The sequence below is a fragment of the Dromiciops gliroides genome, chromosome 4 (genome assembly GCF_019393635.1).
Source record: "Dromiciops gliroides isolate mDroGli1 chromosome 4, mDroGli1.pri, whole genome shotgun sequence".
In the NCBI taxonomy this organism is placed as follows: domain Eukaryota; kingdom Metazoa; phylum Chordata; class Mammalia; order Microbiotheria; family Microbiotheriidae; genus Dromiciops; species Dromiciops gliroides.
The window spans coordinates 239,098,484-239,170,125 of NC_057864.1; the positions used below are offsets into that span (position 1 = coordinate 239,098,484).

General features: G+C 43.0%; 2 protein-coding genes across 13 annotated transcripts; one reads left to right on the forward strand and one right to left on the reverse strand.

Moving 5' to 3' along the window:
• Window positions 1–3,319: 3,319 nt before the first annotated feature.
• Window positions 3,320–38,626, reverse strand: DDR1 (discoidin domain receptor tyrosine kinase 1). Of its 12 annotated transcripts, none has more exons than XM_044000974.1 (18): window positions 38,566–38,626; window positions 16,524–16,653; window positions 16,321–16,423; window positions 15,810–16,038; window positions 14,954–15,101; window positions 14,131–14,230; window positions 13,393–13,579; window positions 12,973–13,219; window positions 12,189–12,284; window positions 11,812–11,963; window positions 11,035–11,200; window positions 10,056–10,166; window positions 8,679–8,923; window positions 7,041–7,168; window positions 6,621–6,839; window positions 5,425–5,659; window positions 4,636–4,785; window positions 3,320–4,442 (listed from the first exon to the last, which is right to left on the reverse strand). In XM_044000974.1, exons 2-18 carry the CDS (start codon window positions 16,606–16,608, stop codon window positions 4,302–4,304), a joined length of 2,742 nt encoding a protein of 913 aa, XP_043856909.1. In that variant the 5' UTR covers window positions 16,609–16,653; window positions 38,566–38,626; the 3' UTR covers window positions 3,320–4,301. The 12 variants fall into 12 exon arrangements, with proteins under 12 accessions (XP_043856909.1, XP_043856898.1, XP_043856897.1 ...); XM_044000963.1 differs by lacking the exon at window positions 38,566–38,626 and adding an exon at window positions 24,657–24,887 and having other exon boundaries at window positions 16,524–16,650; XM_044000962.1 differs by lacking the exon at window positions 38,566–38,626 and adding an exon at window positions 24,657–24,887.
• A 7,275-nt stretch (window positions 38,627–45,901) lies between these two features.
• Window positions 45,902–47,258, forward strand: LOC122753550 (alpha-enolase-like). The gene has a single exon (XM_044000980.1). The coding sequence runs from the start codon at window positions 45,917–45,919 to the stop codon at window positions 47,219–47,221; it is 1,305 nt and encodes a 434-aa protein (XP_043856915.1). The 5' UTR covers window positions 45,902–45,916; the 3' UTR covers window positions 47,222–47,258.
• The last annotated feature ends 24,384 nt before the right edge of the window (window positions 47,259–71,642 follow it).

Below are 71,642 nucleotides of genomic sequence, written 5' to 3' on the forward strand. Positions count from 1 at the left end.
AGGAAGACCTGAGTTCAAATTCTACCTCAAACTCTCTAGCTATGTGACCCTAGGCAAATCATTTCACCTCTCTGACTCAGTTTCCTCATGATAAAGGATTTGATTCATTGGCCTCTATAAGATTCCTCTCAGCTCTAAATCTGTGATCCTATAATGAATTCTGTAGGCAGCTGTAAGGAGCAGGAAATGCTGGTCTGAAGCTCAGAGGTCAACATTGGAGACAGATTTGAAAGTTATCTAGGTAGAAGTGGTAGCTAAAGGCACAGACTAGAATCAAGTTATCAAGAGTGAAAGTAGGGGGCGGCTAGGTGGCGCAGTGGATAAAGCACTGGCCCTGGATTCAGGAGTACCTGAGTTCAAATCCGGCCTCAGACTCTTGACACTTACCAGCTGTGTGACCCTAGGCAAGTCACTTAACCCCCATTGCCACGCAAAAAAAAAAAAAAACAAAGAGTGAAAGTAAAAGAGAATGGAGAACAAACTCTTGAGGAATGCACCCATTAAGTGGTTAAGAAGAGGATACAAGCCAGTGAAAGCAATAAGAAGGTAATTACAGAGGTAGGAAGGTCACTAGGAGAATGTACTTGAGCCAATAGCAAAGGATATCCAATAGCAAAGGGACAATAATAAAGTCAAAAGCTACCCTATGGTCAAAGATGAAGACAGAAATAAGGTCAACAATAGAACTGTGGACTGATCCAACCATTTAGGAGAGCAGTTTGGAATTATACCCAAAGAATTATAAAACTGTGTATACCCTTTAAACCAGCAATATCACTATTAGATCTGTTTTCCAAGGTGATCAGGAAAAAAGGAAAAGAACTTATATATTCTAAAATGTTTACAGCATCTCTCTTTGTGGGGTCAAAGAACTGGAAACTGAGGGGATGCCCATCAATTGGAGAAGGGCTAAACAAGTTATGCTTTATGGTTATGATGGAATATTACTGTGCTGTAAGAAATGATGAGCAGGGGGCAGCTAGGTGGTGCAGTGGATAAAGTACCGGCCCTGGATTCAGGAGAACCTGAGTTCTCCTGTGTGACCCTGGGCAATTTACTTAACCCTCATTGCCCTGCCAAAAGAAAAGAAAAGAAAAGAAATGATGAACAGATTGATTTTAGAAAAACACTGAAAGACTTGCATGAAACAATGAAGAATGAAATGAGCAGAACTAAGAGAACATTGTATACAGTAATAGCAATGATGTTCAAAGAACAACTGTGAATTACTAAGTTATACTGAGTTATTATAAATAGTTAAATCAACTACAAAGAACCTGTGAAGGAAAATGCTCTCCACTTCCAGACTAAGAACTGATAAACAGAAGTATGTATAGTATGGTTTTGGTTTTGGGGTTTTGGGTTTTTTTGGTGAGGCAATTGGGATTAAGTGACTTGCCCAGGGTCACACAGCTAGTAAGTGTTAAGTGTCTGAGGCCGGATTTGAATCCAGGGCCGGTGCTCTATCCACTGCACCACCTAGCTGCCCCTATAGTATGGTTTTGCATGTGTGTGTGTGTGTGTGTGTGTGTGTGTGTGTGTGTGTGTGTGTGCAATTGGGAAACAATAGACTTTAGAGCAATATCAATAGAAAATTGGGGACAAAAAAACCAGATTGCCAAAGGTTGAGGATAGTATGGAATGATAATGAGGAATTAGAGATATTAGGTATAGACTATTTCTCAAGAAGGTTAGCAATAAAATGGAGAAAGTTGAAACACCAGCTAGGTGGCATGGGGACTAGAGAGCTGGGCCTGGAGTCAAGAAGACCAAAGTTGAAATATGACCTCAGACACTTCCTGGCTGTCTTTAACCTGTCTGCTTCAGTTTCCCAGTCTGAAAAAGGAGGATGATAATAGTACTTACCTCTCCCTGTTGTAGTGAGGGTAGTGAGGATCAAATGAGATGTGTAAAGTGCTTTGAAAATCTTTTTTTTTTTAAACATTTTTATTATGCTTTTCTTTTTTTTTTGGTGAGGCAATTGGGGTTAAGTGACTTGCCCAGGGTCACACAGCTAGTAAGTGTTAAGTGTCTGAGGCCAGATTTGAACTCAGGTCCTCCTGACTCCAGGGCCGGTGCTCTATCCACTATGCCACCTAACTGCCCCGTGCTTTGAAAGTCTTAAAGTGTAATGTAAATGCTGGCTATTACTATGAATAGACTAAACAGGAAAACCTCAAATAACAGCCAATTCTTTACAAGATCAAGGAAAGATTTGGTTTTGGTTTTGTTTGTAAGGCCTGGAAAGAGCTAAAAACTCAGTAGAGGAAAGACTCAAAATGAACATTTTGTATCATCACAATGTATAATCTCAGAGGAGAAGGTGAGAGCGAATGGGGACAAGGTAGAGGTATTTGTCTTGTGGCCAAATCATAAAAAGAGCACTATAGTGGGAACTGGGAGATGTAGGATTTTGTATTATTCTGGCCAAATGCTGTCTGTACACAAGGTTTTAAATCCTCTGATCCTCAGTGTCTTCACCTACTAAACAATATAGATGTAAGAAAAATGGTCTCATGGGTGGCTAGGTGGCGCAGTGGATAAAGCACCGGCCCTGGATTCAGGAGGACCTGAGTTCAAATCCAGCCTCAGACACTTAATACTTACTAGCTGTGTGACCCTGGGCAAGTCACTTAACCCTCTTTGCCCTACCAAAAAAAATTTAAAAAAAAAAAAAGAAAAATGGTCTCTACCAGTTCTAAAATTCTTTGATTCTCTTCTACCCAGTTCCTCTCCAGCTCAAACCAAACAGTGTCCAGAGCATTGGACACTACCTAGGCAGCTCCCTGATTTACTTCCTATACCTGGCTCTATATTTCATTTCCTAATTTTCATCTTCTGATAGAAAGTCTGTTTTCTTGTTGTCTCGGTCCCTTTTCCCTTTCACCCTTTGGAAATGGAAAACTTTCCTAGGTAGTGAAGCAGATCTGGGCCTAGAGTCAGGAAGACCTGAGTTCAAATGCAGTCTCTAACACTTCCTAGGTGTGTGACTCTGGACAAGTCACTTAATCTCAGTTAACCTCAGTTTCCTGAACTCTAAAATGGGATAATAATCACACTAACCCCCCTCCCCGCAAGGTGGTCATGAGGATCAGATTTGTAAAGTGCTTAGCATAGTACCTGGCACATAGTAGGAACTTAATAGATGTTTGTTTTCTTCCTCCCTCCTCTTAGAGAAGGAGCTATGGGAAGTGCATGGCATTGTGGGAAATGAAACATAGGAAATTAAGGTGGGAGGAGGATTTCGTAGAGATCCCAAGAATCAGACATGGAACACATTTGGAAAATTCAACTTTTATTACCTGCCTATTGCAGGGGATTAAAATTGACTCCAACTAGGTTCATATATTAGTGTAAAAATCTGTGTCTCTCCCACCCCACCCCCAATGTACAAACCCCAAGTGATTATAGAAAACCCAAAACAATATCAATAATAAAGACATCTAACCCAGGGGCCAAATACATTCCCTCCCCCCCCCACTCCTCCCAAGCCAAAATATTTACTCCAAAGAAACTTACAGACTCGGACAAGCACTATCTACAGCACAGGGGAAAGGGGTGGGGGAGATGAGGACAATTTGAGAAGTAGGGGTGAATCAACCCCCAAGTCCAGTGTATTGGGACATGGAGAAAGGTGAGCGACAGAGTCCGGGGACAATTGCAGGGGAAGTGATAGAGGATATCCATCCCCACTTCCTGTCCTCCTTATCCCCCAAATTCTCAGCCAGTTGTGTCCAGTGTGTGACAGAAAGAGAGAGGGACTGCTGGGGGCTACAGCCATCTCTCCAGGAACCAGTGTCTTCCAGTGGGGCCCAATTGCCCCAGTGGGCCACATCCAGTGTCTGTCCAATATGTGCCCTCCCTCACTTTGAGGCTTGCTAGAGGTCAGAGGAAATCCCAATCCCAGGGCCAGCTGGGTGGGTGGAGAACCAGTGAGACAGACCGGGGAAAAGGGGAAAAGATGCAGAGAGAAAAATGAGGGGGTTATGAAAGAAAGTCCAAAAAGAGGAAAAGACATCATATAATCCCCACCTCCCTGGGCAGACACAGCCTGCCTGAGATCAGTCTTTTACTCTGCCTCCATTTGGGGTAGTTTTGTGCTCAAGATAGAAGAGGCAGGAAAGGAGGTGAGATGGCACAGCGGAGATCATGGGGATGGGGATCAGAAGATGTGGGAATGGATAAAAGAGTTAGGAGGGGGTGATGGGAACAAGACAATTGTATCCCCTTCTCCAGGTACAGTTGCTGTCCCCATCCTTGAGTTACACCAGGGTGGGCGAATGAAGAGTAGGTGCCAAAATTCACACCATATTGAGGGCGTCTTCTGTCAGATATCGATGCAACTGGGGAAAAGGGGGTCGTTCCTCTGGTTCTCGGCTCCAACACTGAAGCATCAGTTCATAGAGTCCCAGAGGGCAGGCGTCAGGGCGGGCCAGGTACACCTAGATTGTGTCAGAGAATGGAGAGAGGAAGGAGTGCTAGAGCAAATTCATTACCCCAGTGAAATGGCAAGGCAGTATCTCAAACCCAGCTCCAAATTTGGTGCTTTCCCCACCTAAACCTCTGCCCCTCCACCAAAAGTCCCACCTCCCCAGAAGTACTTGTGTCCTCTCCTACCCCAGACCAATTTCTGACCTGCCGGCCTTGGTCCCTGAAGAACTCTCCAGCATTCTCTATGACTTGCTCATCAGTAAGCTGCCCAAAAGGCTGAGCTCGACACAGCATCAACACCTCCCACAAGGTCACTCCAAAGGCCCACACATCACTGGCTGTTGTGAACTTTCCCTGAAGGGGTGGAAAGGGGATGGATAGGAATTTAGTGCAGAAGATCCCAAGGCCTTTTCCCTAAACACAACAGTCCCTCACACATAGCTCTTTGTCTTCCTGGGGCCCTTCACCATGAAGAGGACTTTTTCCATGATTCCATCCTCTCCTAAAACCCTGCTCACTTTCAGTGGCCTATATTTTCCAAGGATTCTATCCTATTTTCTCTCATCGTCCTTCCCCTTCCCCTTGCCTTTAACCATTTTCCTGTCCCAAGGCTCTCTTCTCTGATTTCACCCTCTCCCCATCTCTTCGCTGCTTTATGTCTTAACCTCACATTCTGACTTTTCCCTCTTTCCTCCCTCCCTTGTCACCTTTTCTATTGATTTATCTCTACTCTTCCTACCATATATATCCTGTAATCAATCCCAATGACTAGCCCCTTTCTCTAATTCCTTAAAAAATAGGATGTTAAAGCTGGAAGAGACTTTAGAGGTTGAACCTCCTCATTTTAAACACGAGGAAACAGGCCCAGAGAGATGTTACTTGTTCAAGGTTACTCAGTTAATTAGTAACCTTCTAAACTAGAACCCAGGTCCCTAGCCATATCTCTTACTGCCTCCCTTTCTCTTCTCCTTACTTACCAAGAAACTTCCTTACCATAAGGATGCACTCCCAAGCCATCCATCGGATGGGTAGCACAGCCCGGCCCTGCACACGGTAATAATCCCCAGCATAAAGGTTTCGGCTCATTCCAAAGTCAGCGATTTTGATGGTGAAATGCTCACCCACCAAGCAGTTCCTCGTGGCTAGATCCCGGTGCACAAAATTGAGTGTGGCAAGGTATCGCATGCCTGAGGCAATCTGGGCTGCCACGTGAAGCAGCATTGCATAGCTGGAAGGGAGTAGGATTCCAGCATCAGAGAGCCAAGTTCCCAGAAGCCCAGGCTGGAGAGGGAGGGTTGCCCAAGTTATACTGTCCATTTCTCTTTCCAGTGAAGAGATGGTATGACCCACTCACCAGCACTGCTCACATCTCTCCAAGGGGCTAGATGAGATTTTCATACCAAACCATCTTCCTACTCCCACCCACAGAAGATTGCTATTTATAGGGTACCAGACTTATACTACAAGGCTAGGGAAAAGATGACAGGGAAATATATCGGTCAGGCCCCATTACCTTTGCAATTCCAAATGTCCCTTTTGTCTACCTGTTCCCAGAGCCTTTGAGCAGACTGATGGCCTGAAAACTTAGCTCTCTTCCTGCCCTGTCTGGGAACCTCTGCCTACCTGCTCTCTGTAAATCACGGGCTCTTAACCTGGAATCCAGGGACTCCAAAGAGGATCAACAGATAACATTTCAGAAGGGTCTGAACTTAGATTAGAAAAAAATTACATCCTTATTTTCATGAACCTCTACCCAAAATTTAGCATTTCCTTTGATTACTTAAAAATATTATTCTGCGGGGCAGCTAGATGGCGCAGTGGATAGAGCACCGGTCCGACCTCAGACACTTAACACTTACTAGCTGTGTGACTGTGGGCAAGTCACTTAACCCCAACTGAAAAAAAAAATTATTCTGCAAAGGGGTTCACAAACTTCACCAGAAAGCCAAGTTTCCATGACACAGAAAAGACTAAGAGACCTGGTATAAATTCTTACCTCATAAATCCTTACTACCTCAATGATCCCTGCCTTTTCTACCAGAGATCTCTCCGGGGATAGCCTCAGGTTGATATATTGGGGGGGGGCGGAATTGGGGGGGGGGAGGGGGTGGATGGGGAAGGGGGAAGGGTTCAGCAAGGGCGAGGGCTAACTTTCATTAGCCCCTTGCTTCAGCCTTGGGGTAAGTTACCTTATGGTGGGCCCCTGAGTGGCTCCCCCATCTCCTGGGCTGCCATCTACAGCTTTGTCCTCTAATCGGTGGGCGCTGAGGAATTGATTAAGGTCACCATTCTCCATGTAGTCAGTAATCATACAGAGGGGGTCATCCTGCACACACACCCCTAGCAGCCGGATTATATTTGGGTCCTTCAGCCTTGACATGATCTTCACCTCCTTCAGGAAATCATTCCTAGAGAATAGAGGAGAAGATTAGAAAGGGCAGCTTCTAACACGCTCCCCTCCCCCTCCCTGCTCATAAGAGAATTAACCAGATCGATGAATTCCTTCTTCTAGAGTCTATCCCCTCTCTTCAGAATCGATCCCTTCTTCCCCTCATGCTGTAGCCTCCACCTACTCATCCCAAGCCCCACAGTGTATTCAAGAGTCTTGCCTGGCATTCTTTGTGGCATCTGGGCGAAGGATCTTGACAGCCACCAGCAAGGGGCGTCCCTTTCTCACATTGAGGGGGAACTCTAGATTGAGCAGATCCTGGGGACTTTCCACCTCACACAAATGCACCTGTGAAGGGGACGGAAAGAAGAGAGCTAGGTCACTGGGACACAGCACAAGGATCAAAGAAGTCATGAAGTAAAGAAAAGGAGTACTGGGATAATAGACTGACAAGGAGCCAGACTCCTAGCTCTACCTACATACTTGCTGTGTGACTTTGGGCAATTTACTTAACTTCTCTGAATCTCAATCTGTAAATGGTCTTAATGGCACCTGTTTTGCCTGCTTCCCCGGGGTTTTTTATAAAGATGAAGAAATGTAACTGAAAGCTCATTGAAAACTGAATTACATGATACTTTTAACATTTTTTTTTTGGTAAGGCAATTGGGGTTAAGTGACTTGCCTAGGGTCACACAGCCAGTAAGTGTTATGTGTCTGAGGCCAGATTTGAACTCAGGTCCTCCTGAATCCAGGGCCGGTGCTTTATCCACTGCACCACCTAGCTGCCCCTTGAATTGTATGATACTAACATGAGGTGCTATCAACATCTGTCATAGAGTTGTCATTGCCCAGGATGAAGAAAGGGAAAAATAAAGGTGCTTACTATAGTGCTAATATCACTCAAAGGGAGGGAGGTTAGGGTTAGAGGTCAAAGGAAAGATAGGCAGTAATGTTAGAGTCATCTTGACTTTTCCCTCTCCTTTACCCCTGCACCCATTCTCTCTTTCTTTCTTTTGGGGGAGGGTGGGGCAATGAGGGTTAAGTGACTTGCCCAGGGTCACACAGCTAGTAAGTGTCAAGTGTCTGAGGCCACATTTGAACTCAGGTCCTCCTGAATTCAGGGCCAGTGCTTTATTCACTACACCGCCTGGCTGCCCCTCCTGCACCCATTCAATTCTCAAGTGCTGCCCATCCTAAGTATACAGCCTCTCTTGGATCCCTGTCTTTCTCTCCACTCGTACAACCATCATCGCAGTTCAGGTCCTCATCACCTATACCCCAGGCTGTGGCAATGGCCTCCTAATTTGTTCCTTGCTTGCAGTCTCTCCCCTGTCCAATCTGTCCTTTACACAGTTTCCTAAAGAATCTTCCTAAGGCCTGGGGCTGACAATGCCACTCTCCGGCTTCAGAAACTCACCGTGGCCCACAGGATCAAATACAGCCCCCTCGGCCTGTTCTTTCAGGCCCTCCACCATCTGGCTCAGCCCTGGTTTTCCTGCCTTGTTTGGCATTACTTCCCTTTTCACATTCTATGTGCCTACCAAATTGCCTCACTACCTGTTCCCCAAGCCGGACAAATATCTCTTGCCTCCCTGCATTTGCCCAGGCTATGAGCCCAGCTCTCCCCCTCCACAATTCTTCACAGCTCAAGTCAGGAACCAGCTTCTTCATACTCTCTTCCTCCATCAATTACCTTGTATTTACTTATCTGTGTACCTGCTCTATCCCCCCAGTAAAATGGAAGCCTCTTGAGGGCAGGCCTTTTTCTTGTTTTTGTCTTTGTGTCTCCGGTGCCTTGCACCCAGCAGGAACTTAATAAAAAGTTTGCTGAATTGAACTGAATTGAGTTCCTCCTCACCTCCCCGAACTGGCCTTCACCTAGCTTCTCCTTGAAGCGGAGCCGGGATCGGGGGAAGTCCCCTCGGGGAGGGCCATCACCTGTAGCCCCTGGAGGCAGTGCAGGGACAGCATAGGTATTTCCCCCAGTGACACCCTGTAGAGTGACGATGTCAGCTTCAGCGTAGTGGGGAACGCTGCTCTGCGAGGGGGGAGGTAACAGCGGGGCACACGGCTTCTCTGGTTCCATGTAGTCTCCGTGGCAGGCTGGGGGGTGGGGCAGAAAAGAGAGGCATTAAGAGCGGCTGAAGTAGACCCAGAGGTTCCCAGTGGCTCACAGAGTCACAGTTCAGAGGTGCCTGGGGCCCTTCCTCTGCTCTTAACCCCCTTCCCTCCTGCTTTCCTCTGTGTCTTGTATTTCTTCTTTTTCATCTACCCACGAAAGACAGGCTGAAGCCAAAAAATGGGTGGGACAAAGATCTGAGAGCACTGCATGGGGGATGTGACAGCGGAGCAGGGTGAGCTCTGAAGACCAGAGGGATTTCTTTCCTAAAGATCTTTCAGCAGAAGAGGTACCCTCTACCTATCTGGACAGGAGGGGGATTTACCTGTCCACATTTTTCTAAACCTTAAATTCCCCAACCAGATTTTCCTCTCACTCCCCTCCCAGCCCTTCAGCTCTGACTTTGCCACATCAGTGTCCCTCCCAAACCTTTCCCATCCCAACCCAGCAGCCCCAAAGACAGAGTAGAAATAGCAGGGGGTCACAGAGGAGGAACAGAGAATAGAAGAACCCTTTCCTCTACACATCCTATAACAAGGAGTCTAGAAACGGGAGGCAGTGTAGACAGGTTAGAGAATTTTCACTGAAGCTCAGGGGGGCCTGGGAAAGACAACAAAGCAAACACAAAGGAGTGGGAGGGGACAGAGAAGGTGTGGGATTTCAGAGTCTTCACCTCCACAACTCCAGAGAGAAGAAACATAGGGGGAAAGGGGAAGTGCCAGGGGTGCTAGAGCCTCCTCCTCCTATGCAGCTCTGGAGGGGGAAACCAAAGGGTAAGGAATGGGAAGTGATGGAAAGAGTTAAGGTTCTAAAACCACCTTCCTCTTCAATTCTATAAAGTTAAATTTAGCTAAATGTGCCAAAGGAAAAAAGAAAAGGAGAAAGCCAAGAACTCAATCCAACTGAGTCTTCTCCTCCATCACTCTAAAGAGACCTCCAAAAGGGGCAGAAAACAATACAGTAAAGTTAAAGGTGCAAGAGTTTTCTCCTCCAGTGCTCTGGAGAGCAGAAGAGAACATGGTTGGTAACAAAGAAAGCATAAGGAGTCAGAGTCTTTTTCCCCACACCATTGTGGAGTGGGGAGCCCGGGGGAGCCCAGGGGATGATGGGGCTTACCCTGGGTGTTGGTGGGTTTGGCCCAGGCGGGTGTGGGGGGGCCAAAGCCTCGGGGGGGACGGGCGTAAGTAGCCAGGAGGAGGCGGTAGGCTGGATTGGAGAGCAGCATCGCTGTCGGGAGAAGGAGGGGTGGGGGAGACACCAGGATAGGGTGAGACCAGGGGGATGGACAAATTAACAGGAGGACCAGAGCCTTAACCGGTATTTTTGGTGCCTGAGGCAAGGGGCAAGCAACACTTACATGTGCCCTGGGTAAGCAGCATGAATTATATGCCCTGAGATAATCTTTAAAATTAATGATATGAAAATCTTGTTAAGTAATTAATACAAAGTTACCTTGAGCAGGAGGGGTAACTAGTTACTATTGTGGCTTTTCCACTGTTGAATTTTTACACCCTCTAAATTCTGGTGCCCAGGGGCAAAGCCTGAGCTGTCCTTAACTAGTTATGACTCTGGAGGAGACAAGGGATGGGTAGAGACCGAGAAGACAAGACAGACAGATGGAGGAGGCACAGGATAGGATGAGTCTAGAAGAATGAATGGGTGGACAGGTTGACAGAGAAGACATACATTAGGTACAACCAAGGAATATAGTCCAAAGATTTGAGTAGGAGAAAACAAGGATGAAGATAATTGCTAGCAAAAATGATAAATAGACAAGAAGGACACTGGAAAGACTGGTGGGGGTGGGACTGAGTGACACAAACAATACAGAGTGTAAGAGGTAACCAGAAAACACAGATGGACCTGGAGAAACAAGGGGATGAGTTACGACATCCTGAAGGAGGCCACAGAGAAGAAGCAAGGTAGAAGGTAAAGATAGATGAGAGTGTGTGTGTGTGTGTGTGTGTGTGAGAGAGAGAGAGAGAGAGAGAGAGAGAGAGAGAGAGAGAGAGAGAGAGAGAGAGAGAGAGAGAGAGAGAGAGAGCGCATAGGAGTGGGGGCAGATGGTATTAATCCTTCCCTCCCAAGGCCATACCAGAGCCATTAGGGGCACTGGGAACAGGGTGAGGTGGATTCCCACGGGGCCGAGGTTCCTGGTAAGGGGGTGGTTCTCGAGGTCCAGGACGGTTGTTAATGAGTATGGTGTCCCCAGGGACAGAGAGATGAACTGTCAACTCTTCCTCTGATACTCGTCGCTCAGCCTGGCGAAAGTTGGGGGAAAATGAGAGGGCCTGAGAGTCAAAGCACACATTAGCCTCTACCACTTTCTACCCACCTAGGTTATATCCTCACTATGCCAACTAATCTCATCAGTTAGGTGGAGTAGTGAACTTGAAGTCAGAAAGACACGAGTTCAAATCCTTCCTCAATCCTTCAGGCTGTGGGACACCGGGTCAAGTCCCTTAACCTTTCTCTCAACCTCAATTTCCTCATCTATAAAATGGCTACAATAATAGCATCTATCTCACAGGCTATTGTTTTGGTTTTTTTTAATTTAGTGAGGCGATTGGGGTTAAGTGACTTGCCCAGGGTCACACAGCTAGTAAGTGTTGTGTCTGAGGCCGGATTTGAACTCAGGTACTCCTGACTCCAGGGCCAGTGCTCCATCCACCGAGCCACCTAGCTGCCCCTCTCACAGGCTATTGTGAGGATCAAATGAGACAACATATGAAAAGCACTTTATAAATATTCAGTATTATTATTATTTCCATCTTTTGTTCTGTACTCCTCCCCATGCATTCATTCATATTCCGGGATCTTATCTTCCCTCAAAACATGAATTTAACCCTGACCTTTCCAAATCCTTACCCACCTTGCCAAGCAACCTTCGCCAATGCTGCCTCCAGAGCATAAGGGCGATGATAAGCAGCAGCAGCAGGATGATGGCCACCAGGCAACCAATCAAGATGGCAGTAGGGCTGCCCTCTGCTTTGGGCACAGGCTGCTGCCCCCGAGGCTCCAGCTCTGTGCAGAGAGAGGAAGGAAAAACAAGTCAGAGCTCAAGACTAGGAATGAAAATGGGAGCTAGTCTTCAGGTAGTCCAGCATAATGTAAGCTTCTTTAGAGAAGAGGGTGGGTTTGGGGGTTTTGGTCTTTATTCCCAAGGGCACAATCTAATGCTTAGTGGGTATTTTATAAACATTTGTTGGATTAAATTCAAGGAGTAAGGAGGAAGAGCAGGGACATTACCCAAGCTGCTGAAGTTGGTAGAAACCGGGCCTGGGGGCCACCAAGGGGCAGGTGGTTGGGTGCCACCCAGAGCTGGAGAGGATTCATTTACAACATCTGGGAGAGAAAGAGAAGAGGGAGTTGGGTGAAGAGAAAAAGGTAGCCAAGGGGAGGAAAGATGAAAAGCAAAAGATGTGGGGAAGATGGGTTAGATGAGAATAAAAGATTCCCCTGAAACATAAAGATCAGAAATGAATTCCGGAGCAGTTGAGAGGAGGATGTTGGGGAAGTTTGAGGCGGAGAAAGACAGACAGATGGAGGAGACACAGGATAGGATGAGTCTAAAAGAATGAATAGGCAGCTTGACAGAGAAGACACATACTGGGTACAACTGAGGAGTGTGACCCAGAGATTTGGGTAGGGGAGACACAAGAATGAAGATTACTGCTAGCAAAACTGATAAAATGACAAAGACGACACGGGAAAGACTGGTGGGGTGGGGCTGGCTGACAAACAATATAGAGTGTAAGGGACGACCAGGAACCCAGATGGGCTTGGGGAAACAAGAGGAACAAAGGAAACAAGTTATAAGGGAACACAAAAGAACTATACAGATTGAACTAGTGAGAAGGGAAAGAGGTTGGGGTAGGAGACTTGGGACAGTGTGGGATGGCACTGCTCAACATCTGCCAATTTCAATTCCCTTTGCTCTTGAGCATCTGAGACAGTAGGCAGGGGGCATGAACAGCATTATTCAGCCATAAATGGGTCTGGGAGTGAAGGGTATCATTGGGGAGAAACTTACTAGAAAGGAAGGAGATTTCACTAAAGAGCAGCCAGGACCCAGTAAAACGGAAGCGACACTGCAGAAATCGACCTACATGGCCCCCCAAGAGCACAACCACAGGCCGGGCTCTGGGGTCCCCTAGACTTCCTCCTAAGGCTTGATAGACTGGCTCTCCCTCCCAGGCTGTGGCTGGGCTTCGCTTGAAGCGGCACTCCACCCCACCAGGGAGCCGGGCACCCAAGGTGTGCATGTTGTTACAGTGGACCTGGGTAGGGATGAAAGGAAGCAAGATAATCACAGAGGGATCGGGGATCCCTAGAGTTGCTCATAGCTCCCTCCATTATGGTTTCTCTTCATATCTTTTTCACCCCGCCACCACTCACCCCCACAAGGCCACTAGGTCCTCTCTACATGGGCTTCCAGCCTCAGAATCCTCACCTGCATGGCATGGAAGACCCGCAGTCTGTCAAACTCAAATTCCATCTCCACATAGCCATTGGGGAAACTGTTGTTATTCCATCCTACATAATCATAACCTGGCCATACTCGCAGCTCCTGGCTCTGCCTGAAGTCATCCAACCCTACCACTCCATCTGCCAGCTGCCCCAGGCCTCCATATTGCAACCTAGGGTCAGGGAGAAAAGGGGGGGGGCAGTTAGAACAAGATGGAATATCTCCTAACACTCTCACCTTTCTTTAAGCTCCGGGCCCAGACCTCTAGCCCGGTTTCCATATTTCCAGCTCCAGCCTCATCCCTCCAATGTTAGAGCTGGTTTGACCCATCTGGTCAAACAGCCTTTCCATCTCCTGTCCACAGTTTTTTTATTCCACATGCCCTGGACCTACTCCCCCTAACCCTCATTTCTCTATCTTCTCAACTTCTTCCCTGCCTCCTTTCACCTTTACCATCCTCATACATGAGTTTGTCTCCCTCCCTCAAACTGGGCCCCGAATATTTTTAAATTATATATATTTTTAATAGGCAAAAATCCCTTTCTCCCTTCCCACCTCCCCACTGAAAGTGAAAGAAAAACAAAACCCCTGTTACAAACACGTGTAGTCAAGCACACTAAATTTCTGCATTGTAGACCCTAACTCTTATCCCTGCTTTTTCCTTTTCTCCTGCTGTTCTTTGAAGTCCTTAGCTCTACATCTCCAGGGACCTGCCTCTCTCACCCGCCAACTGTGTGTCCATCATAGGTGGAATCATTGAGATGCACAGCCTCAGTCAGGTACATCGTCTGCCCCACAGGGGCTGTGTAGGAGAGCAGTCCATCTGAGACAAGGTAGAAGAAATAGGGGTTAGAGAGGGGAACCTCATATTTTTTTACAGCTTTTTCTTGAGTATGGGAAAAAGATCAAGTCTCCAGCTAATAATCCATTATCAACCTTTCCAGGCTTATTATACTTTTCTCCCCTTCATATACCATATGATCTAGTCAAATGGGCCTTTATGATCTTCCCACACAACTATTCATTTCCCACCTCCCAGACTTTGCACAAACTGTCTATCCCACATACCTGGAATGACCTCCCTCCTGACCTCTGCCTCTTAAAATCCCTTGTTCAAAGCTCAGTTCATGTGCCACCTTCTACATGAGTTCTTCTTGATCCCACCAAGCACAAGCGCTGCCCAGTCCATTACCTTGTATGTATTTGCCTATACTTATATATGTACAGGTTGTCTTCCCTGAAAAAGTGTAAGCTCCTTGAGGGTAGGTGGGATGGTTCATTTTTGGCTTTGTATGCCCAACACATAAAAGAGTGGCACATGGTAGGCATTTTAAACCACTCATTGATTGGTAGATTGAAATGTTTTTTTCATAGCCATTCCATTTAGCCCACTGATATTGCTACTGGTAATTTCAGTCTTTTCCCAGTGATGAATGAAAGGTTTAGCACCCCTCTTCTTTCCTGAGGACATAACACAGTGGTTTTAGGGCTCCCTCTAAAACAAGAAACCCAAGCTTTAGATTCCCCTAGGGAGAGGAATTCTCACCCCTCCAGAGGCAGCCATATAACTCCACTCGAAGACAGACACTCATGACTCGGTCAGCCCTGGGGTAGAATCGGACAAGACGGGCCACCATGGGGGGTCCCAGGTCCTTCAACACCACTCCACCAGTGTCCTCATTCCCTGAGATCACCTGGGGGGGGAGGAGAGGGGGAGTAGGGAAGAAGGGATGAGAAAAGGCATAGGGCTCAAAGATGGAACTGATTAGAAAGCCAGATGGTTGGCTCAAATTCCCATACTATCTGCTCACTGACCCCCATCTTCAACCTAGAATATCATTTCAGAGCAGGGAGGGAAGCATGAAAGAAACACTAGACTGAGAGTCAAGAGACGTGCATCTACCTCCAACTAGCTGTGTGACCTTGGGTAAACCAGTTCATCTCTCTCAGCCTCAGTTTCCTCATCTGCAAAATGAGGGCATGGGTCTAGATCAGTGGTGTCAAACTCAACTAGAAATGAGGGTCACTCAACCATACATCAGGATACCTGCAAGCTGTACGCTGCCTTAGAAAATCACAGATGAACATTCTCTGTGCTCTATTGTAGGACTGCACTAGGGAATGCTGGCCAAAGGCCTGTTGGCCCACATGTCTGACACCTCTGGTCTACATGATCTCTAAAATCTTCCAACTTTACAATTTTTTTCTCTATTCTCTGTTCCCTTCCCCAACTCCACCTTCTCTTTTCCTGACTCAGCTGACTCTTTTACCTCTGCACTACACAGAATCTGTCCTCATGCTCCCTGATGCCATGTATGCTCTCTATGATCCCAATCTTCTCTGTTAACTATCCTTCCTGCCCCCCTCTCCCCATCACATTCTATTTCTCTGCCTCTCTTCACCTCCTGGCCCCATCGGTCCTTCCAATCCATCCAGCGCTGACCATCACGGGAGTATCTCAGTCGGTAACTAGGAGAGAACTCTTTGCCCAACCCCCCAGCATGTCGTCCTTGGGTCCCCACTAGGGCCACCAAGTGTAGCCGTCGAAGGTCCACCTGCAAGTATTCTGTTTCCATTGGAAACACAGGCCCTGCTGGACACCATGCCCCATCTCCATCGCTGCTCTCCAATCTGGAAGGAGGAAGAAGGGGGTTGAGTTAGTGTTTGGAAGCTGAGGGATGGATTTAGTCCTGGATGGGCTCCCCTGGTATAGAGTTTTACTGTTCTTATAATGCCCCTTGATTCCATGACATTACTGTGAGGTCTCCAGCATTAGTGAGCCCACACTGAAATGTCTTTCAGTTTCAACTGTGTCTCCAAAAAAAGAGTGGAGGAGGAAAGTTAGAGACAGACAGGCAGGGTCATAGAAAAACTGTAGGTTCCTGAATGGGAGGGCCCAAGAGATGAGGGCACCTGCTATGTCGAGCAGCAGTAGAGTCTGACCAGGAACTAGAAGCTGAGATGTCACTGTCAGGAATGGTTCGGTCTTGCATACCCAGGGCATAGCGGCATTTGGCTGGATGGATGGAAGAGATGGAAACAGGAATGAGTACCACCAAATTTTCTCCTCCAGAGATCCCCAACCCCTCAGAGACCCAGATATCTTGCCTCCTCACCAGGGTCAAAGTGTCCCTCCATGTCAGCATTTCCAACTGCTATCAGTATCACTGGCAGCAAAGACAACGGGATAAGTAGCCCCATGGCTTCAGATCCCACAGGCCTATGGTGGGGGGAACAGCATCTCTGCTGGAAGAGAGAAGAATGGAGAGATCTCAGCTAAAAGAAATAGCACAAAAAGACCAAAAAAAAAAAAGAGATTTTTAATCCCTACCTTTGGAGCCCACTTTCTCCACTCCCCACTTATGTCCTAGACAGTCATCCCTCTAAGTATCCACTTCCTAACCTTCATTGAGTTCAAGCATTCTGTCCCCAGACTTGAAGCTACTAAGTCCCTGACTCTCCCTTCAGGTGTTTTGTCTCATCTGCAAGCACCTGTTTCTCTTAGGAACACACGCAGTTCTAACCACTATTTCCTTCAGGCCAAAAGTACCAGGGTTCCCTACTTCTATCTGATTAGTCCTTACTTTTTTTCTGGGACCCAGACATCCTGTTCCCTCATCATTTCCCCCCTCCCCATCTTGAGAGACAGCTGTCTCTGAGGGAGAAATCTAGAGATGAAGAAAATTCAATTGTACGGGAGATAGGGGGAAGGATTTAAAGAGTTTCCCCCAGGTTCCCCCCAAGAAGTAGGAGGAGTGGGGAAAGGGGACACTCCCTCGTTCCTTTGTCCTCCTCAGCTGCTCCCACAATGCCCTCGGGCAGGAATGTAAGAGGCAGCTGAGACCCCGCAGCTCTGAGACAGCAGCTGAGGGGATGGGTGAGGGGGTGGGGGTGGTAGGAGGAGATCCAGAGGCAGGGACTAGGAAGCAAGATGCTTGGGCTCCTGAGGTGAGCATAAGCTTAGGGAGAAGGGAGCAAAAGATCGGGGAGAAGGGATCAGGCCATTAGAATCCCAGGAGTTCTGCGGATTGGGTTCCTGGGTCCTGTTTTCCACCCCCGTCCCTTGGGAACAGCAGGGCCCTTGTTTCCTTGAGTAACCTTCATGCCCAGCCCTGGGTGAGTCATCGCTGGCGCCGAGACCAGACAGAGACTGAGACAGAGCCCCCAGCAGAGATACGGAGACACAGAACAGAAGGCAGAGAGAACAGAGAGAAAAACACCAAGAGACACATGGAATGAAAGGCCAAGACAGAGATCGAGAGAGGTTGATTAAAAAAAAAAAACAACATACACAGAAAGACTAATATACAGACACCAAGAATAAGAAATCCTGAGACCTGTAATGACCACCTTCTCTCCCTAGAGAATGGAGACACGGACTCAGACCTAGACCCTCTCAGACAGAGCCGCCCCAGAATAACCCTTCCTGTCAACCCAAAAGCCAATTATATCCAGGATGAGGACACCCTGCCATCTTCCACTCCACCCCCCACCCCACCTCCTAGTCACTGACACATCGTTCCCTATACATATATGTGCTCAGACCCACATCCATACTGTAAACACAGGGACAGACATAACTCTAGGCAAGTAATGTGGATTTGCATATGCATGCAGACATAATGGGTGAAACATCATACCCTGATATAGGTATACTGGTCTGAAGACTCAGTCAGACCCATTGCTACAACTTCATATGACAGGCCTTAGTAACAACAGGAATGACCTGACATTTATATAGTGCTTTTCATACATCATCTCATTTGGACCCCACTGCAAGCCTCTCACACTCACGTATCAAACCTGTACAGATCCAGAGACATGCACCCCGTGCCCTCATACTGACATGAACTCTTAACCACAAATCAAATTCTTAACAAATAGGATTTCATTCCTAAGTTAATAAGAGATAAATGCTGGGGGGAATTATAAAACAACAGATGTACGAATAGCAATAAAATCCTAGGAAATGGAATATATTCTTGCACATAAATGCCCAAGACACATCAGTTCCCAACAATAAGAGAAAAAAAAGGGGGGGGGCAGCTAGGTTACGCAGTGGATAAAGCACTGGCCCTGGATTCAGGAGGACCTGAGTTCAAATACAGCCTCAGACACTTGACACTTACTAGCTGTGTGACCCTGGGCAAGTCACTGAGCCTCCATTGCCCCACAAAAACAAAAACAAAAAAACAAAAACAAACAATAAGAGAGCTTCAGCTGCTTGGTACATGTACAGTAGAGAAAACTGGGAGGAGAAGAAAAAGAGTAATCAAGAAAAATAACAAAAGAAAAAAAAGAAAAGTAACAAAATCTTGTTTTCTCCTTATTTTTATTTCTTCCTCTCAGTTTCTTCCCTCAAATCCAACAACTCCTGCTTTAACAATCTCCAGGTCTTCCAGAAATGCCAGTCTTTGCTCTGATCATTTGAAGCTCAGGAGACGCTTGGGGGACTAACCTATACACATGTACAGTGACCTGCACACAAGAGTATGTGGACACCTTCCTGTTTGTCAAGGGTTTGGGTGAGGGTAGAAACTTCTGAGACTGCAATTTTGTTATACCATCATCCTAAGGCAGATTGTTGGAGTATAACTGGGCCATTGGTAGATACAGTAGGCTTATGAAAATATAAGCCCAGTCTGGCTTTTTAAAAAGTTTTTTGGGGTTTTTTTGGGGGGGCATATGTTATTGAGAGTAGTTTAGGGTGGGCAGCTAGATGACGAAGTGAATAGAACACCGGCCCTAGAGTCAGGAGGACCTGAGTTCAAATCCAACCTCAGACACTTAACACTTACTAGCTGTGTGACCTTGGGCAAGTCACTTAACCCCAACTGCCTCACCCCCCCCCCCAAAAAAAAAAGAGAGAGAGAGAGTAGTTTAGGGAGAGGAGTAATCAGTAAGAATGTGCTCTCCAAGGTTAATTACCCATATCATGCCCACTCTCTAAAGGAGTAGCTATTCTAAATCTCTATTCTAGGCCCTCCTCTTTTCCCACTATACAGTCATTTGGTAACCTCATTGGCTCCCATGCCTTGAAATTCTATCCCTATGAAGATGATTCCCATGGATGCAATGTTGGACTTGGAGTCAGGAACACCTGGGTGCAAATCCTCCCTAGCTACGTGACCCTGAGCAAATCACTTAAGTTCTCTGGGCTCTCGTCTATAAAAAAGGAGTTGTATTTGATGATCTCGAATATTGCCTAAGGTTCTTTCCAGTTCTAAATATGTGATCACGTGATCCTGTGGCAGGGGTGGCCAGAGGGTAAAACAGTTCTTGCTTTGGAGGAATAGAAGGAGGCTGGTATTTTAGGGGGTTTCTCCACCTGAATATTCCCATTAAGGAACTACCCACCAGACAAGTTCCAGGATGTGTCTGTGACAGAGAAAGGCAATACTGTAACACTCTCTTGAAATTCAGGAGGGCTCTCTTAGTAGGACAGGAAACCATTCTGAAGGGGAGCTAGACTGAAATAGTCTAATTGGAGCAAGTAGAAACAACAAGTATGCCATGTCCCCAACCCCAGAGCCTCTCCCTTTGCCACCATCTCCCTCCTAGGACCCAGGTGTCCCACCCTACCAGGTTTCTGTTCTCCCCCATCACTCCCTACTTCTCCTTTCTGCCTCTGATAGCCCAGCTTCTTCAATAGTTGGGCCCTGCCAAGCTGGAGGTGGGGGAGGAGAGAAGGGAGGGAGTCCAGGGAGGGAGGCGCCAGTCAGGCTCGGGTGTCAGGAGGTGGCTCCTGGGAGCAGCTGTTGGGGGGCCTTTTCCGGGGAGAGTGTCCGAGAGTTAGAGCTTCTCAAGGCCCAAGAAGCTAACTCCCTCCTTCATCTCAGCTCCCTCTTTGCCCTCCTTTTTTCTTCCTTCAAAGGCCTTACCTTTACCTTCTCTCTTCTCTCGTTCCCTTCCCCTCTCTTTTCTCTTATACTGCCATCTGCAGTTCTCAAATCTTCCCAACCCCCACCTAGCCTTCTCTGCATTTGCCTTATATCTTTTCCACTTTTTTATACCCCTCTCTCATCACTGCCCCCTTTGCTCTACCCCTTCCCTGGCCCCCTACGACTCATTTCCCACTCCACTGATTCCATTTCTCATCAGTGCTGGCCACTCCCCTCCCCAGCCCCTCCTCTCCCTTCCCCCCACATCCCCATAGGTTTCTACTGCACTGCACCCAGCTCAAACCCTACATTTATTCTCACTCCAACCCCACCTAGACCCCAAGTCTTTGCTGCTCTTCTCCTCCCTAATGTTTCCATTTCCCCCATCTCCCCCAAACAGCAGACTTAGAGCTGTGGTGTCAAAGGCAGAAAGCCAGGGTAGAAGAGGTAATTGCTTCTTTCGGGCTCCTCCTTTTCTGGGCTCAGTTCCAAAAGAGGGGTGTGAGCTAGAGAGGCCCCCAGGGCAGGTGGGAAGGAGCAGGTTCTTGCAGGCCCAGCTTAGAACAGAGCACACCGAAAGCACCCAGTGGGGGAGGGGCACATTGTCCCACCTGCCTGTCCCTTTCCTAGCTACTTGCCCTTCTGTGGACTGAGGTGTGTGTCCCTTCTCCTAGCCATATGATCTCCTCTAACATCATTTCATACACACAGCTTCCGTTATGGACGAAAGTATCAGTCTACTAACCACTGGCTCTTCCCACTCTCCTACCCCACCAACTCTCCCCACCACCACTCCCCAAGCAGAGGTCCCAGCTCCAATCAGGACCTTTTTGTCTGTTCCCTATGCCCGGGTTCTCCTCTGCTTCCCACCAAACCAGGAACAGTTCTCCTGATCCCAGCAAGCCCAACCAGTCACTGCTTCTCGGAAGCAGTGTCTGGTGGTAGCCCCAGGATCTCACCATTTAGACGACACTGACTAAATATAGACCCACCGGCCAGGGGAGTGAGGGAACGAAAAGAGAAGGCCAGATATAGGGATAGAGAAACACACATAGTGAAGAGTAAGTATTGAGGAAGAACAGAATGAAGTAAAGAAAAGGCAGTCTCTCTTAACTGAACTGACCAACCTAGAGAAAGGTAAGAGAGAAGAGCCCAGGGGTAAGTGGGGAAGATCCCTTAACCAGGTTCACCCAGCCTCTGCCCCCCCCCCTCCCCAGACATAAACACATATACAGGATCCTATACACCAACACACCATGACACACATTCCCCTCAATAATGAATGTAATTCGAGATAAGTTCACACCTGTTCAAAGTGGCATACAGAGATAACAAATCCCAAGATATAAATGTAAAGTCCCAGTCAGAAGCAGGTACAGAGAAGCAGACGGGAAGACATAAAAAGGCTGCCACTCTCCCACCTGCATACAAACTCCCTAGCATACATAAACACAGACAGACAGAACACCCCCTTCCCACTCTGTATTCCACCCAAAGCATTCGTACCACTCCAGAGAAGAGACCAACCGCCAGGCAGATGGGGAAACTGGGTTCCCAGAGAGGCCAGACAAGGAGGGGGAGGGAGGAGGGTAGGTGGACCTGAGCAAGAGGGAGGGGCTAGGTCCTAGAATAGGTAACCACACCTCAGCCTCCACCCCCATCCTCCTTTTGCAGGGGGCTGGAGATGACTCCAATCCTGGCTGGCAGATGTAGCAGCGACCACGGGAAAGGAAAACTCTAGTGAGGAGGCTGTAAAGCCAGAGCCAGACTTTTCAGGAATGGATCATGAGCTCCTCACACTCCGTTGAGACATTCCCCACTCCAGACCAATATTGACCCTGGGCTCGTGATAAGGCAGTGCCAGACAGGGGGTCAAGGTGGGAAAGGGAGATCTGGGCACCAGGAAGACTATAAACCTAACCTGGTCCCAGCCCTCCAGCAGTCCCAGGTTGAAGGTGCCTCACTCACCTTCTTAATCATTCCGGAGCACCCCAGCCTTGGGCCCCGGGGGGGCCGGGGGGGGGGGGGTTGGGGGTAGAGAGCCTGTGGCAGGAGGGGGGGGGGAGAGTGGGAAGGGGAAGTATGCTGTGCCAATCGGAGTCAAGTGACAAGGGAAAGGAGGCTGGAGCCAACTGGAATGTAAGACTGGAGCCGAGATTCCCAGGGGCGGGAGAGGGGAGAGCCCAGGAATATAGATGGATCCAGAGTGGAGCCAAAGGACCCCAATTTTCCCATATGGAGAGTCTTGGTGTCCTCATTCCCATTTCCCTAGAGTCCCCATAGCCTCTCCACCCCATTTTAGAGGCTCCTGTGTCATCATCCCAGGCCCCTTTTCTCTCCCTAGAAGGCTTTATATCTTCATATCATCTCAGTTCCCCAGAAGACCCTATGTTTCTCCATTTCCACAGCCTCATCTTATTTGCCAGAAGTCCCCACGTCCTTGGCTGTCCTTATCTTGCCAGGCAGTGAGCTTCAATTAGCAATGCAGAATAACAAAAAGAGCACTGGACTAAGTAGGTCCAAAGTCCTAGCTCTGTCACTAGCAGTGTGACCTTGGGCGGGGTATGGCCCTCAGTTTCCCCACATGTAAAAGGAGAGGATTGGACTAGATGATTTATAAGGTGTCTTCTGGCTCTAGCAATCTATGAATTTATTGCCCATGGGGGGAGAGCACAGCTGTGTCAGGGAGAGCAACTGGAGGAGCTGAAGGCTGGGGAGGGGGCAGTAGGAAAGTGAAGCTCCCAGCTCAGTAGACCACCCAACCACTGTTGGGAAACATTGAGAAGAAGGAAAGTATCCAGGGCCCGGATTGGACACCCATAATGGAGTAGACTTCCTCCTGGAGATGCAGCTGGCTCTGGGAAGAAGCAGGAAAACAGCTGGGGGGGAAGAGAGCAAACGAGCCTTCATATAAAAGGTATTTGGGGGCTGGGGGTGGGGGGAGAGATTGGCAGTGACCAAACTGGGAAAACCTGACGCTTGGATCATTGAGCCATGAGTCCTACTGTGAAAGAAAATGAAATAAGGACCACAGATAAAGGAGAGGAGTTTGAAGGACACTAAAATGGGAAGAAAAAAACCTGAGAGAGAGAAAAGGTAAGGAAAGAGGAAAGAGAAGAGGCTGAGGAACAGAAAAGAGAGAAAGGAAGGAATAAGTCTGAGTACCCCAAAGAAAAGTGAGGAAATTAAAAGAGGAAGGAGCAAGAAACAACTGAGGAAGACAGGTATAGAAAAATAGGATAAGGCTAAGGGAATTATATTAAATTTCAGAGGACTATGTTAGGTGTCGATAAACACAAAAAAACCCCCTGCTTTCATGGAAATTACAGTCTAATAGATATAACATACACAAGTATCTATAAATACAAAATTACTTTAGTGCATAAGAGAAGTGAAAACAAAAATGTGAGTTCCAAAAAAAAGAAACACTCTGTGGTGTAGGGAGCAAGGAATAAGAGGAGGAAACAGAGAAGGCTTCATAGAGAAGGCAACAGTTGAATTACACTTTAAAGGATGAAGAAGAATTCAACAGAATGATAAGTATTCCAGGCACAGGGTACCCTGTGAGTAAACATACAGAGATAGAACATTCTAAGCCCATGTACAGTGGATCCTATTTGATTGCAGCATAAAATATTCCAAAGCAAAGGGGAGAAAAGTAGTTTAAGAAAAGGCCATGAAGAATGGGTGGCACTAAATTCTTGAATTCTTGAACACTAAGGAGATTGGACTTTGTAGATAATAGGGAGTCATAGAAGGGTTTTGAGCAAAGAGTGACACGGTCAGTTCATTGTAAAAGCAAGTTAGTTTAACAACCCTTTGAAGGAATGATTGGGGGAGAGCAGAGTAAAATGGTGAGAGACTGAAAAAAACAAAACAAAACAAAACCCAGCAGTGGGGGGGGGGTGTAAAATAGAGATATATGAAGAGTAACAATAGCTAAAATAAAGGTAGAAGGGGAATTAGAAAGTGTTACTAGAAGCAAGAAAGGAGGTGATAGGACACAGTAGAAAGGGAGACCAAAAAGAGGGGTAAGATGATGAATATTGAGATGGAGGATGAAGTGACACAGATCAGAAAGTCCACAACCTCGTAGCATCCTACCCACCTCAGCTCCCAACCCCATCCCTTTCCTCTGCACACATCCATCCTCACACCCAAGATCTATTCCACACTCCCTTTTTCCTATGTCCCATTTCCCCTCCCACCCACTCCTGCTACCTTCCTTCCCCATCCCTAGTCTTCTCTCCCCACCGCCCTTCTCTTCCCAGGCAGTCACTTGATCTGTCCCTCCCTGTCTGTCTGTCCCTCCTCCCAGAGAGGAACGTCCAAACTGCAGTCTTTCGATCCAGCCCCCAGATCACTCACCCGTTCATTCCCCCTCCTCTGACCTGTGACTGGGCTCAGGGATCTCCTGGTCCTTTCGTTTGGGCCTGGATTTGGAGGGGGGGTGGGGGTTGCCTGCCGTGGGGGCCCCAGGGCCTCCCGGTTCCTTGGCTTTGTCCGCTCAGGGCGGCGCTTAGTCCAGCACAGGATCTGGGAGCAGCTGCCCCGACCAGCTGCGGCCGGCTTTGCGGTGGTCATGGCAACGCCGTCCCTTACCCCTCTTCCAAGTCTTCTCGCCCCCGCAGGGAGAGAGAAATAGTGCTAAGAGCCAGGCAAAGTGGGGGAGGGCCAAGGTTAGGTGAAGGAAAAGCCGGGGAAGAAAGGAGGCAGAATGGAGGGAAAACCCCATCTAGACAAAGGGATAGCTTGGAAAAGGGAGATGTTTTTTAAGAGGCAGAGATGGGAGTATAAGACGCGAAGAACATGTGTGTGGCCCTTTTAATTCTGTCAGCAAGATGGGGAGGCTGGAAGACTGGCACAGGTAAGGTTGCAGTCGAGAATACAGTCCAGAGACTGCAGTTTGGTGGCAATGCACAGTGGGTTTAGTAGCTCACGGAATCACTGAATGTCAGGGGCAGGAAGGACTGCCTGACCTCTCCACCAGAAAGCAATCTTCCACTATCGCATCCTCTCCAAGTGGCTATCCAGACTCTGATGAAAGATCTCAGAGGAGGGGGAGCCTCCTCCCTCCAAGGTAGCTCATTACACTTTGGAGCAATGCTAATTGTTCGGAAGTTTTTCTTGAAATTGAAACTTGAATTTGAATCTTTGCACTATCCCTCCATTGGTCCTGATTCTGCCCTCTGTGGCTAAACTGGAGAAATCTAATCTCTCTTCCACATGATAACCTTTTGAGTACCTGAAGACAGTTATTAAGTCTTGCCTGAGGCTTCTATTCAGGCCTCATCCTACATCCCTGGGTAATCTGTTCCTTTGTCTCTGAATTATAGAAAACTAGGGTTCCATGGTTTATGCCTAAACCCTAATGGATAGATAGAGAGAGGTAGTGCTTAGGCAGTGGCCCCAAAATCACAGTGAAGAAAATGGGGCCACAAGATGATAATGTCTCTCAACTAACTCTAAGGAGGTCAACTCTAGGACTGTTTATTCCCACAGCCAATGTGATCATCAGTATCTTTAACTGTAACTGTATTTTCCAAATCAAAATTCCACTCCCTAGGCACTACTCCCCCATGTAGTCTGTCTACCCTGTTAGAATCTAAGCTCCTCCCCAAAGAGATCAAAGAAAGAGAAAAAGAGACCATCTGGACATCAATCTTTCTAGAAGCTCTTTTAGAACTAGAAACAGAAGGTGCCCGTCAATTAGGGAATGGCTGAATAAAGTATGGTCTATGAATAAATTATGTTGTGTGGTATATGAATGTAGTATTATTTCATAAGAAATAATGAATGGGATCGTTTTTGAGAATCCTGGGAAAACTTGTATGACTTGATTCAAAGTAAAAGTGAGCAGAACTTGGAAAGAACATTTGAAATACTGATTAATGCAATAAACATCCATAAGTCTTAAGGATCAATGATGAAGAATACCACCCAACAGAAAGGTGATGGAATCAAGGTTCAGAATGAAGCATACATTTTTGGACATGGAAAATATGATTTGTTTTGCTTGCCTATGCTTATTTGTTACAAGAAATGTGTTTTTATTTTGCATTTTAGGGGAAAGGGGAAACTAGCAATAGCATTGCTTAAAAAAGAAAGGAAGCTAACAGTAACATTGCTTTAAAAAGAAAGAAAAAAGAAGAGGGTCTTTAAAGCTTTTTTTTTTTTGGAAAATGTACAGAAGAGATGAAAGGGAAATTCAGAAGGAAATATGGAGAAGGGTTATCTCTGTAGTAAAGTTACTCCAAACTATGCCATACAAGACCCAATAGAATATCCTCAGTTTCTTTAGCCAGAAGACATAATTAGGATAAACATTAGGAGGATTGTTGTCTTTGAGTTGTCTTTTGATCTTTTAATTGTCAAATGTAATGATCATTTCTCAGTCCTCCTTGACCCCTAGGCAGCATTTGACACTTTTAATCACCCTCTACTCTTGGACATTCTATCTTCTCTGGGTTGTTGTGCCACTACTTTCTTTCCCTTGGTTCTCCTTTTACCTGTCCTTCTACCACTCCTTCTCATTCTCCTTTATTGGCTCATCATCTATATCATGCCCCCTAACAGTAGGTGTACTCCTAAGGGTCTGTCTTGGGACCTCTTCTATTCCTTCTCTATACTTTACCTCTTGGTGACCTCATCAACACCCATGTGTTTAATTATAATCTCTGATCTGATGATTTCCCAAGATAGATGATGGATAGATTAAAGGTAGATGGATATAGAGATAGAGATGGAGATGGAGATGGAGATGGAGATAGAGATAGAGATAGATAGGTATAGATAGTCTTAATCTCTCCCCTAAACTCCAGTCCCACACCACAAACTGCCTATGAGACATTAAGAAATGGATTCCCATTGGAATCTCAAATTCAATATGTTCAGGACTCATTATCTTTTCCCCAAAACCCACCCTTCTTCTAACCCTATATCTATCTAGGGTGTCACCATCTTTCCAGTCACTCAGGTTAACAACCTCTAAGTCATTCTCCATTTCTTATTCTTCCACATGTCTAATCAGTTGCCAAATCCTGTCATTTCTATCTTGAGATTATCTCTTTTATCTGTGCCCTTTTCACTTACATGGCCATCACCTTTGTTCAGGCTCCTATAACTTCTTGCCTGAACTACTTCAGCAGCATTTTAATTGGTGCACCTGCCTCATCTCTCCCAACTATAATCTATCTTTCAAATACCTGCCAAAGTGATTTTCCATGTCTCTACCTTACTCTATATTCTCCAGAAGCTCTCTATTACCTCTAGTATAAAATATAAACTACTCAGTTTGGCATTTAAAGCTCTTCACAACTTTGCCCCAACCTACCTTTCCAGCCTTATATTAGTCCCCTTCACAGCCAACCTTTTATTGTTTCTTATAAATGACACTTTATCACCCATCACAGTGCCTTTGCATTGACTGTCCCCCATTTCTATTCCCTTTTCACCACCACCTCTTAGAATGCCTAATTTCCTTTAAAGATCAGCTCAAATAACACTTTCTATTGGAAACTTTTCCTATCCTCTCAATTACTACTACTCTCCCCTCCACCCCACAAAAAAATTATCTTGAATCTATTGCCTAGAATATAGTTGTTGTTTTTCCTTCATTTTGAAGACAACCAACAATATCACCAGGTGATGTCTTGACTCGAGTGATTTGGATTTAAGGGAGGCAGAATTAATTGCATAAAATCATCAGTTTCATTATCTCTCTTTTTCATATACATAATATTTTATTTTTCCCCAAATACATGTTAAAACAATTTTTAAAACATTTTTTAAAGTTTTGAGTTCCAAATTCTATAGCTTCATTCTTTCTTCCAGAATCATTGAAGTCTGGTAGCAAGACAAACATCAGGATAACTGCCAATAGTCCAAGATGCATGTAGATGATCTTGGAGTCTTTGCTGCCTGATCAAGCTCTAAGCACTCCACAGTGCCTGCTATCATGGCTGCTATCATGGCCACTGGAACAAATTGCTTTCATCTGTCCATTCCACCAGGGAAGTCTTAAAGTGCTTGGGGTAGACATCCTTCTAACTCACCAATGGGTCTGAGGCCAGCCAGTTGCTGTCAATCTGGTTTGACCCATCTGCCAAGCTGGTTTTACCCAGGTGTGGCCACTGCACATGCTACAGCTTCTTGGACCTACAGGTAAGAGTTGGGTGACAGGTGGGAGCAACCCTACAAAGGGTACTCACATCAGAGGTGCTGAACACCCCATATAGCCCCTGGCATACAGTCCATACTAAATAAGTGCTTTATCTATCTACCTATCTGTGTGTATGAACATGCTGTGTCTTCCAAAGAAGATTATAAGCTCCTTGAGGGCATGAACTGTTTCACTATTATCTTTGTATCCCCAAATCCTAGCATAGTTTTTGGCACACATCTATCACTTAATTAATATTTGTTGATTTAGTATCTGAAGGGCTATAATATTGAAAATATATTAGACTTATTAATTGGTGGACCCAGAGCTATGGGTAAAAGTTACAGGAATGGGGGCAGCTAGGTGGTGCAGTGGATAAAGCACCTGCCCTGGATTCAGGAGTACCTGAGTTCAAATCCGGCCTCAGACACTTGACAGTTACTAGCTGTGTGACCCTGGGCAAGTCACTTAACCCTCATTGCCCAGCAAAAAAATTAAAAAAGAAAAAAAGTTACAGGAATGAAATTTAAGGTTTGATATGAGAAAAAATTCCTAGTAACTCAAGCTGGCTCAAAATGGAATTGGTTACCTCTGAAAATAGTTACCTCAGAATATCATCCTAATTATGGATTTTCAAATGGAGATTGGATAACCATATGTCAAAAAGAATTCTTGATCCCTTAACAGGATGGGTTAAATAACTTCTTAGTTGTCTTATAGTTCTGAGTTTCTATAATTATTTTGTGAGGTACATAGGACAGGGATTATTTATCGCCCTCTTATCTTATGCATTCATAAATAGCTATTTAGCTGGGTAGAAAGGTAACTATTTACTTTGATGCATCCATAAAAGGGAGTAGTATGGTAAAGTGGGAAAAGTATTAAACTTGGAGTCACTAAAGCTGAGTTTGAAACCTAGCACTGCCACTTAGTACCTGGGTAAAACTGTAAAGTCACAAGTTCGCTGGGCTTCCGTTTCTTGATCTGTACAATAAGGGGATTGGACTAGATGACCTTTAAGAATCTTTCCTGTTGAAGACTTTGAGGGACTCACTCTCAACTTGGACCATCCTTATCCATTTTTTCCCACAGATCTTCCATAGAGGATTGACTCAATGAACCTGAAGCTTTTCTCTTGTTGATTTAATATCTCACAGTGTATCCATATACAACATGCCTGGCACAAAGTAAGCATGTAATAAATACTTGTTCCCTTCCTCCCTTCTACAAGTCAGGCTCATTCTAGCTAGCCTACTTCCAAACATGTCTTGATCATGTCTTTTATATGAGTTCTTTCACAAAAGTCATCTTGGGTAACCTGCTACAACCTGCTTACACTCCGTCTCTTCATTGTTATTTTCTTCTCACAGGTTCCACCCAACATTTTCCATGTTCCTTCCAGCTATACATTTTATTATTTTATTTTAATTCTTCTGAGATCATGGTATTCTATCATTCTTAGCCCAGAGCATTATATACTGGAAGTCACATTTCAGACAGGATGAAAAACGAAGTCTCTTTACTTTGAGTTGCCAAATAGTTGACCAGCATTTATTAAGAACCTACTAGGTGGGGGCAGCTAGATGGCGCAGTGGTTAAAGCGCTGGCCCTGGATTCAGGAGTACCTGAGTTCAAATCCAGCCTCAGACACTTAACACTTACTAGCTGTGTGACCCTGGGCAAGTCACTTAACCCCCATTGCCCCCACACACACAAAAAAAGAACCTACTAGGTGCCAAGCACTGTGCTAATAAGTACTTTACAAATATTATTTCATTTGATCCTCACAAACTTTGGAGGTACATTATCATGCCCATTTTTACAGTTGAGAAAACTAAAGCAAACGATGGTTAGGTGACTTGCCCAGACACACAGCTAGTGTCTTCATCCAGATTTGAATTCAGGTCTTCCTCACTCTGGGCTCGGTGCTCTATATAGTGTAGCACTTCGCTATTTAGGTATATTGGGGAAGACAACATGCAAACAACAATGTACAAGATAGGTAAAAAGATAAGAGAGAGAGAGAGAGAGAGATCTGTATATATGTAGATACTTGTACATATAACATACATGTATATCTATTATACATCTATATGTGTATATTTGTAAATAAATATGTACAAGATATATACCAGATCAACTGGGGAATAGTCTCAGAGGGAAGGCACTAAGATTAAGGAGGACTGAGAAAGGTTTCTTGCAGAAAGAAGCCAGGAGGAAGAGAGTTCCAGACATGGAGGACAGACAGTGAAAATGCTAGATGGGAGTGTCCTGTGACACAAACAGCTTTCTTCTAGATTCCTTATCACCCTTCTAATATTGATGGAGTAAGGATAAAAGCTCATAAAGAAGAGAACTAGAGAAGAATACAGAATGAGAGAAAAATCCCCTGATTGACACCAGAACTATGCCTCTAGTTCCCTGGAGTATGCCACCCTCCCACAATCCTTTGTCTTTCACTCCCCACAATAGCTCCGCAGTTCGAGGAGCTGCGGCCAATGACTTTGGAGCAATTTCATTTATCAGCCTCAGGACCCTGACTCTTGAGTTCCCTGCAATGACTCATGTACAGCCGCAAGATGGCGTAGCAGCCCATTCCTAGGCAATGCGGTTGCGGGGAGACACCCACACAGCGAAGAAGGGAGTAGTAGGACGTGACTTTATGCCTGGGTCTGAAAAGCGAAGGAGATGAGGTGGGTTTGATCTCAGATTTCCTAGGAAACCTACTTCTTGCCTAAATTAACTGGTTCTGAGATGGATCGAGCATGGCCTAAGTGAGGGCGTTGAGAGAGCTGTGGCTACCTTGGCCAGAGCACCGAGAAACGCGTGGGTTCTGGAGCAACCTCCCGGGGCTGAGCTCCGAGCCTTGTAGTTTGGGGTGCCAAAGAAAAGATACAGCTCTGTTCTTGTTCTCAAAGAGCTGACTCATCTCACTGGGTGGTTTTGTGCTTGGTGCAGGCGCCCAGAACGCCTTCGGGACAATTACAAAGCAACTTTTCCAGCACTTGCAAAATAATGTAACTGATAGAAAGGAGACGGGGGAGGAGCTAATAATACTTCAGTATCTACACCCATCAATAAAGCAAAAAGCAAACATTTAAGTTAAGCATATCTTCTTTGTGTAGAGAGCTGTTTAAGGGGAGATACTCAGTGTAGGTGGTGGTTCTTAGGTATTCCTCAATAAAGAATAATACAGTCCAATTAGAATTAAAATGGTCTTTTATTTAGCTCTAGAGAAAGTGGCCTAGTGGGAAGTCTATTCACCCCCTGGAGAGGAGGGCTTAGAAACACTCTCCTCCCCCAACAGAGGGAAGGCAAAAGCTTGTATAGAGAATAGATGGGGTGTCCACTTGAAAACTGGGAAGTTCAGGGCAGCTAGGTGGGGCAGTGGATAGAGCACCGGCCCTGAAGTCAGGAGGACCTGAGTTCAAAGCCAGCCTCAGACACTTTGACACTTACTAGCTGTGTGACCCTGGGCAAGTCACTTAACCCCAGTTGCCTCACCAGAAAAAAAAAGAAAAAGAAAACTGGAAAGTTCCCTTTTGGGGTAGGGTGGGGAAAGCTTGGATGCTTGTCATATTCCTGAGAATTCAGAGGAATTTTTTTAAATGATGGTCCTGACCTTTGGGGTTATCTCTGTCTCCTAGCTCTAGTCTGGTAGTAGCCATGCCTAATTGACTTTCCTGCTATAGAATTTTATCTCCCCTTACTCCTCTGTCCTGATATCTAGTTGGTCAATCTAAACTTTCATAGTCCCTTGATTCCTGGATATGTTTGTCCTGTTATCTAGTCATCTTTTGTTTTGCTTTTCACAGCAGAAACTTGATTTATCCTAAACCCTATGTCATCTCTCCCCTTCTTTATATCTAATGGAAAAGGGGGTAAAGGTCCATCTTCTGTAACTGCTTCAAGCTGAATAGGATCACAGAAATCACAGGGGGAGGAGGGGCTGGTCCCTATCGTGAGGAGATAAATAGGCAAGCCTTGAACCTAGATAAAACCAACTTTACAAAGAGGTTAAAGAAACAAGGGGCAGGGGCAGCTAGGTGGCACAGTGGATAGAGCACCAGCCCTGGATTCAAGAGGACCTGAGTTCAAATCTGGCCTCAGACCCTTGACACTTACTAGCTGTGTGACCCTGGGCAAGTCACTTAACCCCAATTGCCTCACCAAAAAAAAAAAGAAAAGAAACAAGGGGCAAAAATCAAAATGACAAGAACCACGATAGTGGTCCACCAAGATAAAAGCCAGGAACCCAGGAACCTGAGTTAAGAGTGAAGAGCTGTTCACAAGTGTCCATCATCATAAATTTTTTAAAATCCCACTGTGCATTGCCCATAGTGTGTGTTTTTTTTTCCATCTTTTTTGAGTGTGGGGGAATGAGGGTTAAGTGACTTGCCCAGGGTCACACAAGCTAGTAAGTGCCAAGTGTCTGAGGTTGGATTTGAACTCAGGTCTTCCTAAATCCAGGGCCTGTGCTTTATCCACTGTGCCACCTAGCTGCCCTCTGCCCTAGTGTTTTCAGTGGATTTACTTCCCTGGTTCCAGATTACTTCATTTAGGAAGTCCAAATCTAAATAACCCTTGATTTAAAGTAATTGCAATTTAATTCAATTAATCAATGCCCTCCTTAGGAGGAGCAGAGACAGATCTCCCTGATATGGGGAAAGCGATAGGAGAAAGCACGTGGGTCCTTAGGATTCCTCTGTAAAGAATTACACTCTCGCACAAGACCTAATCAGGAATAAGAGAACAGGTTTATTGGGGTACAAGAGAAACCGGCTGGGAGGAAGGTTTTGCCAGAACAAAACGCTTTCCCCCCAACTGACTTGTGGGGTGCCATTTTATAGGGTTTAGATGGGGGGTGGGTAAGAGTCTCTTATTGGGTGAGGGGCTGGTGGTCTTCCCGTGTTGCGCTGTGGTAGGAAGAATCCCTCGTGAGAGATCTGGTGGTGGGTGTCAACTTTGTCCTGATGGGTCTAAGCAGTCTGCTGATGGGCGGTTCCAGGTGGTCGTTCTCCTGGATTACCTCATCCAGATGCTTAGGAGGGACTGGAATGTGGGGTGATGGTCCTGGAGCATGCTCAGTTCAATCTGTGCCGCTTATCTCCGTTAGGTGGGTGTGTGTGTCCTTGATTGTGTTCAAGGAGAGGCCTACTTGATTTCAAGGGAAAACCCCTGAGGTTTCAAGGAAAAGGTTCCTTGAACCCCCCAGAGAATTGTTGGGGTGACCGGGGCCCATAATCCTCCCATGACATCCCCATGAGAAGTCCAAGGATTTCTTTCATGGTTTCCTTTCCCTCACCCCTTCCCTTCCCTTGCCCCTAAATAAACTACCATCATATTCTAACTGCTTTTGTGTGCAAGAGGGTGTAATTCTTTAAAGAGGAATTCCTAAGAACCCCTACCCCTAACCCAACCCGTACCCCATTTTCCCCCATTACATAATCCTCACATAAACCTTTGGTTACAGAATACTTTTATGAGAAGATGACCACAAATGAACTTACATAAAAGTTACCAAGTTAACTTCAATTGTAGTAAAGGACTTAAGGCGATATTAAAGTATTTAATTTCAAGAGTGCATGTCAAATAATAAACCATAATAAACCATGTATGTACTATAGGACATGCTCTACAGACAAGTGTTATTTTCACAGAACAAATAATTGACTTGACCTTTCTATAGGTGTAACAAGACATTCTATAAGTTATCTCCCTTTAAGAAAGCTGGCTTCATTACAATTCTTTTCTTCAAAACAGACTTAAGGTGTTTCTGACTTAGTTTTAAATCGCATAACTAATAGCAGACAGATGACAAAGCCAGATGCTTAGACACTTTAGTTGTTTAGAATATAAAAAGGACTGGAATTTCTAAGTTGGTTTAAACCTTGTACCTGCATCTCACTATAGTAACCCAAATATTGTAACATTAACCTAAGGGTTGAAGATCCAATATTGTGTTCATGTTATAAGAATTTGCCATAAAAAAGAGGGACAAAGCCCTCAGGGAACAACGCTTCCCTAAACTTCATGTCCACTGCAGGCAGAGGTTGAATAGATAGCCAATTGCAGTGGGCCAGGCTTAAAATCAGCCAGGTGGGATAGTTTCCATTCCATGTGTCATATTGGGGAAATTGAGTCAGAAATATCCTACTTCAGCCTTTTGCCAAAAGTCATTCTCCCAGGCTTCCCCAAGAGAATTCCACCTGTAGTTCACACATGTAAAAACCCCATAGGGTTGGGGGCAGCTAGATGGTGCAGTGGTTAAAGCACCGGCCCTGGATTCAGGAGTACCTGAGTTCAAATTCAGCCTCAGACACTTGACACTTACTAGCTGTATGACTCTGGGCAAGACATTTAACCTCCCATTGCCTGCCAAAAAACAAAAAAAAACCCACCCCATAGGGTTCCTGGTACTATGACTCATTGGCTCAGTAGTATTCCTCGATGATCATACCTGGAGTGAGACTCAGAATAATAACAGTTAACTGTCCCATAATGTCTTTAAACAGCAAGTTCCAATAATCAGTAATGCAAGTGAATTCACTTCTCAAGAATCATATATCCTAGATAGCAGGCATTTACTATACTTGTACTTATACTTAAGTATACTTATATACTTGTACTTATATGTTAATTAGATGCTTTTTATCCCTAAATTAATATTACTCAAATGAATTTTGCATTAAGATGCTTAATTACAAACAATAAAAGAGTTGGGATAAGTGTAAATAATCTCAAATTGCATACAGAGAACAGACTAGAAAATGTTTCTCATAACAGTATATAGTTTCAGTTATTAACTGTGTGAGCATAAACATAGGATACTGCCCTTAGACTTCCTTTAAACAATGGGAACATCTTTAAGGTGACTGAATTAGTTTGCATGCATTTCTACACGTTCTAATTCCAGATTAAACAACAAACATAGGTAAACTCGGATTTTCCATTTTAACAGAAAGATTTTTTTTAAATTTGACATCCACGAAAAAAAAATTTTTTACATCAAGATTAGAAGAGAAATTGCTTTTCTACCATAGCTGATACAATTGTTTACCAATTTATACATGATAAGAAAGTTCAGAAACATAATACCTTAATACAATATTAGGAATTTTTAAAACTTGAACCAAAACCAATTAATTACCAATCAGGTGTTCTTAATTTAGTTGCATGTGCTTTTGCTCTATACCTTACACAGAAAATGATTTATATAACATTTGCCCTGTGCAAGGACTTTACAATCACGTGGTCCTGAAACTGTGGGGAAGTAGGCTTCTATCCTTATGCCTTATGAGACCCAGTAAATGAACTTTTAATTTCTAAGGTCTAATACCTTTTTAGCATTTTCAAGAAAAAGGACTGCTTTATCTATAAATTCATATAGTACATTTTATAAAGTGGTGACAGTTTCCCAGCTGTGTTTAACCTTGTTCCCTCCTCTTCTCTAAGGATCTAGGACCTTTACCCTTACCTTAGAAACTTATCAGATAACAAGTCAGGGTTAAAATGTGCCCCCCCCTTTTTTTTTCTTCTGTTGCCCAGGCTTTTTTTTTGTCAAGGCTTTTTGTGGCCTACAGACCTAAAGAGACTTTAAGGAGTATTGACTTAACAACAGGGTGTGGCCCATTTCATTGGGGTTAATTAAATCAAAGCTAAAAACTGCTCTTAGGACAGTATGGTTCTATGGTTAAAGACTTTTAAAAAAAAAATCTTTTTCTTTGCAACTTCTACGCATTACAAATAATTCCTGGGGCAGCTAGGTGGTGTAGTGGATAGAGCACCGGCCCTGGAATCAGGAGGACCTGAGTTCAAATCTGGCCTCAGACACTTAACACTTACTGGCTGTGTGACCCTGGGCAAGTCACTTAACCCCAATTGCCTCACCAAAAAACCAAACAAACAAAAAAACAACAACAACAACAAATAATTCCTGGTGTCAAACTGTTCCACTGTAAAAGATTTTAAATGTGGCAGTATATAACAGATTTCAACCATACTAAATTCTTAGGCACTAGTTGCTATGAGATTGTTCCCCTCCCCCATAGCAAAAACCACCATGTGAAGAGAGAGAGAGGCTCAGCCCTATAGCAGAAATTGCCATGTGGAAAGAGAGGAGCTTAGGACACGGGCATCCTCCATTTTGATTCTAGCCCCCTGTAACAATTTTGGAAATTAAAAAAATCCACCTATTCACCTTTCTTGCAGGGATTAACCTTGTAGGATTGGAGAGCTTTCAGGAGGCAGCTAGGTGGCGCAGTGGACTTTTTTTTTTTCAAGTTTGTAAGGTTGAATGCACCCACCAAAGGGGAATCCCTCAAATATTCTCTCCCCATCCTGCAGATATAAGGGTCTTTAAATCTTTACTCAGATATCCTCCTTTTGTCCAAGGAGACATCAAATCAGAGGCTGGGAACCTGGTTCAAACATTAAGCTCAGCTTTTTGAAAGGAAGACATCCCTGCCTGTGGCATGTAAATGCTGACCCCACCTCTATCCCTCCATGTCCATTGGTAAGGGATAGAGTCAGGTGTGAGAGAGAGAATAATTGAAAAGGAGTTCTTACCTCAGGGTTTTGTGGTGAGAGGAAAGAGGAATTTGGTTTGTGGTGGTTCTTAGGTTACATCAGTAGCACATATCTGTTTGAGTGTGTGTGTATAGGCTATAATATATACGATATATACACACATATCTCATATATAATATACATATATCTTATTGTGGCTATTTTAAAAAATACACCAGTGATTTCATTTGTGAAGGAAACTTACAGTGAAGAAACTTCCTCTACCAATGTAGACCAGCAATTGTTATGCAATTTAGAAGTTTAGAGCATAGCCTGGGACACTGAGAAGTAAAGTGATTGGACCAGGTTATGACCAACACTGTGTCAGGATTTAAGTCCAGACTTAAATTCATCTTCTTTTCTCCAAAGATATCTCCTTATCCACTGCTCTACCCTGCAGAGACACCATCTAAACTTACCAACTGGCCACTCTCCAATTAGCAAACCTAACATTAAATTTTTAAACAGATTGTATGCGATCACTTAGAAAAGAAAATGGTGAGCACTAGGAATCCACATGGGTTCTCTCAAGCAATTCATGTTGAAATAACTTAATTTCCATTTTTTTTGGCAAAGGGTTATTATACTGGTAGATCAGGAGATCCTATGTATCTTGATTTCAGCAAGGAACTTGACAGTCTCTAATGATGTCCTCCTAGATAAGATGAGTCCCCAGAGGACAGCTGCTCCCTCATGTTCTAGGACATTTGTTCAGCCTGGTTAAGCCTATGCACATCTCTTCAAGATAACATTTTATTTTATTTCTTATTTTTTTTTTGTGGGGCAATGAGTGTTAAGTGACTTGCCCAGGGTCACACAGCTAGCAAGTCAGCTTAGAACTCAGGTTCTCCTCACTCCAGGGCCAGTGCTTTATCCACTGCACCACCTAGCTGCCCCCAAGATAATATTTTAAAATGCATAAAATGAAATACAAAGGATTGTAAAGGAAATCAGTTAAATTGAAATGCCATTATCGGGGCAGCTAGGTGGCGCAGTGGATAAAGCACTGGCCCTGGATTCAGGAGTACCTGAGTTCAAATCCAGCCTCAGACACTTGACACTTACTAGTTGTGTGACCCTGGGCAAGTCACTTAACCCTCATTGACCCACTCAAAAAAAAAAAAGAATCCCTGTTATAGGATATCCAATGGATCATTACTTCTAACATTATAGCTCGTGAACCCTAACCAGTGTGCTTCCCACTAACAGTCAGCCTGTAGATACAATTAGGTTATTGTAAAGGCAATGCTACTCTAATCTCATATTTCCTTCTTTTTTATTTTAAATAAATATTGCCTTTCCAAAGTGTGAGATTTAAAATTGGATATACGAGCATTAAACTCCCCCTTTTACCTTTTCCCATATATATATATCCCAGACCACTAAGAAAAAGAAGCCTCTGAGCTTAAATCTACAAGGGGTTAATTTTTATTGCTTGGGAATTAATTAGACAACAAAAGGTGATACCAATTAGGGAAATAGGGAAGTAGAAATACAAATGAATAATCTTAGATCTAAGCTTAGTCTATTTTCCTTTATAAAACTCACCAAATCCCAAACTGCCCACCAGGCCAAGAACAAACTGCATGCACCGCCATGGCTAAGTTGAAAAGCCAGAGAGAGAGAGAGAGAGAACTTCCGTTCCTCCCTCAGTTTTAAGCTGGCGTGCCAGAAGTTCGTTGCGGTCTCCTCCCCAAAAGGGAGGTCCTTCAAAAGCCACTTCAGTAGCATGCACTCAACTCTCAAATGATTCAGCTAAAACTTCCATTTTTTACCACATTCCCCCCTTTGTTTCATTTGAAAAATGAATGAGTTTGCTCAATGAAACAGCCAAAAATAATATCCTGTGCTAACTAATAATATGTTAATATCAATATAGAAAAAGGGAGAGAGAGAAACAAAAAAGAAAGAAAAATGGAGAGAGTAAAGTTTTGTCCAGAGGGGCAGTCCCTCATGCAGAGAGTACATGTTACAGATGGTATATAATAACAGAAGGAGATAACAAAAACTAATAAAACAAAACTGTTCATATGAAGTCTCTGAGTTCTCTTGGCTTCTTGAAGTGGTAAGATGTCATCAGGAGGAAGCTGGATTCTGGTCTGGAAAACTGGGCTCTGGACTCTGGTCTGGAAAGCTGGATTCTCTTCTTTAACTGTTTGAATTGCTGGATTTTTACTAAACCTTAGCATAGCATTGTCAATGATCAAATTAATAAATTTCATTACAAAAGTCAAATGCCAGTCTCATCTCAACAAACCTCAATGCTACTCATGAGGTCAAATGTGCCTTCTTCCATTAGGACCTCCATTAGTTCACTTTGATTTCCTCATATTATTGCAAAAATATGTTTCCCTATTAAATTTCATCTATTGTTCTTAATTATTCCTTCTGGATGCACTTAGACAAACATTTAATTGCTTTTCCACCTGACTAATCCTTCAAATATTTGGGGTAGAATACTAAGGTTCAAATCCTTTCTCCACATTTCCTACTTGTGTGAATATGGGCAGATCACTTAACCTCTCTAAAATTCAAATCCTCCCTCCACCAAAAATGGGAGTGATAATAGCACTGCTTACTTCATGAGGTTATTAAAATAGCTAACATTTATATAGTACTTTAAGGTCTTCAGAACACTTTAAAAATATTTCATTTGTTCCTCATAATCACTCTGGGAGGTAGGTTATTATTATTCCCAATTTATAGATGAGGAAACTGAGGTAGGCAGAGGTTAAGTACCTTGTCCACAGTCATACTGCTAGCATATTTTTGGGGTAGTATTTTATTTTATTTTCCAATTACATGTAAAGATTGTTTTCAGCATTCATTTTTGTAAGATTTTGAGTTCCAATTTTTTTTCCCTCCCTCCCTTTCTTGCCCCCTCCCCAAGAACAGCAAGCAATCAGATATAGGTTATATACATGTACAATCACATTATACATATTTCCATATTAGTCATGTTGTAAAGAATCACAATAAAAGGAGGAAACGACAAGGAAGAAAAAATAACAATAACAAATAAAGTGAAAATAATATACTTTGATCTGTATTCAAACTCCATAGTTCCTTTTTTCTGAATGAAGAGAGCATTTTCCAGCATAAGTCTTTTGGAATTGCCCTGGGTCATTTCACTGCTGAGAAGAGCCAAGTGCTTTACAATTGATCATCACACAGTGTTGCTGTTACTATGTACAATGTTCTCCTGTTTCTGCTCACTTCACTAAGCATCAGTCCACTTAAGTCTTTCCAGGTTTTTCTGAAATCTGCCTGCTCATCATTTCTTATTGCCCAATAGTATTCAATCACATTCATGTACCACAACTTGTTCAGCCATTCCCCAGTTGATGGGCATCCCCACAATTTCCAATTTTCACCACCACAAAAAGAGCTACTATAAATATTGTTCTACATGTGGGTCCTTTTCCCATTTTATGATCTCCTTGAGATACAGTCCCAGCAGTGGTATTATTGGGTCAAAGGGTATGCACAGTTTTATAGCCCTTTGGGCATAGTTCCAAATTGGCCAGCATATGTTTAAGACCAATTTGAACTCAAGTCTTACCGAATCCAGGTCCATCCCTCTATCTACCTAGTGGTAGATAAACCTTTATAAACTTTAAAGTGCTATATAAATATGAGCCATCACCATCATTATTCCTTAAAAAACAAAAACAAAACCCAGCTCTCATCTTCACCCTTCCCAAGTCTTCTCCAAGTTAAATATTACTAGTGCCATCCATTGATGCTCATATGACATAATTTCAGTTCTGTTCGAGCAGTAACTATTTGTAGCCTCCTTTGCCCAAGATGTTAGCTGAGATGCATGCCTTCAGCAGAGAACAAAAATCATTACCATAACCCAAGGACCACTTGGGGGTATTATCAGAAAAAATCAATCTCCCTCTCTCCTTCTCCTGAAGGAGGATACAGAACTGAATTCCATCAAGAGGCAAGAAGTCCATGTGCACTGAGGAGTGGTCAAGGAGCCACAAAGAAGAAAAGAAGTTTCAGCCCACAATGTGTATCTTGTGGGAGAAGAGCCACAGCGGGGCTGCTGCCAGCAACCATACCTAGGCGGCTTCTACCATGATGACATATACCTTCAACCTCTGAGTGATAGTGAGCTACAATAATGAGAGAAGGTGGGAGAACTACACAATGGATGGGTGCTCAATAGCACCACTGCTATTGTTGTTCCAACTGCTACCCAGCAAGGGATTGGGGGAGTGGGATGAGGAGTTGCTTGAAAAGGATGTGGATGAACAATTCAGGGACACCCAGAGCCAAAGCAGAAAGACTATACTTGTTCTTATTTGTTGAAAATGACAATGGTGACACATTTCTCCTTCCCCATTTCTCCTCTTCCTCCCTAGAGAGGATGTACCTGTTCCAAAGCTTCTCTCTGCTTTTTTAATGTTTGTTTTGCATAAGTCTATCTGGTTTCTAAAAGCCTAAATCAAAACTAAACTGTAGTTTTTAGGGTTTTTTTGTTTGTGGTGGGGCAATGAGGGTTAAGTGACTTGCCCAGGGTCACACAGTTAGTGTCAAGTGTCTGAGGCCAGATTTGAACTCAGGTCCTCCTGAATCCAGGGCCAGTGCTTTATCCACTGTGCTATCTAGCTGCTGCACACTCCTTCCCTCCCCCCTCCCCCCGCCTCCCATAGTTTTTAGTTTACTAAACTGTAGCTCAATGTATTACTGGTCTCTGTGTATTTGATTTGCCCAAAGAGGGATGATCAGAGGTTATCTTCCTAAATCTCTGTGATTAGTAGCTGGGTACCTAAGATAAACCAAAGAGATTTTACTTATATATAATATTAAAGTTCCTATGAAGCAGGGAAAAGAGTAAATTAATTTTGACCATCTTAAACACAAATGTGTCATCAGTGTTCTGGAGAGAGGAAACTTGGTAAGGAAAAGCAAGAGAAATCCACCCAAGCAACTTTCTCTTCTCATTGTTCCATATTCTAGAGCAGGTTTAAAGAATCTTCCCCATAAAAACAGAATGAGGTCAGTGACTCCTGAGAAAGTCACTCCTCAAGGGAGGAATGGGGAGAGTCATTCTGCCCATGTGAGGGTGGGGATGAAAGAGAGGCACAGAGACAGTAACAGACAGACAGAGACAGAGATATGAAGACACACAGAGAGTTGGGGGGGGGGTGTGGAAACAGAGACAGAGACAAAGAGAACAGAGACAAAGACAAAGAGACAGATGGAGAAAACCAGAGACAGACAGAAACAAAAAGAAAGAGAAAGAAACACAGAGACAGAGAGAGAGATGATGAGAGACAGACAGATAGACAGAGACAGAGAAACAGATCCGGGCAGACAAGTGTTCCATTTCAGTCAAACAATTCCATACCACCACTACTGTTAACTATTCATTACATAACTGATTATTCATTTTTTTCCAAGAATAGGCTTGAAGTTTTTTTTTAATATTTTGCAGAATCTACTTTAATCTTTTTTAAAAATTGGCACAGTTTGTTCTTGATTCCTCCGTGATCATTGACAGTAGATTCACACTCACAGCTGCAGATTCTTGCTGTACCCTGAGATGTAATTTATATTCTGGCTAGGTGACCAGAACTATTCAGAGCAGCTAAATGCTTACTATATCTTCATTTATCTTGCCCTTTACTACTCTCTTTACCTTTCTTGTTCAAGCATAAATATCCTTTTTGACAGAGAAAAGAAGTGTAGAAACTGAGTGATTCTGCTCATATTTTTCTAATCTGTTACTTTTGCATCATCCAATCCACACTCTAGTAATGGTATTGGTGGGTCAAAGGGCATGCAGTTTTATAGCCCTTTGGGCATAGTTCCAAATTGTTCTCCAGAATCACTGGACTAGAACATAACTCCAACAATTTGTCATTTCTGTTAGGTATAAGGCGGTACTTCAGAGTTGTCTTAATTTGTTTTTCCAACAGATAACTGCTTTTTCTGAAAACTGCCTGTTCACATCCATTGACTATTTTTCAATTGGGGAATGAATGGCTCCTATTTTTATAAGTTTGACTCAGTTATGTCTGTATTTGAGAAATGGGGCCTTTATCAGAGAAACTTGCTGCAGAAGTTTTTGTACCTCTTAGCAAAATCATCCTGTCCTTCTTGTTTTTCTTGCCCGAACCATATCTAAGTCTTCCTCAAGACCCTTTTCTTCTAAAAGACTTTCCCTGACCCTTGGTCCAGAGTTAAATTCTTTCATTTCAAAACAAGGTGTTAAACAAGTCTAACAATAATAACTGCTCCTCTCAAAAAAAAAAGGGGGAGGAGCAGCTAGGTGGTGCAGGGGATAGAGCACCGGCCCTGGAGTCAGGAGTACCTGAGTTCAAATCTGGCCTCAGACACTTAACACTTACTAGCTGTGTGACCCTGGGCAAGTTACTTAACCCCAATTGCCTCACTAAAAAAAAAAAACCAAAAAAAAAAAACCTGCTGCTCTCACCCCATGCCCTTATAGGTATTCTCACATCAACTCCATGCTCACCTAAACCAGGTTCATATCCTGGGGGAACTTGACTTCAAAAAGAGGAGAATCAGGCTTTTCTTTAACTGTGTAGATCATTATACCTCTTCTCTGAGTAGAACTCTGGGGGAAATTTCTTAAATAAAGTTTAGGTATGACTCAGGTCTAAGACGACCCCAAAAAGGAAATTTAATAGGGTCCCTCCTAAAAAGGTTCTCAGTGACAGATTTATATGTACAAAAATATTTAAAGTAGCTTTTTTTTTTTGTGGTGGCAAAGAATTGGAAATTGAGAGGATCCCTATCAATTGGGGAATGGCTGAACAGGTTGTGGTATGTGATTTTAATGAAATACTATTGTGCTATAAGATGTGTTAATGGGAATGGACATAGCATAAGCTTGGCTCCACCACTACCCTTACCCCCAATCACAGGGACCAAGAAACCAATAAGAGATTGCTGCATTATCTCAAACCACAAGTCCCCAGAGAGTAATAAAGGATCGAGGCATCACTCCCAAGCACAAATCCTTCAGTGCTGAGTCAGAGTGTATATTTCTCTAGAAGTGGCCCATGGTACATCCATCACTATACATATTCCTTGAAATGGCTCCCACATCTCCTAATCCCAAGGATCATGGTGGATCACCAGGTAATATAAGGGAAGGGTTGCCCCTATTACATTTTAACTTATCTTTTTATGAATATGTCTTGTCTTCCCAACTATAGACTGAGAGCAAGGATAACAAAGATTGAGAACAAGATGATGACAATAAGGATAGCAAAATAGAGTGGGAGTTAATTAAAGAATGATTAGGAGAGAAAGGTGAGTTTTGGACCAGGTTTCAAAAGAAATTATGTAACTGTGTGACCCTGGTCTAGTCACTTAACCCTCATTGCCCTGCAAAAAAAAAAAGAAGAAGGAAAAGAAATGATGGAACTTGTAGAATATAGCAATGCTTTTTAAATTATTCATTGTGACCAAATAGGATTTATAGCAAACTGGTTCAACATTAGAAAGGAGATAAACATTTACTCCCCCACCATCCATCTCTCCTAACCCTATTTAAAATTGCTGCTGGCAAAGGCTTTCATACTTCTAGCTCTTCCTCAGAAATAAGAGAAGCTAATGGACTAGAGGTAGCCCAGAAACAGTTGTCAGTGAATTAATTGGATTTAGAAGACAAAAGGATGTTCTTCAACTGCTGTGTGTTGAAGCTATTGAGCTGCTTCGGTTTAGCTTCACCAGTGGATGACACTTTGTCTAGTCAGACTGTGGACCTGCCATCTCTCGCTGATAAAATGAAATCTGACTGTGAAGCCACCAATCTCAGTGAGGTCTCTAGTTTAGAACTTGAAATGGAAACAGAATGGAGCCTCTGCTGCCAATCATCATCCCTGTGATGTTCTGACAATTCAACTGTCACCCCTGACTTGAAAAAAATTTTAATAAAAAGAAAGGAGATAGGGGCAGCTAGATGGCGCAGTGGATAGAGCACCAGCCCTGGAGTCAGGAGTACCTGAGTTCAAATCCGGCCTCAGACACTTAACACTTACTAGCTGTGTGACCCTGGGCAAGTCACTTAACCCCAATTGCCTCACTAAAAAAAAAAAAAAGGAGATAAAAATTCAATATCATTTATGATAAAAGCACTATGTATGTGGATGTGAATACAGAGATATTTCTCCAGTATCATAAAAATGATCTACCTTCTGTAAGAAATGATGAGCAGGAGGAGTTCAGAGAAACCTGGAGGGTCTTGCATGGGCTGATGATAAGTGAGATGAGCAGAACCAGAAGAACATTGTACACAGTATCATCAACATTGAGTGTTGATCTACTGTGATGGACTATATTCTTCTCACCAATGCAATGGTACAGAAGAGTTCCAGGGAACTCATGATAGAAGAGGATCTCCAAATCCAGGGAAAAAAAAAGAACTGTGGAGTATAGATGCTGAATGAACCATACTATTTCTTTTGTTTTTGGTGCTGATGTTTTTCTATTTTGAGGTTTTTTGTCATTGCTCTGATTTTTCTCTTATAACATGACTAATGCAGAAATATGTTTAATGTTATTATGTGTGTATATACTTATATATATTTTATATATATATATATATATATATATATATATATATATATATAAAACACCTATATCAGATTACCTTCTGTCTAGGGGAGGGGGGAGGGAAGGGAGGGAGGGAGAAAAATCTGAAATTGGAAAGCTTGTATAAACAAAAGTTGAGAACTATCTTTACATGTAACAGGAAAAAAAATAAAATACTTTATTAATTTTTAAAAATGATCTTACCTTAAGCCAAGAGTTAATATACTATACAATAGAAAAACATTATAAAAATGTTATGTGGCACCCTCGGCTTCTGTTCTCTGAACCTTGCGGACGAGACCCCATCCAGAAACTCAACATGTCTATTCTCAAGATCCAAGCAAGAGAGATCTTCGACTCTCGTGGAAACCCCACTGTTGAGGTTGATCTCCACACTGCAAAAGGTCTCTTCCGAGCTGCTGTGCCCAGTGGTGCTTCTACTGGCATCCATGAAGCCCTGGAGCTCCGAGACAATGATAAGACCCGCTACATGGGGAAAGGTGTCTCAAAAGCGGTTGAGCACATCAATAAAACTATTGCCCCGACCCTGGTTAGCAAGAAACTGAATGTTGTGGAACAGGAGAAGATTGACAATTTGATGATTGAGATGGACGGCACCGAGAACAAATCTAAATTTGGTGCAAATGCCATCTTGGGAGTGTCTCTGGCTGTTTGTAAGGCCGGCGCTGCTGAGAAAGGTGTCTCCCTTTTCCGGCATATTGCTGACCTTGCTGGCAATGATGAAGTTGTCCTGCCAGTTCCAGCCTTCAACGTGATCAATGGGGGCTCCCATGCTGGTAACAAGCTGGCCATGCAGGAGTTCATGATCCTCCCGGTTGGTACAGCAAATTTCAAGGAGGCCATGCGCATTGGAGCTGAGGTCTACCACAACCTGAAGAGTGTGATTAAGCAGAAATATGGACAGGACGCCACCAATGTAGGGGATGAGGGTGGCTTTGCTCCTAACATCCTGGAGAATAAGGAAGCTCTGGAGCTGCTAAAGAATGCCATTGGTAAGGCCGGCTATACTGATAAGGTCGTAATTGGCATGGATGTGGCTGCCTCAGAATTCTTCCGATCTGGGAAATATGACTTGGACTTCAAGTCACCTGATGATGCCAGCAGATACATCTCCCCTTCTGAGCTTGGCGATCTCTATAAGAGCTTCATCAAGGACTATCCAGTGGTGTCTATTGAAGATCCCTTTGATCAGGATGATTGGGAAGCTTGGAAGAATTTCATTGCTACTGCTGGTATCCAGGTGGTGGGGGATGATCTCACTGTGACCAATCCCAAGCGCATTGAAAAGGCTGTGAGTGAGAAGGCCTGCAACTGCCTCCTACTCAAAGTGAACCAGATCGGCTCCGTGACTGAATCTCTCAAGGCGTGCAAGCTGGCCCAGTCCAATGGGTGGGGAGTAATGGTTTCTCATCGTTCTGGGGAGACTGAAGATACCTTCATTGCAGACCTGGTGGTGGGTCTCTGCACCGGGCAGATCAAGACTGGTGCCCCCTGCCGATCTGAGCGTCTGGCCAAGTATAACCAGCTTCTCAGAATTGAGGAAGAGCTGGGCAGCAAGGCTAAATTTGCTGGAAGGAACTTCAGAAACCCCCGGGCCAAGTAAACTGGCCAGAAAGCCTCAGAGCCAGCAGGCACGAGTCTCCTCCATAGAAGTCTGCTCCTGTCCTAAGAATGGGCAGCTCCGAGTACTAGACCAGTTTTGTTTGAGAGCAGGGGCCTTTGCTGTTTAACTCTCCCTCTCCCTCCACTTTTCTGTGATGTTCTCACTGCTTCATTAGAACTGTCTTATCAGAGACTGTACCTGATCATCTGGCGCTCTGTTGGAGATAGCCTGTCATCTTGTGACTGGCTCCAGTGACTGTCTCATCCCCACCCCCTGTGTTAATGTGTGGAGCCTTATACTTGTGATGCAGCCCTGATGAGCCCACAGGCCTGATACTTAGTGGCTTCTTTGTGCAGAATAAAAGTATTCAGTAACTCACTGGAAAAAAAAAATGTTATGTGGCACAAAACAATGCCCATTTTCACCACTTCTGTTTAACTTTGTATTGAAAATTCTTGAAATAGCACTAAAATGGAGGGGAAAGGATATTAGAGGGATTGGCATTAGATATAAGTAAGTCAAAATATTGCTATTTGTAAATAACATGTTACTGTATCTAAAAAATTCAACTGGGGGGCAGCTAAATGGTGCAGTGGATAAAGCACTGGCCCTCCATTCAGAAGGATCTGAGTTCAAATCCAGCCTCAGATACTTGATACTTACTAGCTGTGTGGCCCTGGGCGAGTCACTTAACCCTCATTGCCCTGCCCCCCCCCAAAAAAAAGAAAAGAAAAAAGAAAATTCAACTGTTTCATCCAAAAAATTAATATTGATGATTAAACAATTTAGTAAAATTGCAAAATCCAAGACAAACACAAAAAATCATTTGCATTATTTGCTAGCAAAAAATAAAAATCAATAGAATCACAATAGAAAGAAATCTCATTTATAATCTTAACAAAATACCAAGTATTTTGGAATTAACCTACCTAGAAATATGCATGAGCTGTAAAAACATATTGACTCATAGCTGTGTGACCCTGGGCAAGTCACTTAACCCCCACTGCCCCACAAAAAAACCCCAACATATTGACTAAAATAAATAAAATCAAAAGGAATTTGAAAAATTGAAGGGACATTTAGTGCTTATGGATGGGTCATATTAATATAGTAAAAATAATACTCTCCAAAATTAATCTACATATTTGGTAAAATATCAACAGGTGTCCTCAGAGGTTCTCTATTCTTCTTTCTTTGCCTTTGAGGGACATCATCCAGGGGACAGAGAACAGACATGAAGTAGTAAGACTGGAGCTCCCTGCTGGTCATGTGAGTGAACAACAGCAGTGCTTGTGGTTCGTTCCTCTGTGGTGATTGGCATTGGAGCCAATAGAAGCACACAGAGGCAAGGTAAGAATACAACAAATTTCGGACTGGAAGACACTATTTAGTTTGTTTTTATGTGAATTACCAGACACAGGGGGCAGCCCTGGATTCAGGAGGATCTGAGTTCAAATCTGGCCTTAGACACTTGACACTTACTAACTGTGTGACCCTGGACAAGTCATCTAACCCTCATTGCCCTTGCCACCCCCAAAAAACAACAAAACAAAACAAAAAATGAATTACCAGACACAGATGATCTTTCAAAAATTCCTTATATAGTGCTATAGCTGATAATACCAGAAATTGATCCCTACACTCTTTTGAAGAAAAAAAGAGTTGATTTAAAAAGTAGAACCTTAATAGGAGGAGAAGACTTGGCAATGGAAAAACTGATATGCTTGCTTAAATTGGGAAAACATGCTTCACCCACAGATAATGTTGGGTATAGATTTTCTACTTCCCAGGGAAATAATTGACTCAAGCTAGGAATCTTTTCAGAAGTAGATTCTGGGAGAGAAACAGTAGATGTCTAGATAACCATGATCAGCCATATGAATGAATTACTACAATCCTGGCAAGTACCTAAGCTGGAAAAAATGAGTTATTTGGTAGAAAAAAATCAATGGGTATTACCACAAATCCCAACAATCTCTCTCCATCACCTATCATTGTACAAAGAAGAAGGGGGGGGTGGAACCAAATGTGTGTAGGCCACTGGACCTTTAATTAAGAGAACTAAAATGGACCTGTTCACTATGCCAAGAGTTTAAGTTGCCTTAGACTGTCTGCCAGGAGTTCTGAGTGTTATATTTATCTAGAGCAAAATCCCAGATTACTACAAAAGAAGAAGACAAAGTGGACACAGCTTTTATCTGCTCCACTGCAATTTCTGCTCAGGCCGTAGTGGTAAAGTTGATTTGATTACTGAACCCAGAAAAGGAGGTGGAAGCCTGAAAGGAAGATGGCTTGGAATAATAGTAGGTCTAGATCTGAGACCTGATAAATATGGTGAACTCTTATCAATCAGCAAAGTATAGCCATAGGAAGGAACTGGGGGGTTGAGTCAGATGTGGGTGGAGTAGCAGTAGCAGCAATTGTAGGGTGGAATACTCCCTTTGTTTGGGCAAGAATCAAGCCTGCCTATTGACTTGTGCTTTGGATGGAAACAAGAAAATGGAAAGGACGTAAAGACTCACAAGCTCTTGGCTCAGACACATTAGCTCTATAACCCTGGGCAAATCCCTAAACCTGTTTGCCTCAGTTTCCTCAATTATAAAATGCAGATAATAATAGCACTTACCTTCTAGGATTCTTGTGAGAATCAAATGAACTATAACCTCATTTGGAGTTGTCTTGGCAATGATACCAGAGTGGTTTGTCATTTCCTTCTCCAGCTCATTTTATAGATGAGGAAACTGTGGCAAACGAGGTGAAGTAACTTGCCCAGGGTCACACAGCCACTAAGTGTCTGAGGCCAGATTTGAATTTAGAAATATAAATCTTCCTGACTCTAGGCCTGGTACTCTATCCACTTCACCTACCTGCCCTCTTATCTTATTAGGTCCTCAAAACAACCCTTTGACATAGGTGCTATTATTATCCCCACTTTACATATAAGAAAACTGGGGCAGCTAGGTGGCACAGTGGATAGAGCACCGGCCCTGGAGTCAGGAGTACCTGAGTTCAAATCCGGCCTCAGACACTTAACACTTACTAGTTGTGTGACCCTGGCCAAGTCACTTAACCCCAATTGCCTCACTTAAAAAAAAAAAGAATATAAGAGACATGTGGGCCTTATGGAAGATCAATGAGGCTTCTTCATATGTGAGAGAGTCAGGTTGGTTGTTGTACTTCATCATTGAAGAGGACCAAAATGACATCACAATGTTGAGGTCAAGGTACAGTGTGTCCAACTGTGCTTGATCAGATCAATATGAGCTCAGAAGACTCTGCCACAGTTTGGGCACAAATAGTTCATATGAACACTTGGATTGGAGATGTCTCTAAATTTGCACATCTCACATTTCTTTTGAGCTACTGCAATTCTGCTTTGCTCATAGAGCACAGTGCCTTCCTCTTTGATGCTGGCATGCCATGCTAGGTAGTCCTATGCCAGTATCTCCCATGCCTCACAATCAATTCCAAAGTTCTTCATAAAGACCTTGAGAGTTTTCTTGTACCACTTCTTCTGACCCCTATGTGAGCACTGGCCTGGTGTGAGTTCTCTGTAAAATAGTCTTTTGGCATTGAAACATGGCCAGCCCTTCAGAGTTGCACTCTCTGCAGTAGAATTTGAATGGTTGGCAATTTATCTTGAGAAAGGACTTCAGTATTCAGCACCTTATCTTGCCAGGTGATCTTCAGAATCTTCCTAAGACAATTCCAATGCAAGTGATTCAGTTTCCTGGCATGGTGCTGGTATAATGTCCAGGTTTCACAGGCATACAACAATTAGGTCAGCACAAGGACTCTGTAGATCTTCAGTATGGTAGGCAATCTAATACCTCTTTCCTTCAGAGCCTCCCAAACACACAGTTAGCTCTGGCGATAAATGTGTCAGCCTCATCATCTCTGTGTACATCCCTGGAAAGCATACTGCTAAGGTAAGTGAACTTATCCATTCAAAAAGCTAAACACAGAGAGAATACTACCAGTTAGACCTAGAGAATTCCTGAGCCAAGCAAAGGATTCCTGGTTCCAGACAGGCATTGTGGGAGCTAGAACTGCAGAACAACAAAGCAATAATAAAGAACAAATCCAATTCCTGTCCAACACTGATACTTTGTCATGCAGACTAAGGGTGGTAATACTGTAGCAATCCCAAATTGTTTGACTACTTTGAAGGGGGTGTTCTACAAGTTTGGAGCAACTATATAATCCTTGGGGAGGAGGAAACTTATTAGAGAAGAAATATATCTGAGTGTCTATGGGTTCAAGTACCAGTTCTTTATGTATTCTTTATCATGTGTGTAGCCAACAGGGATCATCGTGGAGAACAGAGTGGCTGAGGAGGACTCCTGCCTCCTTTCTGGAAAAGGGACACAATAATTCTCTGAGACCATGTCTGTCTCCTTCCATAGGGTTTGGCTTTGGACTTGACCTTCCTTTTGGTCCCAGCCTCTACTCTCTCCTCCTTTCCCCTCTCTCACATTGTAGTTGGGAGAGTCTTTCCTCAGGTGCCATAATTTAAAATGACCCAGTTGGCTACAGACAAAAGGTTCAGTTTTAGCTCAAAGACAATGGCCCAAGTCCACATGAGTTATTTTCTCTACTAGTTGAGAGCTTTAAAAATAGCCATTATTAATAAAACCTATAAAATCTCAGAGCTCCCAGGGCAGACTAATTTCTTATGGCCAGGACAGAGTTAATCCCTGACCTATTTGCATTCTTGAATACTCAAACCAGCCACTAATGAAACACACACACACACACACACACACACACACACCCCTGTATACACTCCAAAAACAAGTGAGATTGATCTATCTTTAAAGAAATCTGGCTTTAACATACTATTGAAAATGGCGGGGGGGGGGGGGGGGGGGAAGACAACTAAAATAAACAGAGAATTTGGGATTGAAGCATTCACCATTCAGGCAGAAAGGGGGGAAATCTTTCTACTGTTCTTAAAAGGTCAATCATCCCCAGAGTAAACAGCCTGCCTTCTTGATTCCATTAAGCAGAGCCTGAGCTGCAGAAACCATCTTCTATGCTTAGGCCACAATCCCAGTTGCCATAGCAACACCATTGTTTTGCTCACTATAGCAGCTCAGCTCCCTGTTCAGTGTCCTCTCTCCATTCTTTTCCAGAGTAACTCAGAATTTCCAAGGCCACCAGAATGCTGCCTGCTGGCCTCAAACCACGTGATAATCTAATTTCTTCTTGGGCCCCGGGAAAGACAAATCCCCATTCCTTTCAATGACTTAAGCCCATCCATAAAGTGCACTGTCTGAGACCTGTCTGAATAGAGTTTTCTATGCCTTGAAAAGAGACAGAGTACACCTATATGAGAGCTTGACATAAACTTAATCTAATGTCCCCAGGGGACACTCTGGATTGCTGGGGAGAAAAACCCCTCAGATTTTAGATCTTTTACTAAATGAGATTCTGGATAGAGGTGAGGCCATGCTATTATTGATAAATTGCCAAGATTTAGCCAAGAACTTGGTTCATCTGTCCTTAATTATATAAATTACACTTTAAAAAAGCTTATCTTGATCCTGACCTTCTTACCTTTTAAATTGTCCTACTTCTTTCATCCCCTTTATTTTTTTATTTTTTGTGGGGCATTGAGAGTTAAGTGACTTGCCCAGGGTCACACAGCTAGTGTCAAGTGTCTGAGGCCTGATTTGAACTTAGGTCCTCCTGACTCCAGAGCCAGTGTTCTATCCACTGTACCACCTAACTGCCCCCCTCCCTTTTCTTTTCTTTTCTTTCTTTTTTTTTTTTAGTGAGGCAATTGGGGTTAAGTGACTTGCCCAGGGTCACACAGCTAGTAAGTGTTAAGTGTCTGAGGCTGGATTTGAACTCAGGTACTCCTGACTCCAGGGCTGGTGCTCTATCCACTGCACCACCTAGCTGCCCCACCTTTTATTTTCAAATTTCTAAAAAGAGAATTATTTGTTGTCTCTTTTTCCTCACCATACTGAAATCCAATTTCTAGACTCACCACACTATTGAAACTTATTCCTCCAAATTCATCGGTGATTTCCTATTTGTCAGATTAAATGGCCTTTTCTTAGGTCTTCTTTCTCCTTGTTCTTGATGTGACATTAGACACAGTTGACCATCTTTCCTTCTTAGTTCTCTGTCTTCTCTTGATTCACCCTTCTTAACTTTCTGGGCTCCTCTCCTGACTTTCACAACACCTTGAGATTAAATTTGAACCTTGAGTTTAAATCCTGTCTCAGACACATTAGTTTTGTGACTTTGTGGGGAAGTCACTTAAATTCTCAATCTGTTTATTCTTGTTCATTCATTTCAGTCTTCTCCAATGCTTCATGACCCTATTAGGGATTTTCTTGGCAAAGATACAAGTGTGGTTTGCATTTCCTTCTCCAGATCATTTTACAGATGAGGAAACTGAGGCAAATAGGGTTATGTGACTTGCCCAGGGTCACACAACTAAAATGAGTCTGAGGCTGGATTTGAATTCAGGCCTTCCTCACTCTGGGCCCAATGCTCTATTCAATGCACCCCTTAGCCTCAGTTACCTCCTCTATAAAATGGGGCTTATAACAGCACCTACCTCTTAGGGTTCTTGTGAGAATCAAATAATATGTAAAGTGTTTTCTGAATCATAAAATGCCATAGACATGTTAGCTGTAATTATTGTTGAGATGAATTGTGCACACTGTACTTTCCTTTCTTCTTTCCAGTGTTGGTCTGATAGACCTTAGCTTCTGGCAGACCAGTCTGCATTTTCCTTCTAAGGATATTCAACATTTTAAGCCCATCTTGTCCACAGTTGTAACAAAAGATAACTCAGACCCTTTGCTGCACTCCACCTGTTGCTGACTGTGATGTAAACCATGTTGACCAATGGGCCTAGGTCCCTCTGTTCCTCTTGGAGGGTTCAATCTGATCTCTGGTGTGACTTCCACCTTCTGGGCCAAAATTTCTTCAGAATGATTTAGTTTAACTTTTTTGTTCTCCATAACTTGACAATGTCCCTTTCTACTGATCTTTCAGCCTATTATCTTCACCTTTGTTAGTCATTGGGATAGTGTCATTGCTGCTCCCAAATAAACCTTACTGCATCCATCTGCACCATCTGATTGTTTGATCAATGCCCTCTGAGGCAACTTTTCCAATCATAATATGGTGTCAGAGTCCTTTTCCCACTTTGTTTGAGGGTATTAAGGAACTTAGCGTAGCTTTCCAGCATATTTTCAGAACCCCCAAACTGACTGCCTGGTGTCTTTAAACACTGGAGTATATGGGAGAAAATTCTGTAATTTGCATTTTAGGCACAAGCCAGATAGAAACAATTTTAATCCATTTAAACATTTTCTAAACATTTCCTGCTTTGGCAGAGAAAGGTTCAAAAATGAGGAGAGTTCCCTCATGTCTTTAAAAATAGAATGTGGGGGCAGCTAGGTGGCGCAGTGGACAAAGCACCAGCCTTGGATTCAGGAGGACCTGGGTTCAAATCCGACCTCAGACACTTGACACTTACTAGCTGTGTGACCTCGGGCAAGTCACTTAACCCTCATTGCCCTGCCCCAAAATAAATAAATAAATAAAAATAGAATGTAAGGGGCAGCTAGGTGGCGCAATGGATAAAGTACCAGCCCTGGATTCAGGAGGACCTGAGTTCAAATCCAGCCTCAGACACTTGACACTTACTAGCCGTGTGACTCTGGGCAAGTCACATAACACTCATTGCCCCACCCCAAAAAAAATTTTTTTAATAGAATTTTAGCTATAATTTATCATATTCTCAAAAAATACACAAAATTCCACAAAAAAGGGTTCAGAGTTTAGGTAACAACAGTTTGCTTTATCAAACAGAACACTAGACACTCGACTTTTGGCACAACCTAGAGCAGTGGGCCTCATATTCTTGTCTTGGGACCCCTTTACATTCTAAAAAATTATTAAGGACTCCTACCAAAGATCTTTTGTTAGTAATAATAGCTTTCAGTGTGAAAGAAGGACATGATCCTTAATAATTAGAGAGATCTAAATGTGGAGATGCTGCTCATGTATATACTGAGATCCTATGAGTTAGTGTTCCTGGGCCTTACTGCCTATTCTGTGGCCTAGGATACCTTATACCTCATAGGAACTGGGTTCTGATCAATCACACCTCCATCTCCCAGACATTATAAAGTTGGCTGTTAAACAGGGATGGAAAAATACAGGAAGTTAAGCCAAAGCACAGAGTGGAACACTACAAAATACAAAGCCAAGTATGGGTCTCAGCATGAGATACAGATTAACTATACTTGGCAGCTGAGTCACAAAATGGCCCAACCCTTTTAATCCTTAGTAGGTTTCCCCACCCAAACCAACCTATAACTAAGTGAGAGGATGATTTCTGATTCCTCTCTCCTAATGGAAGAAGATACTGATTCTGGTGGCCTAAACTGTCCTGAGCTTAGCTTGTAAAGTTGGCCCAGACACCTTCCAATACCAAAAAATCTAACTTCAAATTGCTTCCGTCTTTGAAAGACTCCTTCAGCTTCCATGGTCTTAGCCAAACTCAAGAAGACTAAGAACTATTGAACTTCTACAATTTTGTTGCTTATTTTAAAATGCACTTGATTATTTCATGGAACCATAAAACATTAGAGTTGGAAGAGGCCTTAGATATCAGCTAAACCTACCTCTCATTTAGCTGGTGAGGGGATGAAAGGATAAGTCTGGTGCCCCTAGTCAACAAGTTTGCCAACCCAACTTTTTTTGTGAACCTGGACAAGTCATTTTACCTGAGCCTTAATTTCCTCATATACAAAATAAGGGCTTTAAATTCCTGAACTAAAATTTTGTGATAAACTGAAGAGCAGAGAAATGAATTGACTCATCCAAGATTATATAGCTAGTGGGACAGCTAGGTGGCACAGTGGATAGAGCACCAGCCCTAAAGTCAGGAGGACCTGAGTTCAAATCCGGCCTCAGGCACTTAACACTTACTAGCTGTGTGACCCTAGGCAAGTCACTTAACCCCAATTGCCTCACCAAAACAAAAAAAAGATTACATAGCTATCTAGTAGCAGAGTGGAGAATTGAACCCAGGTATCCCAAACCCAGTGACACAGTTAGGATTTAAATCCAGTACTTTTCTCTGTCCATGACACCACATAGGTAGTCTATCCAGCAACTGTCTCATTGTTCAATAATTAAAATATAGTTTATACTTGACATTTGTTTTTGTGAATGTACCTGTTCCCAAGTATCTCAGGACCCTTGAAAGGCAAAGTAGATATATCCCAACATCAGTCCTGAGTAGAATGAGGGATCTTGTGATTGCTTCCTCTATCCCATCTGTATCTCTGTATCCCATATGAACATACCCTTCCCCCTGGGAAGGGGGATCTTCTAGGGTATAATTTGAATATTTTAGTAATTATATGAATATATAACATCAGAAAAAATTGTGAAATTAAAAAAAAGACAGGGGGATCTAACTTTTCTATTTTCCTAGAAATATGTGCTGCATCTTCAAAAACCACTCTAGGACAAGGAAAACGGTGAGATAATTAAAAGATCACAATACAAAATTTAGCAGAGCGAATATTTGTCACAAAGGTCACCATGAAGAAAGGGACAGGTGATACACATGTATTTTCTCAATCAGAAGAAGAGCAGTTAAGGGGGAAAACAAAACAGAGAATCAAAGTGAGTGGCTGAGGGCAGCTAGATGGCGCAGTGGTTAAAGCACTGGCCCTGGATTCAGGAGTACCTGAGTTCAAATTTGGCCTCAGACACTTGACACTTACTAGCTGTGTGACCCTGGACAAGTCACTTAACCCCCATTGCCTGCAAAAAACCAAACCAAACCAAACCAAACCAAAGTGAGTGGCTGAAATGGGTGGAAAAGAGAACTGCCCAGACCAGCTCTATAGATCTGTTGCCTTATACATGACCTATGTGGCAATCCTGTCCTTTTATATGAAACAGATAACACTAATTTTCTCTCTGACACAAAACCACAACCTCCCTGTGATAGAAACAACTCTCATCTTCTACAAAAATATTGTTGCAGAAAGACAGTGATCAAACCCACAGTGACCACCCTGAGAATTGGCACTATTCCAAACTAGTCCAGAAATGTATCACTCTAGAACAGTATGTATGCTAACCTTCCCGTGAACACGTTTTAGAAAATGACTAAAGGGTAAAAGGGAGGATGTAAAGAGGAGGGGTTGAGGAGGAAAATGAGATAAGGGAAAAAGAATAGAAGTGGAGGGAAAGGAGGAACGAAAAGGGGGGAGAAGAAGGAGACAAAAGGAGGATAACAGGAATCAGAGGAGGAGGAAAAGAAGCAGAGAAAGAGAATGAGGTAGAATCTAGAAGGATAAGAGGAGGGGGGAGGAGGAGCATGGGAAGAGGGAGTGATAAAGAGAAAGGTGAGAGAAGGGAGTAAGGAAAAGGAAGATAGAAGACAAAAAAACTTTAATACATCATTACTGTTGCTATTATTTGCCTATAATTTTAGAAGTAGGAAGAATATTAAATTACCTAATCCAACCCTTTCATTTTACAAATGAGGAAACTGAAGCTTACAGAGGCTAAGTGCCTTGCCTGGGTCATGCAAGTAGCATGTAACAGGGCTGACATTCGAACTCAGATCTTCTGACAGTGCCACATTCTGTAATTTAATTAAATGGGTTCGAGGACAAAATTGATTAGGTGTCCCCTGATCAACCATACCCTTGAGGCACATATATTATTTCATTTGATTCTCACAACAAATATCAAAGCTGAAGATTAGGTTAAGTGACTTGTACTTGATCACATACTTAGTAAGTATCTAGGTGGTATTTTAACCTGGATTTCTACTGACTCCAAGAACAGAACTCTTTTCTCTACACTTTACCACCCCCTTCTACAATAAGTGAAGAATACCTGGAAGAAAAGGAAATAGGAAGAGAGAAGAGGAGGAGCAAGAATAGGAAGAAAGGAGCAGATAAAGGGGAGGAGGAAGAGGAGGAAAAGAATGGAAGGAGGAAGAAAAGGCAAGGAAGAATGGGACTAGGGAAAGTAAAGAGAAGATGGAGAGATGGAGGGAAAGGAGATAGGAGGGACTGAGAAAAAGGTGAAAGGGAATGAAGGAGATAGGGCAAAGATACAGGAAAACAGTGAGGAAAACAGGAAGATAGAGAATAAAGATAGAATTTGAAACAAGTAGATTAAGGAAGAAGAGAGGGTGAGGGGAGGAGAAATAGACATAGAGAGGAATAAATGAGGTATAGGGTACAGTGGGATAGTGGAGGGAGATAAAAAGATGAGAAAAGAAATGCAGGGATATGATACATAGTAGAGGCAATATTATATAGAGAGATGAGTATAGGTTCTGGGAAGCCCATTTCTTAAAAGAAGGAGGAAGAGATTAGTGGGCACCAAGGGGAAAAGCAGCTAGTAGTTTGAGGTATTAGGAGGTGAGTAGAGACTAGAATACTTTGAAGAATGGAGCACAGAGGGCAGGAGTGGGAATATGGGGAAATAAAAGCTAAAGCACTAAGGATATAGGATTGTAGACACAAGAAGAGAGCAGAGATCTGGGGAGAGACTTCTAGGAGGGGGGCAGGCATAAGGCCTGGGGGTAAAAGATCAGACACTAAAGGAAAAGGGAAAGAGACTGATGGGATGAAGGAAGGGGAATACTGGGGACATTGGAAAAGGTACATAGGGCATTATTGAGAGGTTTGCTAATTCATTGGTGATTCACTGATTAGGCCAATGAGTCAGGTAGTGACTCATTTTCCTTTAATATAGCTTCTTCCATTCCATTATCCAAACATTGTTTGAAACTTTTCCGCCTTTTCAGCACTCTCCCCACACCAAATTCTTATCTTTCCCAACTACTTCTTCCCATAATTTTATAACCCTAGTCTTTATTCTATCTTCCCCTCAGGAGCTAGGAATGTTTCATAGGAAATGTGGAATATCCTACATACATGCTGTCTATAACATTTTTCCTAGGTAGGACCAGCCCTGCTAAGGACTATGGAACTAAATAATAAACTATTCAAGGGAAGAATTTGAAGAACAGGAGGGTGGAGAGAGAGAGGGAGTTACAGGAATGAATGGGGTGAGGAGGGGTAGAGATTTAAAATGGGAAAAACCAGTGAGATGGAGGTTTGAGGAAGGGGAGAAGAGGTGGGACAAAGAAAATGGGAGACAAGAGCAGGATAAGAACCTGGAAGATGCAGATATTGAATGAGGATAAGTATGGAGATGAATAGGGATAAGAAAGTAGAGAGGTTTAGGGTGAGGAAGAGGAGGACAAGGGAATTAAGTGAAAGATAGCAGATTCCCCAGGCCATGGGAAGAACCTTATGATCAGGGATAACCAACAGCTAATCTGATTCCCAGAGCCTCACACTCAAGTACCTTGCACATATTTTGGTATTTCAAATCTATCTGTCTTTCATGTGTCTGGCAACTTAAGTCCCTATCCAAGACACTAAATTTGATGTTGGGTTGTGCTTTCATAAACACCATCCTATTTGTACAAACTAAGTTTTTGTCATCGCTGACCTTCAGATGGGTGAAGAAATGACAGATATAAAATGCTTTTGTTGCACTGGTACTCATAAAATAACAATAGGAGAGCCCTGATACACTGGATGAACCTTCCCATTAAGAAATCACAGGAGGGGGCAGCTAGATAGCACAGTGGTAAAGCACCGGCCCTGGATTCAGGAGTACCTGAGTTCAAATCCAGCCTCAGACACTTGACACTTACTAGCTGTGTGACCCTGGGCAAGTCACTTAACCCTCATTGCCCTACAAAAAACAAAAACAAAAAACAAAAAAAAAGAAATCACAGGAGGACATGAACAAAAGAGTCACACAGAATGAAGTATGGATGAATGGGTCACAGTCCTTACTGGTGGATGGACTCACACTGAAACATTCAGATCCAGAGCATGAAAATCTTATCCTAAAATAACTTCAGGAGAGTCACAGTTTGGCTTTGCTAGAACAGTTTAGAGGGTATTTGAACCTCTTCTTTTTTCTCTTCCTGAACCCCATCTGAGGAGCATTGGCTGAGGTCAGGTAATTCCTACCTGGCTCACAACATTCCTCCATTAGGCCTCTAGACTGTCCTGCATAGACTTTGCTGAAGCCTCATAGTTATGCTTTTCTCTTGGTCTATTGACCTAGATGTTCTACCCTTCCCATCCCTCTCCACACCCAAATTCCACATTGTTCTTTACCTGGTGGCAGTTTGCCCCAAACCTACTCATGATTCTTTTGTTGTGGCTGGTGCTTCACCTTAGCTTAGGTGAAGCTCAGTTTTGTTTTGAAATTAGTTTAACTACTATGTGCCAGCTACCTTTGTGAGACTGACCACAGCCATTATTCCTAGTCAATTTCTTGAAAACTGCACTGTTTGTGTGTGTGCTAGTACTGTTTACTATGAAAATGTTACATTTGCAATTCATAATTTTCAATATATAAAACTGATCAAAATGACAAATTTAGAAGAAAACAGGGAAGTAGATAAATGCTAACACTTAAAGGAGCTGCGGTTCATCATCTTAAAGTATATTTTCAAGGCTTAAAAATATATTGTTTATAGGTTTCAGGCCACAAATCAGACTCATTCTTCCTATTATAGGAACATGTGAAGACAGGGACTGTGTCAGTTTTTGTTTTCATATCCCTAGCACTTGGCCATAGATTTAGAGCTGGAAATTTGTTTTGTTTTGGTTGTTTGGTTTTTTTTGTGTGTGGGGGGCAATGGGGGTTAAGTGACTTGCCCAGGGTCACACAGCTAGTAAGTGTCAAGTGTCTGAGGCCAGATTTGAACTCAGGTACTCCTGAATCCAGGGCTGGTGCTTTATCCACTGCGCCACCTAGCCGCCCCCGGAAATTTGTTTTAAAGCATAGTTCTTTTTTTGTTTGTTTTTTGGGGTTTTTTTTGGGGGGGGGTTGTTTGGTTTTTGCAGGGCAATGAGGGTTAAGTGACTTGCCCAGGGTCATACAACTAGTAAGTGTCAAGTGTCTGAGCAGGATTTGAACTCAGGTCCTCCTGAATCCAGGGCCAGTGCTTTATTCACTGCACCACCTAGCTGCCTCCTAAAGCATAGTTCTTAATAAATGATTGTTAAATTGACTTGAACCATAGATTTAGAGCTGAAAGGGACCCACATGTACAAAAATATTTATAGCTGCTCTTTACGCGATAGCAAGGAATTGGAAGTTGAGGGGGTGCCCATCAATTGAGGAATGGCTGTACAAGTTGTGGTATATGAATACAATGGAATACTATTGTGCTGTAAGAAATGATGAGCAGGAGGAGTTCAGAGAAACCTGGAGGGTCTTGCGTGGGCTGATGATGAGTGAGATGAGCAGAACCAGAAGAACACTGTACACAGTATCATCAACATTGAGTGTTGACCTACTGTGATAGACTATATTCTTCTCACCAATGCAATGGTACAGAAGAGTTCCAGGGAACTCATGATAGAAGAGGATCTCCAAATCCAAGGAAAAAAAAAAAAGAACTGTGGAGTATAGATGATAAATGAACCATACTATTTCTTTTGTTTTGGGTGCTGTTGTTTTTTTTTTCTATTTTGAGGTTTTGCATCACTGCTCTGATTTTTTCTCTTGTAACAGGATTAATGCAGAAATAGGATTAATGTTATTATGTGTATATATATGTGTGTGTGTGTATATATATATGTATATGTATATAGATATAACTTATATCAGATTACCTGCTGTCTAGGGGAGGGGGGAGGGAGGGGAGGGAGGGAGAAAAATCTGAAATTGTAAAGCTTGTATAAACAAAAGTTGAGAACTATCTTTACATGTAACGGAAAAAATAAAATACCTTATATGTAAAAAAAAAATTGACTTGAACCATAGATTTAGAGCTGAAAATTTGTTTTACGAAATTTGTCAAATTACAAAAAGGGAACAGAAGACACTACACTACTCTAACCAGAGCTTTGTATCAGTCAAAAAGAATCCCTAGCTTCCTTTAAATTTCAGTTCTCATGCACACACCTCCAGGAGGGGAACCTTTTCTGGTCCTCTGAATTGTTAATTCTCTCTTCTCTCTCACAGCATCTTACTTATCTGTTTACACATATCCCATGGTAGAATATAAGCTCTTTGAATGCTGGAGCTATTATTCATTTTTGTTGGTGATTCTCAAACCTAGCACAGGTGTACCTTCCTTGTACATAGTAAGTGTTTAATAGAAGCTTGACTGAAAGAAATCAAAGAAAGAGGCAAAGGGCCCATTTATACAAAAATATTTATAGCACTCTTTTTTTTCTTTTTCTTTTAGTGAAGCACTTGGGGTTAAGTGACTTGCCCAGGGTCACAAAGCTAGTAAGTGTTAAGTGTCTGAGGCCAGATTTGAACTCAGGTACTCCTGACTCCAGGGCCAGTGCTCTATCTACTGCGTTACCTAGCTGCCCCTATAGCAGCTCTTTTTATGGTAGCAAAGAATTGATACAAGGAGAAAAATGAGGCATCAACTGGGAAATGGCTAAACAAGTCAAGGAATAAGAATGTAATGGAATACTATTGTGCTGTAAGAAATGATGAAAGGGGTGTTTTCAGAGAAACATAGGAAGATTTATATGAACTGATAGAGTGAAGTAAGCAGAACCAGAAGAACAATTTATACAATAACAACAATATTGTAAGGACAATCAACTCTAAAAGATTAGGAACTCTAATCAACACAATGACCAACTACAACTCCAAAGAACTCATGATGAAACATGTTATCCACCTTCAGATAGAGAAGTGGCAGACTCAGTGCAAATTAAAACATATTTCCTTTCTCTTTCTTTCTTGGAGATTAATCTAAACTGATTGAATTAAGTGAGAGTGATTGACTGCTGATTAGCCTACTTCAAGTTAACTAGATTGTAAGCACACCTGGCTATCCCTTAAGAAGGTATGGGGGGGGGGGGCTAGGTGGCGCAGTGGATAAAGAACCGGCCTTGGATTCAGGAGTACCTGAGTTCAAATGTGGCCTCAGACACTTGACTTACTAGCTGTGTGACCCTGGGCAAGTCACTTAACCCCCATTGCCCAGCAAAAAAAAAAAAAAAGAAGGTATTGGGGGGGGTGGCTAGGTGGCGCAGTGGATAAAGCTCTGGCCCTGGATTCAGGAGTACCTGAGTTCAAATCCGGCCTCAGACACTTGACACTTACTAGCTATGTGACCCTGGGCAAGTCACTTAACCCCCATTGCCCCACCAAAAAACAAACAAACAAAAGAAGGTATTGTTCTCAGAAGCTAGACTTTGACCTTAACTTGAGACCACCTTCAAGTCCAGTGACCAGTGGATTTGGATGACAGCTTGAAGCAGTGTGTAAGGACCGCCCATGCTCCAGACCCATAAAAAGCTTCCACAATCAGTTTGCTGATTGAAGCAGGCTCCTGGTAGAAGACTTGAGGAAGAACCAGACCAGGCTGGAACTCTAGGCTAGATAAGCCTTTTCTTAACTTTCTGAACTCTACATGAATACCTGTATGCTTTAATAAATGTTTAATGCTCAAAGACTGGTGCTAAAGCTTCTAATTTAAGGTGATCACACAATCTAGATTTTAAACATCACATCCATTTAGTTTAAAATTCAGCCAAGAACTGGTTAGAATGAAAAGTAGATTCTTTCAAGGCAAAGTAGCCATGATGGAACTGGTTTGGGGGGTGTGGGGGGGCGGGTAGGGTGGTATGTTATGTAATTGTTGAAAAGTTGTTTGGAAATATTTTCCAAAAGTTTAATCACACAGAATGATACAAATGACACAGTACTCAAGGTAAAAAAAGGAAAGGAACTTACACAAGAGTGGAAAAGATGCAAAGGAGTTAGTTGCTTACTGCCTGCCCCTAGGGATGGAACAAGAGAGTGATCCAAGAGGGCAGTGTTACAACACTTTCAGAATAATCTAGCCCACACCTAATTAATTATTTGGCTCAACTCCTCGTCATCAGGTTAACCTTATACAGAATACTCACTTCAATCAGTGAAGCAATAATATATACAGCACATTACTCCTTCACTAATGATACTTCTTTTTTTTTTTTGCGGGGCAATGGGGGTTAAGTGACTTGCCCAGGGTCACACAGCTGGTAAGTGTCAAGTGTCTGAGGCCGGATTTGAACTCTGGTACTCCTGAATCCACGGCCGGTGCTTTAACCACTTAGCCACCTAGCTGCCCCCTGATCCTATCATTTTTATTCATTACTTTCACTTCCTCACTTCCTAGTTACCTTTCAATTCCTTGAAATGTGGCTTCCTACTCTACCATTTGACCCAAACTGTTCTCTCTGATCTATCGGTGAATAAGTCTAATGGTCTTTTTTCAGTCCTTGTCTTTCTTGACTTCCTATAGTTTTTTACATTCTTCATCAACCCCACATCCTATATACTCTTTCCTTCTTTTATTTTCATGACATTGGTCTCTCCTAGATCTCCTCCTACCTCCTTGATCACTTCTTCTCAGTATCCTTTTTCGAGATGATCATCCATTTTCTGGTCTGTTTTTTCCACTGTTTATCCACTGCACCACTTGACACTTACTAGCTGTGTGGCCCTGGACAAGTCACTTAACCTCCATTGCCCCGCCCCCCAAAAAATTATATATATATATATATGATCATTTTATGCCATAATCTGACCCCCCTCATTTTATAAATGATTAATTAAGACACAGAGTAGTTAAGTGATTTGCCAAGGTCATATAGGAAATACAGGGCAGAGCCAGGGTGTAAACCAAAAACCTCTGACTCCGAAGCAAGCCATCTTTTTCCTTTACCACACTGCCTCAAATGCCTGAAAAGCCATCTAACTCTACAATCCAGCGTCACTGGCTTCCTCGCTGTTCCTCAAACTAGACACTCCATCTCTTGCCTTTGTACATTTCTACTGGCTGTCTCCCACGCCTGGAACACTCTCCCTTCTCATCTCTGCCTTCCAGCTCACCTGGCTTCCTTCAAGCTTCACTGAAACTCCTACCTTCTACAAGAAGCCTTTCCCCATCTTCCTTAATTGTGGTGCCTTTCTTTCCTCTAAGATTATCTCCTATTTATCCTCCATACATCTTCTTTGCTTGTAGTTGTTTGCATGCTGTCTCCCTCATTAGACTATGAGCTCCTTGAGAGCAGAGGAGACTACTTTTTGCCTTTCTCTGTATCCTCACCATATCTGGCCAGCTGACTATGACTACGATAATATGATTCAAACAGAACAAAGCAAGGGGAAAGAAATTAGTCAGAGATCAAGTTGCTAATAATTCTTGGCCAGTTTGGTCAGTATTTATTCACAGGTAAGGTATTCACCAGTAAAGATCCAAGACTGGTCATATGTTGATCTGGTCTTGTTTTGTTTTGTTTTGTTTTTTAGCATTTGAGTTATGCTGTCATGTATACAATATGCCAACTTGAATGAGTATTGTTAGGTTGGAGGTGATCAGTGACTAAAATGAACAAAGACTGAAGGTTTTTGCTTCCCCAAAATATGTAGAGTGAGCATGGTAAAAAAGAAATTTGTTGACCTATATAAAGCTTGCTGTTTGTCTCTCTGCACTAGCCAAGTGACTGTTACCTGTTTATGGTGCAGAGTGGCTTCTCTTCTAGAAGTGAAAGCAAAGGTGCTTGAGGAATGCTTTTCCTTATAAAACAAAGGGTTTTTTTAAAAATGGAAGGAGGGCTTTATTCTGAAGACAAATAAGAGGGAGAATGGTGGGAAATGGGGATATTGAAATACTTCCAGAGGCGGGAAGATAGAAGGACGTGATGCCGAGGACAGAGGCAAGAACACTGAAATACTGTAGGCAAACAATGTCTTTGAGACCCTTCCCAAAGAGGAGAGAGCAAAATCCTCTGAGAAGTGGGAGTGGAGAAAACAGCTGCTGCTTCTCCATGGAATGAAGCTCCAGAGTCACAGACTCATCACATTAGTGATTGTCAAGTAAAGATCACATGAAGGAAAGGGGATGGCTAAGATATGGGGAGGCAGCTCTTTGTTCACCTGATAACAATAGTAAAGATGTTTTCTCTTTTACCCAGATATGTATCCAAGATGTCACAGAGAAGCTCCCAAATTGGATGGCCACTGTCACTCCTTGTAATTCATGTAATACTGTTGGAAGGAATCTAGAATAAAGTCCTAAAAATAATGAAAACTCAGATAAGAAACTTAAGGTCATAAGAACACGTGTTATTTTCATCACTGCTACTAGTTGGGATGCAGAAGAGAAAGACATATTTGGGGAGCTAGTCATTGGCTAAGAAGATGATGGGATTTGGAGTAGCATTGTATAGATGATATACTCATGTGGAAAAAAAAATCCATGAACCAAAGGAGAGAAGCACCCTCTTAATTTCTCCAGGTTTGCAACCACACATTTACCCCATGTAGTCAATCAACTGATTGGCCAAATATCCTAGTTTCTACCATCACAATTTCTTTCCCATATATCTTCTCTTTTCTCATCCAGTTACACTTTCACCTGAACTATTTATTGAAGTCTCCTATTTTTGGGTTTGGTTTGGTTTGGTTTGGTTTGGTTTAGCAGGGCAATGGGGGTTAAGTGATTTGCCCAGGGTCACACGGCTAGTAAGTGTCAAGTGTCTGAGGTCAGATTTGAACTCAGGTCCTCCTGAATTCAGGGCCAGTGCTTTATCCACTTCGCCACCTAGCTGCCCCGAAGTCTCCTATTGATCTCTCTGTTTCAAGTCTTTCCCTACTCCAATGGATCCTCAACACATCTGCCAAAGTGATTTCCCTAAAGCATAGGTCTGACCCTTCCCCCCACCAATAAAATGCAGTGGTCCCTTGTTACCTCAGGGGCTAAATGGTAGGTCATTTGTTTGACATTTAAGGCTCTTCACAACATGGCCCTTTCCTACCTTTCCAGACTTCTTTCCTAGTGCAAGCAATCCTGGTTGTAAAGAAGATCTCCAGAACATTGAGTGAACCACTGCAGTAAATTCATGGAAGGATGCTAAATAGTAGCTGAATAGAATGAGCAGACAGGGGTGGATTTCCATCTCCAGTGTCAAAGGGCATCATTAATGAAATCACAGATCCATTGGAACATTAGAGTACTACCACCAATCTCACAAGAAAACCTGTAAGATTCTTTTAAAAATTATTATTATGTCTCCCTGCCCTTCCACCTGTAGTTGTCTTCAGCAATACCATATTTCAGGTCTTGCTGGACTCAGGGTAGGTCCTGATTTGAAAAATAAATTCTAAGACCAAACAGGGCCAAGAGGAAATAGAAACCAAGGAGCAGCAAGGAACAGAGCTGAGACATAGAGGAGAAAATCCAGAGTTTCCCTTTCACTAGAAGTCCTGAGTTACTTACAGAATGGAGGGAAAGAGATTTAACCCACTAATGTATCCTCACGTTTTTCCCTGGGGGCACTGTGATAATTGCTTTACAAATATGTCATTTGATCCTCACAACAACCTTGGGAGGTAGATATGGTTTTCTCCCCATTTTGCAGTGGAGGAAATTGAGACAAACAGAGGTTAAGTGACTTGCCCAAGGTCACATTGCTAGTAAGTGTCTGAGGCTGGATTTGAACTCAGGCCCTCTTGACTCCAGGCCCATCTATCAGCTTGCTAAGGATAGCAACATTAAGTCTGAAGGCCTGTTCAGGTTTCTGGGGCGATGTAGGTTTTCTTGGGGGAGAAAGGACTGACTTTCAATCAAGCCCAAATACTTTTCCTTTTTAGGGGTTGGCATACCCACCAAAGGTATTAAATCTGCCCCCAACTCCTATTCATTTCCTGTCAGGATAATAAAGTTCTGCCCTAATCCATAAATTGTGGGAGCAGACTATATATTATTACTGTTACCTCAACCCTGCTGAGGTTCTGTCTGGTTCCTGGCTACTGGCTCTCTGTCTGTGGCTTCCACTCAATCCTCCAGTTCTTTCCAGTCTTCAAGAGAGCAAGAAACCTGGGCTTTTTTAGTCCAAGATCTGCCACTTAAACAAAGTTGTGACCTGGAGCAAATCATTTAATTTCTCTGAGACTCAGTCTCCTCCTCTTTAAAATACAGGCATACTTTGGAGATATTGAGAGCTCAGTTTCAGACCACCACAATAAAGTGAATTAAGCAAGTTACATGAATTTTTTGGTTTCCCGGTTTATATAAAAGTTATATTTATGGGGGCAGCGAGGTGGCACAATGGAAAAGGCACTAGCCTTGGATTCAGGAGGACCTGAGTTCAAACCCAGCCTCAGACACTTACTAGCTGTGTGACCCTGGGCAAGTCACTTAAACCCCATTGCCCTGCAAAAAAAAAAAAAAAAAAGCAAACAAACAAAAAAAAGTTATATTTACACTATACTGAAATCTATGAAGTATGCAATAGTATTATATCTAAAAAATACATACCTTAATTTTAAAATACTTTATTACTAAAAAATGCTAACCATCATCTGAGCTTTCATAGAATCATACATAATCTTTTTGCTAGTGGTGGAGAAATGAGGAGGAGGAAGACCCTTGATATTGTTGGCTGCTGTTTCATCAGGACAGTGATGGCTGAAGGTTGGGGTGATTGTAGCAATTTCTTAAAATAAGACAACAATGAAGTTTGCCATATCAATTGACTCTTCCTTTCACTTGAACATTTAGAGGCTATTGTAGGATTATTAACTGGCCTAATTTCAATATTGTTTTGTCTTAGGGAATAGGGAGGCTTGAGGAGAGGGATAGAGACAGGAACTACCAGTTGATGGAACAGTCTGAACACATACAACTTTATCGATTAAGCTCTTCATCTTATATATCTTAACATCAAAGATCACTGATCACAAATCATCATAACAGATATAATCATAATGAAAAGGTTTGAAATATTGCAAGAATTACCAAAATGTGACACAAAGACACAATGTGAGCACATGCTGTTGGAAAAATGGTGCCAATAGACTTGCAAAATGCAAGGTTGCCACAAACCTTCAATTTGTAAATAACAAAAGAAAACACCACAGTATCTGCAAATTGCAATAAAGCAAAGAGGTATGCCCATAGTGATTATAATGCCCGATCCTTTCTAAGGATCACATGGAACAACAGATGTAAAAGTATTTTGAAAAATGTTATGCACCAAACAAATATGATGTATTATTTTATATATTTAATTCAATACTTTGAGGTCCCATGGTTTCATCAGGGAGGGTTTTCTTGCTACCAATGACTAACCAAAATCTTCTGTGTCTTAATAGCTGTGAACCTTCATGAGCTGCTGTGACAAACCGTCTGGGGATGAAGTTTTCCCAACTTTGATTACAAACAAAAAGTCCATCTCCAGTTTGTACCTGAAGTTTTTTCAGATTGATAGGACTTGCCAGTAGTTTTCTCCATGGGCATAGTCTTCAAGAACCCAGGATGGCTTACATGTCATAATGAGGCATCAGAATAGGACTTGAGTGGAGAATTATTTTCTTTTTCTTTTTTTCTTTCTTCTTCTTCTTCTTCTTCTTTTTCTTCTTCTTCTTCTTCTTCTTCTTTTTTTGCTAGGCAAAATGGGTCACACAGCTAGTAAGTGTCAAGTGTTTGAGGTCGGATTTGAATTCAGGTACTCCTGAATCCAGGGCTGGTGCTTTATCCATTACGCCACCTAGCTGCCGCTGAGAATTATTTTCAAAAGAACAAACATTTTTTAATAACTTTTTTTTTTGGGGGGGTGGAGCAAATGAAAGTTAAGTGACTTACCCAGGGTCACACAGCTAGTAAGTGTCAAGTGTCTGAGGCCGGATTTGAACTCAGGTCCTCCTGAATACAGGGCTGGTGCTTTATCCACTGCACCACCTAGCTGCCCCCAAAGAACAAACATTTAATACATAGGCAGTGTGCTAGAGACAAGTGTTAAGGGCTAAAATTCTAGCTAAACTGTCTAAAATATCTAATGAGTGGTCGCCAATAAATTATAAGCTTTAGCAAGAGTTAGACTTTTAAGCATTTATTAAGGAGAATAAGAATTTGGTAAAGAGAGAGAGAAAGGCCTAGATTCCTATCTATTAAAGGGAGAGCACATTTCTAGCTCCGCTCTCCACCAGAGCCCAAAGGAAAGAGCCCAAGACTCCGCGCCAGTCTCTTCCTTCCTCCTCCCACTAGTCCGCGTCACTTCCTGATACCAAAGACAAGACTCCTGGTCTTGCCCTCAAAGACCTTCGCTTCATGGGCAGAACTCTTCTACAGTTAGTATCCAGCAGGTGGCGTTATTCCAATCGTTGCACAAGCATGGCAGGATCCTTGCATTCCAGAGCTTGCATTCCACTGAAATGAATAAAAAATACATACAAATTAATGTGGTACAAGGAAAATTGAGGAGAAAGAGAACACTAACAAATTGGAGGTGAAAATAAGGCTTTGGAGGGCAGCTAGGTGGTGCACTGGCCCTGGATTCAGGAGGACCTGAGTTCAAATCTGGCCTCAGACACTTGACACTTACTAGCTGTGTGACCCTGGGCAAGTCACTTAACCCTCGTTGCCCCACCAAAAAAAAAAGAAAGAAAGAAAAGAAAAGAAAAGAAGGCTTTGGAGAAGAAGCCATACCTTGAGTTAAGCTTTGGAATAAGACAATGATTTGGGGAAGTAAAAGCAGTGGTGTGCTAGTAAATGTTTAACAACCAGCTTTTTGAAAACTAAGCTATACTTTTAAGTTTAAGTCTAGACAAGCAACAAAACAATAAATTTGCAGTATTTGCTGATTTTCAAGATATAAATGCTCAGACTGAAAATTTAATAATGGTTCTCCCTAACCAGTTTGAGCTGGCTCCAATTGCACCCCTGGGTGAAGATAAAGTATAAGGGCATTTTTTGTTTTGGTTTGGTTTGGTTTGGTTTTTTTGCGGGGCAATGGGGGTTAAGTGACTTGCCCAGGGTCACACAGCTAGTAAGTGTCAAGTGTCTGAGGCCAGATTTGAACTCAGGTACTCCTGAATCCAGGGCCGGTGCTCTTATCCACTGCGCCACCTAGCTGCCCCATAAGGGCATTTTTGACAAGGGAAATGATTTGTCCATGAAGGCAGCACAGGGGACCAAGTTCGGCGAAGTAACTCTAGAATATAGACTTTGAAGGAGAATAGTACTAAATAAACCTGGAATGGTAGATGGGCATCAGATTGTGGAAGATATTAAAAGCCACACTAAGTAATTTCTATTTTAACTTCTAGGGAATGGGTAACCACCAAAGGTTTTTGAGAAGGCAAGTGATGGTCAGAGCTGAGCCTTAGGAAGATTATTTTGGCAGGAGGATAGATTGGAAAAGTGGGATATTAGAAGCTGTGAGACTAATTAAAAGGTTGTAGGGCAGCTAGATGGCGCAGTGGATAGAGCACCGGCCCTGGAGTCAGGAGTACCTGAGTTCAAATCCGGCCTCAGACACTTAACACTTACTAGCTGTGTGACCCTGGG

What these genes read in the sequence shown, in the direction of transcription:
- LOC122753550 (XM_044000980.1), top strand. Translation starts at nt 45,917, where the DNA reads ATGTCTATTCTCAAGATCCAAGCAAGAGAGATCTTCGACTCTCGTGGA.
- DDR1 (XM_044000962.1), bottom strand. Translation starts at nt 24,872, where the DNA reads ATGACCACCGCAAAGCCGGCCGCAGCTGGTCGGGGCAGCTGCTCCCAG. An exon ending in CAGTGCCCCTAATGGCTCTG is followed by an intron (nt 10,167 to 11,034) that starts GTATGGCCTTGG and finishes TTCTCCCGACAG; the next exon opens with CGATGCTGCTCTCCAATCCA. An exon ending in GTGAAGGCCAGTTCGGGGAG is followed by an intron (nt 7,169 to 8,678) that starts GTGAGGAGGAAC and finishes TCCCCTTCACAG; the next exon opens with GTGCATTTGTGTGAGGTGGA.